The sequence below is a fragment of the Haliotis rufescens genome, unplaced genomic scaffold (assembly GCF_023055435.1).
Source record: "Haliotis rufescens isolate VD_foot unplaced genomic scaffold, xgHalRufe1.0.p SCAF_11, whole genome shotgun sequence".
NCBI classification, from domain to species: Eukaryota; Metazoa; Mollusca; class Gastropoda; order Lepetellida; family Haliotidae; genus Haliotis; species Haliotis rufescens.
In genome coordinates this window covers 18,089,860-18,161,948 of record NW_025963791.1, presented here as the reverse complement: position 1 = coordinate 18,161,948, position 72,089 = coordinate 18,089,860, and the positions used below count along the sequence as shown (strand labels likewise).

The 72,089-nt window shown below is 37.9% G+C and overlaps 5 protein-coding genes across 7 annotated transcripts in view; all 5 read left to right on the top strand.

Annotated features, from left to right (window-relative positions):
* LOC124151981 (aplysianin-A-like) overlaps positions 1-2,198 on the top strand; it is a 7,876-nt gene extending 5,678 nt beyond the window's left edge. The window contains exons 7-8 of the mRNA XM_046524695.2: positions 774-885; positions 1,380-2,198. Coding sequence (XP_046380651.2) covers positions 774-885; positions 1,380-2,051 — 784 coding nt within the window. The 3' untranslated portion in view covers positions 2,052-2,198. The remainder of the gene's footprint in view (positions 1-773; positions 886-1,379) is intronic.
* Positions 2,199-10,741: 8,543 nt separating this feature from the next.
* LOC124152004 lies at positions 10,742-15,880 on the top strand. Its single transcript, XM_048392364.1, has 4 exons — positions 10,742-10,845; positions 11,919-12,034; positions 12,576-12,763; positions 15,063-15,880. The coding sequence occupies exons 1-4, from the start codon at positions 10,757-10,759 to the stop codon at positions 15,090-15,092; spliced, it is 423 nt and encodes a 140-aa protein (XP_048248321.1). The 5' UTR covers positions 10,742-10,756; the 3' UTR covers positions 15,093-15,880.
* Positions 15,881-22,914: 7,034 nt separating this feature from the next.
* Positions 22,915-32,468, top strand: LOC124152002. 3 transcript variants are annotated; one of them, XM_048392363.1, is made up of 6 exons: positions 22,915-22,988; positions 29,072-29,165; positions 29,353-29,418; positions 29,800-29,955; positions 30,598-30,723; positions 31,008-32,468. In XM_048392363.1, exons 2-6 carry the CDS (start codon positions 29,081-29,083, stop codon positions 31,412-31,414), a joined length of 840 nt encoding a protein of 279 aa, XP_048248320.1. In that variant the 5' UTR covers positions 22,915-22,988; positions 29,072-29,080; the 3' UTR covers positions 31,415-32,468. The 3 variants fall into 3 exon arrangements, with proteins under 3 accessions (XP_048248320.1, XP_046380667.2, XP_046380668.2); XM_046524711.2 differs by having other exon boundaries at positions 22,915-22,992; XM_046524712.2 differs by lacking the exon at positions 30,598-30,723 and having other exon boundaries at positions 22,915-22,992.
* Positions 32,469-35,038: 2,570 nt separating this feature from the next.
* On the top strand, positions 35,039-38,533 carry LOC124152003. The gene is made up of 4 exons (XM_046524713.2): positions 35,039-35,397; positions 36,102-36,272; positions 37,104-37,301; positions 38,144-38,533. Exons 1-4 carry the CDS (start codon positions 35,214-35,216, stop codon positions 38,281-38,283), a joined length of 693 nt encoding a protein of 230 aa, XP_046380669.2. The 5' UTR covers positions 35,039-35,213; the 3' UTR covers positions 38,284-38,533.
* Positions 38,534-44,718: 6,185 nt separating this feature from the next.
* LOC124151982 lies at positions 44,719-46,910 on the top strand. The gene is made up of 3 exons (XM_046524696.2): positions 44,719-44,912; positions 46,055-46,282; positions 46,732-46,910. Exons 1-3 carry the CDS (start codon positions 44,750-44,752, stop codon positions 46,770-46,772), a joined length of 432 nt encoding a protein of 143 aa, XP_046380652.2. The 5' UTR covers positions 44,719-44,749; the 3' UTR covers positions 46,773-46,910.
* The last annotated feature ends 25,179 nt before the right edge of the window (positions 46,911-72,089 follow it).

Below are 72,089 nucleotides of genomic sequence, written 5' to 3'. Positions count from 1 at the left end.
AAAGTAAAACTGTCCAGAGTAAGGTAAAGTAAAGTTGTCCAGTGTAAGGTAAAATAAAACTGTCCAGTGTAAGGTATTGTAAGATTGTCCAGTGTAAGGTAAAGTAAGACTGTCCAGTGTAAGGTAAAGTAAGACTGTCCAGTGTAAGGTAAAGTAAGACTGTCCAGTGTGAGATAAAGTAAAACTGTCCAGTGTGAGATAAAGTAAAACTGTCCAGTGTAAGGTAAAGTAAAACTGTCCAGTGTAAGGTAAAGTAAAACTGGCCAGTGTAAGGTAAAGTAAGACTGTCCAGTGTAAGGTAAAGTAAGACTGTCCAGTGTAATGTAAAGTAAGACTGTCCAGTGTAAGGTGAAGTAAGACGGCCCAGTGTAATGTAAAGTAAGACTGTCCAGTGTAAGGTGAAGTAAGACTGTCCAGTGTAAGGTAAAGTAAGACTGTCCAGTGTAAGGTAAAGTAATATCGTAATAATTAAGGTAAGGTAAATGTAAGGTAAAGTAAAGTAAATATAAGGTAAAGGAAAGCAAATGAATAGTAAAGGAAAGTAAATATAAGGTAAAGGATAGTAAATGAATAGTAAAGGAAAGTAAATATAAGGTAAAGGATAGTAAATAAATGGTAAAGGAAAGGGATATGAGTACATTATGCGTTAAACAATTAAGAAGCTTTGCGAAGAAGGCTTCAAATGAATTAAGGTAAGCAGTATTTAATATTTCTTGGTGAAACAGTGACTATAGTCTCTCTGAGATTAAAAGGTCTCGTTTTTCATATTTCAGACATTCGATTCACCTAAATCATCAGCTGGTCTCTATACAAGGACGCCGTGGCAACTACAAGCTGACATTACGCTGCACCCAGACCGTTGATGGCTACACTACACCCACCAAGGTGAAGTGTGTTTTTTTCATTTGCTAAACAAACGCTGTATATAAGATATACACTAAATTTAGCTTTTATATATTTGACCGTGTGTGTCCTTTTCTCAGTCACCTAAAAAAACACTGTATCTAAGGTATACAATAATTTCACTTATATATATTTGACTTTGTGTGTCCTTTTCTCAATCACCTTGAGTGAGTGAGTGAGTTTGGTTTTACGCCGCGTTTAGCAATATTCCAGCAATATCACGGCGGGGGACACCAGAAATGGGCTTCACACATTGTACCCATGTTCGAGAAATGATGTGTTCCCCGTCACTACTCCAACACACGCATTCTGTGTTCTGTGATGTGAATCAGGGGTTTATTCACAACTCATTTTATTTTCCCTGTTTTACTGGGAACAAATTTTCTACTCGACTCGATTATTTACTGGCCGGTGTGATAGACCGGAAGTATTGCCGACTGCGTTGTTTTACAACGTTAAATCACTCACTTTTTCAGAGTCCAGAGAGATATGTCTGTGCCAGAAAAGTGGTCTTAGGTGTACAGAAGGACTGTGTGGAAAAGGTGAATTTCGCTCCTTACAGACTCAGCAAAGAATTCCGCCGCCAGGTTAACTCTGTACGCCAAGTGCAGGCTCAGAAAATATTTCTTGCCTACCAGAATCAGTGGTGGAAAAAAGGAAACGCAAACATCACGCATGGACGCTGCGATCTGCCAAGCAAGTTCACCTACGACTGGCGAAGGGGCACCAATGGCTATTATATCCACCTCCCTTCTTATAGCGACGGATCAGCTAGTGTCGCTAGCTGGAGGGAACTTCAGAACCAAGGCAGCACCATATATGGAAGTATGCCAGGAGCACAGAGAGTCACCACTGAGGTACGGAAAAGGATACACACCTACATGAGCAGACTGTACAGAATACCTGAGGCAGATATCCCTCCATCTGTAGGCGGGGCCATGCAACTCTGGGACACATACCCATATAAGGCGTCTTGGCATTTCTACAAACCTGGATTTAATATGGAACAAACCCGGGATTACATGCTGAAGCCATTTCCTGACCATGATGTCTTCCATGTGTCGGGTTCTTGGTGGCCGAACAAACTTCAGAGTTGGTCTGAGGCAGCATTGAGAGCTGTTGACCTCACTGTCAGACGTTACCTGTAGCATGATGGTCAAACATGGCCACAGTGTCTAATACCTGCTTACTTACTTACTTATATTGGAGATTTTACGTGCGCTTTCCGACTGCAGCGTATTTTCGCACACGGGCCCGGCCAAGCCATTTAATGTGTTTCCGAAAAGGGGAAAAAGTTGTTTGGCAATCCAGTAGGGGTGTTTTAGTGGTTGCTTATATAGAATTTTGGAAATTTTGAAATTTTGAAAAAATGCCAAGAGGGTTTCGGGGACGAACTAAGGGACCTGAGTATGGAAGTTTGTTAATTTGATTATGTGGTCTGGTTTTGGTAGTTTATTGGGGTTTTAAATGCGATTTATTAGTCCTGTTTTGATTAAGTATACGCCTAAGGCTTTGAATTTTTCTATTTTATTTTGTGGGTTTAGGTTTGCTTGTAGAGTAAGAGCCTTATTTAGATTTAGGGTGGTTTGTAGTGTAGTTCGGTGTGTTAGGTAGTGGGTGCAGTGTATGAGTGCGTGTTCTGGGGTTTCTTGTTGTTTGCAATGTGGGCAGGTTCCTGTTGCGTGTTTTCTTATTATTTTGAGGTGGTTATTTAGGTTGGTATGTCCTGTTTGGAGTTTAGTAATTACTCTGTCGATTTTTTTGGACGGATGTAGAAATTTTGGTTTGGTTAGGGTTTTTTTGAGAACCTTTTTGATTTGGCTATTTGAGTTTTGATATAGGTTATGCCATTTTTTGGTGATTTTTTGTTTGTTAACACTTTTAATTTCTGATTTGGAGATTGGTAGGTTTAAGCTTATTTCTGGGATTTTAAGGGATAGTTTAGCTGCTTTATCGGCGTTTTCATTGCCGTATATTCCTACGTGGGCGGGGATCCAAATGAATACTATTTGTTTACCTGCCTTAGTTAAATCGTTTGAGCTTTTTAGTATCTGATTTATTAGTTCAGGGCGGTTTTTGGTGTTTTTATTTTGGAGGGTTTGTAGTCCACTGAGCGAGTCGGTAAGTATTAGGATTTTTTGTTGTTTTTTAGATTGTTGATTATGAAGGGCTGAGGCCATGCCCATTAGTTCGGCCGTCAATATTGATTGTTTGGGAGTCGGTAGGATTGTGTGGCTTTAGTTGGTTGTGTGATGTGGACTCCGAAACCGGTGTGTTTGGAGATCGGATCTGAGGATCCGTCTGTGTAAATGTGACACCAATTTGGCCAATTTTCATGTATGTATGCTAGTGTGGTGGTTTTGGCTTTGTTTGGGTCGGTTTGTTTATTTATTGTGCTAGCTAGTGTTATGTCTATTTTGGGTGTTTTAAGTTTTGGGGGGAAGATATTTGATTTTTAACAGTTTTGTTTAAGATCGTTTATTTGGTGTTCATTTAAGTAATTGGTTGTTCTTTGGGATATTGGAGTAAGTAGAGGGTGTTTTCGAGCTAGGGCTTGGTTTTTTGGGCTTATATTTTTGTTTATTAGGCTTTGAATTAGGGGATTGGATTGAGACGCGGCCCAGAAATTTAGGGTTAATTGTTCCCTACGTAGACTTAGTGGCATTTCTCCTGTTAAGGCCTGGAGTGAAGTGTAGGAGGTGCCATGTTGAGTGCGTGTTATTAGTTTTAGAGCCTGATATTGGATTGTGTCTAGTTTTTTGCTTAGGGGTTGGTTTAGGGTGTCGTACATGGCACATCCGTAGTCTATTTTAGATCTAATTAGTGATATATAGAGTGAAAGGAGGGTGTCTTTGGAGGCCCCCCAGTTTGAGCCAGTGAGGCATCTTAGCGTATTTAGATCTTTGCTACATTTAGTTATTAGATTATTTATGTGAGCGTCCCAGGAGATGTTCATCGAAAATTAGTCCTAAGAATTTGGTTTGTTTTAGGAATTGGATTAGTTTGTTGTTTAGCTGGAGTTTTGGGGAGGCGGGTTTCATGTTTTTGTGTTTAAATACTATTCCTGTGTTTTTTTCCGAGTTAAGGGAGAAGCACCATTTGTCAGCCCATTGCTGTATTTTGTTTAGAGATTTTTGAAGTAGGTTTTGGGCCGTTTTAATGCTTTTTGTGCGGATCCAGAGGGCTCCATCATCCGCGAATTTAGATGTGTTTATTTTAGGGGATAGGCCCTCGAATAGATCATTTATCATTATATTGAAGAGTGTGGGGCTGAGGATACTGCCCTGGGGAGTGCCATTTTCTAGGGGACATTGGTCCGATAGCGTTTGGTCTATACCCACGGTTATTTTACGATTGTTGAGGAAGTCTTGGATGTAGTTTATTATTTGACCTTTGAGTCCTATTTTTTGTAGTTTTTATATTAGCCCGTCGTGCCATACCATGTCGAAAGCTTTGGAGAAGTCTAAGAAGATGCCTGTAGTATTGTTTGCTGAGTTGTCCTGTTTTAATGTCCTGCTCTAAACGGGCGAGGTTATCTAAGGTTGAGCGGCCAGGAGTGAAACCACTTTGATCTGGGTTTATGATGTTATTTTGAGTTAGGTAATGTTGTAATCTGTTTTTAGCCATAGATTCCATTACTTTACATAAGTTTGAAGTTAAGGAAATTGGTCTATAGGAGTTAGCCTGATTAGCTGGTTTATTAGGTTTAGGGATTGGTATGACTAAGGCCTGTTTCCAGGGAGTAGGTACTTGTCCGTTTTGATAGGTGAGATTGTATAATTTAAGTAGTGCTTGGAGTAGTTTAGGGGGGAGTTTTTTAATTATTTGGTAGGAAGTTAGGTCCAATCCTGGGGCTGTGCCCTTTTTCCTGTTTTGGATGACGTAGAGTAGCTCCTCCATTGTGTAAGGGTGGTTTATTTCTAGGTTGTCATTATTTGGTTCTTTGGTGGATTGGTTTTCTGTTTTAAGTTTATCTTGAAATTTTTGGCTGAAGTTGCTTCGTTTGCGGTTATTTTTATGATTTTCTTCACTTACTTTACTGCATTATTCACTGATATGGAATCATTAAATCAAACGATTGGTCATAGTCGTGTTGGTTACATTGATTTTACTTCATTCACAAGAGATCCTGAATAAAGACTCACAAGAGATCCTGAGTATAGACTCACAAGAGATCATAAGTAAAAAATCACAGGAGATCGTGAGTAGATATTCACGAGATGTGAGTAGAAACTCACAAGAGATCCTGAGTAGAAACTCACAAGAGATCATGAGTGGAGACTCACAAGAGATCATGTGTAGAGACTCACAAGAGATCATGAGTAGAGATTCACGAGATGTGAGTAGAAACTCACAAGAGATCATGAGTAGAAACTCACAAGAGATCCTGAGTATAGACTCACAAGAGATCATGAGTAGAGACTCACAAGAGATCATGAGTAATGACTCACAAGAGATCATGAGTAGGAACTCACAAGAGATCATGAGTAATGACTCACAAGAGATCATGAGTAGAGACTCACAAGAGATCATGAGTAGAGACTCACAAGAGATCATAAGTAGAGACTCACAAGAGATCATGAGTAGAGACTCACAAGATATGAGTAGAGACTCACAAGAGATTGTTAGTAGAGATTCACAAGATGGGAGTAGAGACTCACAAGAGATAATGAGTAGAGACTCACAAGAGATCATGAGTAGGGACTCAAAAGAGCCTGGGCTGTACAGTTAAATCACCCAGCCTACAGCCAAGTCTTAGCCCCCATGGACAATTTCCTGTTCCGTGAAATGAAATCTGCCCTACGTGAAAGACGCTTCCAGGATGACGAGGACATAAAGGCTTCCACAGGGCGTGGTTTTAAGAGGGCCAATCTGCGGATTTCTATAAAAGTGGTATTAAAAGCTTGAAGGACAAATGGAAAAAGTGTATTGAGGTGAATGAAGTTTATATTGAAAACTAAAAGTGCAAAAGATATTCTGCGACTTGGTCTTATATTGAAGTTGCAAAACTTATTTAACGCCCCTCGTACGTACCCTATTTGACCCGTGAAGATTCGGGGTAGAATAGGTCTTCAGCAACCCATGCTTGCCGTAAAAGGCGACTATGCTTGTCGTAAAAGGCGACTAACGGGATCGGGTGGTCAGGCTCGCTGACTTGGTTGAAGCATGTCATCGATCTCAATTGCGTGGATCGATGTTCATGATATCAATCACTGGATTGTCTGGTCCAGACTCGATTATTTACAGGGGCGGTCGGGTAGCCAAGTGGTTAAAGCGTTCGCTCATCACGCTGAAGACCCGGGTTCGATTCCCGACATGGGTACAATGCGGAAGCCCATTTCTGGTGTCCCCCGCCGTGATATTGCCAGTCTAATTAAAATCAGATTTGAGTTCTCGCTGCCGCTAAACAAAGATCTGAGGACATCCCATTACGTGTCACGTCAGAACGACCTTTCATCCAACCAATCATCAATTACCAGATCATGAAAGTGACAGTCGGAATGTGTTGTCTCATCATGCAACCTCGAAAAACGTTAACACGGGGTATTCCGAACGACAGTTACGGCACGTACGACTGATTCCTTAAAAAATTATCGTCTATCTCTCGCTTCCATGGCATAAACATTTGAACGGAGGAGGCGTTGCACAGTACGTGGGAAGCACTGCCATACAATCTCAACCATATATTAGACATTCCGGAATGTTCGTTTGTTCAGTTTTCAAAATTTTAATCGAGAACTGTGTCAAGATACTTTTCAAGCGTAGTCTGAAATGGAAGTCGCCAGGTTGTAACGAGTGCCGTAAAGCTCGAGAAATTTGCTTTCTAATTGGCTGATGTCGACTTCTTGTTAGTCATTTCAGTGGTCGGTCAAAGTTCGCGAAAGGTCGTTCTGACTTGACCCGTAATGGGATGTCCTCAGATCTTTGTTTGGCGATATCGAGAACTAAGATATGATTTTAATGAGATTGTGATATTGCTGGAATATTGCTCAAAGCGGCGTAAAACCATGCTCACGCACTCACTCTTCGAAGTTCTGCCTTGCTGGTTATTGTGCGTTGGGTGTTTTCGGTCGTACAAGTTGCAAATTATATTTCCACAACTAATGTTAGCAGACTGCAGCAAATGCAAGCCATGAAATGGAGAGCTTACCAAGTTGGTTGCTCTACATGATACTGCAACCGGCAACTGGAAGTCACGTGAGGCGACGGCTCAGGGCGTGACATGGCGTTGTCGTGGGACGATCATGACGGAGTAAGAGCACCAGGGCGTGACATGGCGTTGACGTGGGACGATCATGACGGAGTAAGAGCACCAGGGCGTGACATGGCGTTGACGTGGGCGATCATGACGGAGTAAGAGCACCAGGGCGTGACATGGCGTTGACGTGGGCGATCATGACGGAGTAAGAGCACCAGGGCGTGACATGGCGTTGACGTGGGACGATCATGACGGAGTAAGAGCACCAGGGCGTGACATCGCGTTGTCGTGGGACGGTCATGACGGAGTAAGAGCACCAGGGCGTGACATGGCGTTGACTTTGAGCGATCATGACGGAGTAAGAGCACCAGGGCGTGACATGGCGTTGACGTGGGCGATCATGACGGAGTAAGAGCACGAGGGCGTGACATGGCGTTGACGTGGGGCGATCATAACGGAGTAAGAGCACCAGGGCGTGACATGGCGTTGACGTGGGCGATCATGACGGAGTAAGAGCACGAGGGCGTGACATGGCGTTGACGTGGGGCGATCATGACGGAGTAAGAGCACCAGGGCGTGACATGGCGTTGACGTGGGCGATCATGACGGAGTAAGAGCACCAGGGCGTGACATGGCGTTGACGTGGGACGATCATGACGGAGTAAGAGCAACAGTAAGCTTCCAACAGAGATTTCCTGTGGCCACGGAAAGGGTTTGGACACTTTTATTTGCTAAATGCCTTACGCTGAGCAACAGGTGTACATGCGGTTATGATACTTTTCTAGGATTGCTCTTTCCTGGTCGGAGACAGACAAAACTCCTAGGGTACCAACACTGTCTCGGGCAACTTGGTGGCTGCCGTGGAACGCACACAGTGGTTTGTATATGGTTTGGGATAAGACATGAGTGACGGCATGAGGGGACACCATCTTGTCATGATGTGTTCCCAAGGAATAACATTCAGTTATCCGGCAAGTATTTCCGTCAGTAAAAGTAGTTCACTGATCGATAATTGATGTGGATGCGTCATCTTGGTTGACAGGAATGATAGAACAATGTTACTAAGGATACGTTAGATTACGGGGTGAACCTATTATGCCGTCACTGAAAAAGTGTACCTTTTCGCAGGATAAAGCACTGTTAGCGCCTTTGATATTTTAGCGAAGTATCTTAGAATAATTGTTAAAATAAGCAGTCGGTCAAGTTATTATTGTTTACATATTTTTTTTAATTATAAAAAATCTCTTCAATAAAAGTTGTTTACGTTTATGGAGTTATAAGCCTAAAAACCGCTGTACAGATTTTAAATTCGCGTTTTTACGTTTAAAACTCCATAAACGCAAAACTTATTGATTTCTATTCTTAAAAAAGTTGACATGATCTTGATCTTGACTAAAAGTTCAAAAATGAAGTTTGAATAGAAGAAACACCCAATATCTGCATATGGGGGATATTTGTGGGACGCTTCATTCTTGCGGAGGATATGTGAGCCCTGTCGTAAATTCACTATGCAGAGTTGCGTCCCTTAGGCTGCCAGAAACCTGTGATTGGGGTTTCGAATCCCGGTTCGCCCATTATATATTTTTAGGTTTATAAGCAGCATACACGTACTCGTGAGTTTCACCAAAGTGACATGCATCACTTGGGGCTTTCCTCCCACATCGGGTTACACGACTGATTAAAGTGGGGGTAACCCAAATTCACTCGCTCACACATTTATGTGTGTCTCACAGACGCAAAATGCTTCAAATATATGTGGTAGCTTCCCACTTTATGAAAATAGATTTTGGAACAATGTTAAGCCTTTGGTCAACCTATTATTCCATATTCGCATTTGAATTTTTTTAAAAATGAAATTTCTTTGAAATAGTTGAAGTATGCATGTACGCCTAATGTCAAGTGGAACATATCCCACTTATTAGAAATGGGATAATATAGATGTTTTCTAAGAAGATTCGAGGGAGGGAACTCCAACCACCCTAGCCAAACAATAACCTGTGCGCTGATATTGTGCAACATACGTCGTATTCACAGACAGAACAGGGGCGGTCGGGTAGCATAGTGGTTAAAGCGTTCGCTCGTCACGCAGAAGACCTGGGTTCGATTCCCAACATTGGTACAATGTGTCAAGCCCATTTCTGGTGTCCCCCGCCGTGATATTGCTGGAATATTGCTAAAAGCGGCGTAAAACCATACTCACTCACTCACTCACAGACAGAACAAATTAATATTACTTGGTTCGTGCAAAAACTTTTGTGTGTTGTCGGGGCACGGGTGGCCAATTCGTCTAAGGCGTTGCAATTTTCTGTGCAGAGTGGCGTCCCTTGGAGCGTCGAAATGAGTTCGAATACCGCTTTGTCTCGATTATGTGTCTAGGTTTGTTAGCACCATACCAAAGTGGTAACCAAACGTCTGAGATCTGCATCACTTCAGGCTTTCCTCCCACATCCATCTAACACGCCGTGACATAACTGGGATCCTGTTCAAAACTGTTATACCCAACTCAGTCACTCATTCACTGTACGTGGTGCCACGTGGTTGTTTGGAAAACCATACTGTGAAACTCGTTGATTCGTACGGTATCGTCCAAAGTGAAATTGTCTGGATTAACAGATGTATGTGTTGAGGAAGCACGGGTACGTTGTAATATTGCTTAAAATACATATTGACGACCCCGATTGAAATGTCGGGGATGTCGGATCACTGGATGTCCGGGTTAGCGGGGTTTCGTTGTATATTAGTTACAGCAGACACAATGTCCATCTCTCTCAGCGCACGTCAGCCATCTGTAAAGAGTGAAAACACTCCAAGTGTTAATCGTAAATGGTCAGTCTTACCTCATAATGAAACTTAATGTCAAACATAAAAAGATCGAAAGACGTCATCGAATACAAATGAACAAATATGGAAGGAAAGGATACATGCATATCGAAATGAAGATAGTCATTGAGGAATATATGTCAGCAGAATGTATCCGTTATTTGTGGTCTGCATCCCTAACAGCGATAGCGTACCCCCGCAGATCCGGGGAGGAATAGGTATTTAGCAACCCATGATGGCCGTAAAGGCGACTATGCTTGTCGTAAGAAGAGACTAACGGGATCTGGTGGTCAGGGTCGCTGACTAAGTTGATGCATGTCATCGTATCCCAATTGCGTAGATCGAGGCTCATGACATGAATCACTGGATTGACTGGTCCAGACTCGATTATTTACAGACCGCCATCATATAGCTGGAATATTGCTGAGTATGGCGTTAAACAACAAACAAAACAAACAGCGATAACTAACGCTCATGAGGTCACGCTGACACAATTATGCAACGTCCTGTGGTGTTTAACCATCGCTAGCCATGGTAATTCTCATTGTCAGCGGAAATATACCACACCTCAGTGCACGAAAAATCACTCGAACCTTGGAATAAAGCATCAGATTATTGATTCGCAACGGCGACTATTTGAAGCTACCGCCTTCCTTTGACCCCCATTTGATATGCGTGTGCCACTGACCTGTATATTAACGGTTAAATATTTCTTTTAAAAAAACCAAGAAGCTTTTGACATCCTGGAGCTTTGCCATATTAACTTCCAAAAGATATACATGAATGTTACATGATTTTTTAAAACCTCTAAAAATATCTTTTCTATTTTGATAAATGACATTGAAGGCTGTAAGTCAATGCGGGGCTTCAACGTGGCGGCCGCGGTATTCCCCACTTATTCGTTTCAGAAATCCACTTGAAAGGTACGATTATTTATGTGACTGATCGATTCATGTCAGTGGTTGGCGTTGTGATGGAATCTCTATGTTAACGAACGGAATAACATTGCATATATTTTCTTTTAAAACAGTCAGATTGAATAAGCCATACACAACAGCTCCCACAGGCTCGTGTTTCCACTGTATATTTTTAGGGCTGTATCAAAAACAAAACTGAAACTAACCTTAACACATTCACTTTTGAAGTAAAAATAGTGGTGTTCATTAATGATTTGACATCGGATGTGGCCTGTTTTGCATGCTATTTTCACCTCATCACAATTCGTCTAATGCCTAGGGTCAAAAGAAGTGACATAAACCTTCCTGTAACATACACTGTACTGGTTTTCAGCATCCAATCTTCTCAAGATGTAAATATAGGTTTACAATGATGGATGGAATGCACAATCGTAATACGATACATGCAAATTACATAACTATTGTTAAAGTGATATAAAGATGCTGTAAGCACATTCAAACAGCCTTTGAGGGTGTGAATGTATTTAATGTCACTATTATGCTTCTGTGAAGTCGGGTTATCCACATTCAATGATGCGATCATGACAATCAACTTATTATTGTATGAGTGTAAAAGGGTGAGTGTGCAGTTACAATATTAATGTGGGTATGAGTGTATGATTTATGTGTTTTTTGTTGGACGTGAACAATACACGCTTATAACGTTTGACGCTTCTGCCGAACTTACGGATATAACGAACTGTTTTCGCCCTGCCATTTGCTGTATATATGCTGTATATATGGTTATAACGAACTTCGGTGAGTGCTCCCTTTGAGTTCGTTATGACCGTATTTTACTGTACTTCTTTTGATCCTTCGTATACACACGTGTGTTTATTCAACTACAGTAAACTACGGTTATAACGAACACGCTTATAACGAACTGACGGATATAACGAACTACTTTTTTGGTCCCGATAATTAGATGTATTATGCTGTATATATGCTTATAACGAACTACGGTTATAACGAACTAAAATTAGTAGTCCCTTTGAGTTCGTTATAACCGTACTTTACTGTAATGTGGTTTTGCATAACAGTTCCAGGAACAGAGGTCCCAGGACGATGGATGTACATACAGTCCAAGGCCCGGGCTTGATGGACGACATACGTTTCTCCAGTCTCGATTTCCTTGGAATGAAACATCACATGCCAGGTACAATGCACCTCCGCATCTATGTGTGTTTTGGTGAAAGTATAGAATTCGAAGGAAAACATAATTTTGTTTTCTCTCCATCCGTCTGTCTGTCTGTCTGTCCGTCTCTCTATACTTTATTATTTTAATACAAGTACAGAATTCGAAAGAGAACATAATCTCTCTGTCTATCTTCCCTCGCTTCCTAATGCCTTTAAATACTTGATAGTTGATGTGCATGTCTGTCTGTTTCTGTATGCGATTAAAGAATTCGAACTATAATCTATTATATGTAAATATATTATGTAAAATGTAAGTACAAAGAAACAAAAGTACATTCTATTTACACTAATATATAAATAACTCTATTTCTACTTTATATTTATATATTATGTTCTTGTGCAAAAAGTCACTCAAAATCTTGTTAGTCCCTTTTAATGAATTATTTATTAGTATGATCGGTATATGTATGTGATCAGATGATGATGTTTTATACTTAAATTATTCAATTCAGTGTATATTTAATGTGATTGACTGTGTCAAGTCTGTTATTCGGTTGCAGGTGACCTAAGCCAACTGAGCATGTTGATAGTGATGGTGGCTGGCTGTGTCCTGTTTTACACTTGCCTCATGTTCTGTATAGTCACCCTGGACCGTCAGATGTGTAGACGACAGACACACATTGGCAGGAAGGTGAAACAACTGATGCTTCATCTGCTGAAGATGCCGCGTTTTGCGAAGATATTTACTGTAAGAAGCTTCAGAGGTGGCTTGTCGAAGTCAGGCAGATGGGTCTCTACTGTCCTTGGCTTTTTCATATATCTTCTAAATATGTTAAGACATATATGGTTGGAATTCTTAGCATGTCTTGCAACGGAGATAACACCATTGTTTGCTGGTGTATCTATGTTTCCTATCTACGCCTGTGTTAGAGTGTATTGTTTGATCATTGAAGTATGGATAAGGTTAATAAACCTTGTGAAAATAGTCTGTGACATGCCACTTGGCTTAGCAATGATTGTAGTTAATCTCATCAGAGGAGTATGGGCGTATGCAGGGAACTGGAGACTGCAATGCGGTTGTCCTCGAAACAATTTGAAAAAACCTCAGTTTTGTTCGAACCGTTAGATAAGATATGATGATCATGTTTATTGATTGAATATTTACCACTTTTCATACTTGTATTCCGCATTTATCTTTTACAAACGTAAACTTATAACTTAAGAACACATTTAAGTAACAATTACAAGGACACTTCTGCCATACTGTTTAGCAAGAAGTCTTGTCAAAGAAAACGTAACTGTTTTGGCACCGTAAGTTCGAACCCCTGATTCGCACCGATCATGACGCTTGTTGTCATGAAGCTATCCTGCGGTGATGTTACTGAAATACTGTTTAAACCAGCGCGAAAAGCTTATCAACACCCTAACCCTCTTTTGATGCTTGACATACCATGTGTGTTCCAACTCTTTGTTATTTTCAGTGTTTTGTCAGGCTATTTATGTATGCATGAGATACTCAGTGAATGTCAGGTGGACTTGTGTATGCATGAGGTCCCATGTGTGTTCCAGATGCACTTGTGTATGCATGAGAATACAAGTGTTTATTAGGTGGACTTGTGTATGCATTATATCCCAAGTGTGTATCAGGTAGACATGTGTATGCATTATATCCCCTGTATGTATGAGGTGGACATGTGTATGCATTATATCCCATATATGTATAGGGTGGACTTGTATATGCATTATATTCCATGTATGTATGAGGTGGACTTGTAAATGCATTATATCCCATGTATGTATGAGGTGGACTTGTGTATGCATGCGACCCCAAGTGTGTTTCAGGTGGACTTGTATATGCATTATAACCCATGTATCTATATGGTGGACTTTGTATGCATTATAGCCCATGTATGCATAGGGTGGACTTGTATATGCATTATAGCCCATGTATGTATGAGGTGGACTTGTGTATGCATGAGTCCCCATGTGTGTTTCAGGTGGAAGTGCGTAAATACAAGAACCCATTTGTATGCAAGGTGGACGTGTGCATGCATTAGATGCCATGTGTGAGCCAGGTTTACTTGTATATACATGAAATGCCATTTGTATGCAAGGTGGACCAAGTATCTGTCAGGTACACTGGTGTATGCATGTATTAGATCCCATGTGTGTATCAGGTGGTTCACCTTCTGCTTTAGTATATGTATTTCGTGTTGTATCTAGTGCATGATTCATAAGCACATGCTTATGAAATAGTCGGAATCGTGCAATGAGAATTAAGTCACATATTTGTACTCATTCTTCTAAATGTATGAGAAAACGTATGTGTGTCAGGTGAACTTCCATGTGCGTTATGTTATGTCATTATTGTATGTGTCAAGTTAACATATATATTTGGCATTTAACAGTAGTTAGTTGTTGGTAGGTGTATATACGTATCTAGAGTAGTTTAACACCATACTTACATAATTAACTGCTATTGGCACGTGTGTCATACTGCATTGTTACACATGTACTTGTGACAAAATGGCAACAGTTTTTTAAATAATAATTTTATTTGTATGTTATGGGCGGGTGCTGGGTTTTATCGAGAAAAATACTTTGTCCCTAAACAGGCTTGAAAAAAGTATTTATGCTTCTGACCATTGAAAACAATTTGCTGCCATAAAAATACCTTTGATGAATATACTTTTTTATATATAAAATGTGTAGGCTCACAGTATAAATTAAAACACATCCGTTTCGGCAGATGCAGCTGAAACATATCCAGTCTTGATACAAAATTCCAGCCCTCTCAAGAATATCAAATGGTCGAAGGTCCCAAATATGACTTCAAAAATATGTTACATTCACGAACACCTACAGATGCCTAAAATCTTACACTATTCAGGCAGTTATGATCCACGTATTACGTGTTTAATAGAAGATGCCATTCAAACTTGTCAAAATCATATGATGTTGTGAACAGGAATTTTACATAAGCAAAATGTTTTCATTTTTAAAATATTTTTCATTTATACCATGAACTGTATTTTCTTTATTTTCAGAAAATATATACATGCCGTGTTTGGATATGATCTCATGTGAGTTTGAACGTATTTTAATAAATGCTGGAGTATAGATTGACAAACAGGAAAAGTTGACCCTCATGTTATACAGTCTTGTGGGTATATGTATGTCACTCTGAATCTATATTCAAAGATCTAAATATGAAACAGACGAGGTGGTTTCACTGGTTTCTTCTTTTGTCTAGTTTAAGTGGTCAAATCTGGGGAATTAGCAGAACAGTATCAGACCATCCATATAGCTGAAGCTTTAGTTAACCTTCTGGACCAAATTACCTTGTTGTGATTTTGCCAATCCGAAAAGAAAGTCTGACTTGTCTGCATGAAGAGACAAATCGTCATTCGTGTCCATGGGAATGACTACTTCTTGCTACATGACCCAGACCCATATTTCTTATCGATGTTACCTATGAGGAATTCAGCATTATTTGACTTCATATTGCATATTGTTTTCATTTATGACAAATAGTCCTGAACCTTTGAAAATTAACAATATGTAGCCAAACGTGTAGGGGATTTTAAAACATGCACATTTAAAATAGGTTGTCTTCCACCACAGTGACTATTTTAATATTTATACAATAATTCTTCGTAATACCAACAAATGTATTGTACATATGTCTTTTACCATGACATTGAATAGTGTTTTCTGTCAATGTCAAAAATGTGTTGACGTTATTTGTTTTATTTTCATTGCATTTATGACCAGTATTCGCAATGAATTTATTTAAACACTTAACAATTATTACTTGTCTAAATGAAGTATACACAAATAAATGGTATAAGTACCAGTTTGGAAAGTATTATGTTTGTCGTCTTTTTCGTAGTGGCTGTACTGATGTCATGAGTGAGAAGAAGTGAGAAATATTAGACGTCTCTTCAGATGTAAAATTGACTGTCAATAGTTTCGAAACTCTTTTAGTCAAAGAAACGGAAATTATATATGACAGACCCTATTCAACTGATGGATGTTACATACACGTGCAGTCTGCGCGTTGAACGTATTTGATTGACATCTCACTATTTGAGGAATTGTATTGTTACCAGCATTTGAGTAGATACAGTGGAAGCATCCTGAAATATAAACGTCAGCTGTCAGAACAGTCAGTCTCAATTATCTGCAGCAACTGATTCCACTGGGCGTAATAGTCAAAATAGTCAAAAAGGTAAAATGTTTCCTATCAACGCTTGCATTAGAGTTCATGGTTTCCTAATTGAAGCATGGATAGAGGTAAGAAAACTCAGAAAAAAGGCTGTGGTATGTCTCTATGGTTAGGAGTGATCATCGTCAGCAACCTTAAAAGAGCATGCGAATGCAGGGAACAAGGGCCTTCAATGCGGTTGTCTCCGAGACTATTTGAAAAGAAGAAGTTTTATTCGAACCATTAGATCATATAAATCTTTATGCTTTTGTGTTATATATTGTTTTATTTGCTCCCGTTCATACAATACATAATAAAAATAGTGTTTATTGAGTCACTATTTATTTTCCACTTTTATTTTGCCTTCACAAATCTACAAATACAAATCCTATTTAAGAAGCATGCAATTACAGGGGTAAATGTAATCTCTCATACTGCTCAGCGAGAAGTATTTGCATCATCATAAATGATACATATGGGTAATATTGTCCAAGTCGTTGTCAGTGAAACATAAACCTTCCGGCACCGTAACTTCGAATTCAGGATTTGCAACGATTATGTCTCTGTCTGTCAATTAGCTATCTTTTGGTCATATTACTGAAATGCTGGTTACATTTGCGTGAAACTCCTACTTACACAGTGACTGTGTATGCAATATATCCCAAGTGTGTATCAGGTGGACTTGTGTATCCATTAGACGCCAAGTGTATATCAGGTGGACTTGTGTATCCATTAAACTCCAAGTGTGTATCAGGTGGACTTGTGTATCCATTAGACAACATATTGTCATGATGTGTTCCCAAGGAATAACATTCAGTTATCCGGCAAGTATTTCCGTCAGTAAAAGTAGTTCACTGATCGATAATTGTTGTGGATGCGTTATCTTGGTTGACAGGAATGATAGACCAATGTTACTAAGGATACGTTAGATTATGGGGTGAACCTATTATGCCGTCACTGAAAAAGTGTACCTTTTCGCAGGATAAAGCACTGTTAGCGCCTTTGATATTTTAGCGAAGTATCTTAGAATAATTGTTAAAATAAGCAGTCGGTCAAGTTATTATTGTTTACATATTTAATTTAATTATAAAAAATCTCTTCAATAAAAGTTGTTTACGTTTATGGAGTTATAAGCCTAAAAACCGCTGTACAGATTTTAATTTCGCGTTTTTACGTTTAAAACTCCATAAACGCAAAACTTATTGATTTCTATTCTTAAAAAAGTTGACATGATCTTGATCTTGACTAAAAGTTCAAAAATGAAGTTTGAATAGAAGAAACACCTAATATTTGCATATGGGGGATATTTGTGGGACGCTTCATTCTTGCGGAGGATATGTGAGCCCTGTCGCTTAATTCACTATGCAGAGTTAGGCGAGTCAGAAACCTGTGATTGGGGTTTCGAATCCCGGTTCGCCCATTATATATTTTTAGGTTTATAAGCAGCATACACGTACTCGTGAGTTTCACCAAAGTGACATGCATCACTTGGGGCTTTCCTCCCACATCGGGTTACACGACTGATTAAAGTGGGGGTAACCCAAATTCACTCGCTCACACATTTATGTGTGTCTCACAGACGCAAAATGCTTCAAATATATGTGGTAGCTTCCCACTTTATAAAAGTAGATTTTGGAACAATGTTAAGCCTTTGGTCAACTTATTATTCCATTTAACTTCGCATTTGAATATTTTAAAAAATGCAATTACAGGGGTAAATGTAATCTCTCATACTGCTCAGCGAGAAGTATTTGCATCATCATAAATGATACATATGGGTAATATTGTCCAAGTCGTTGTCAGTGAAACATAAACCTTCCGGCACCGTAACTTCGAATTCAGGATTTGCAACGATTATGTCTCTGTCTGTCAATTAGCTATCTTGTGGTCATATTACTGAAATGCTGGTTACATTTGCGTGAAACTCCTACTTACACAGTGACTGTGTATGCAATATATCCCAAGTGTGTATCAGGTGGACTTGTGTATCCATTAGACGCCAAGTGTATATCAGGTGGACTTGTGTATCCATTAAACTCCAAGTGTGTATCAGGTGGACTTGTGTATCCGTTAGACACAAAGTGTGAATCAGATGGACTTGTGTATGCAATATATCCCAAGTCTGTATCGGGTGGACTTGTGAGTGCAGGAGTTCCCGAGTGTGTATCAGGTGGACGTGAGTATGCAAAGTTCCCGAGTGTGTATCAGGTTGACTTGTGTATCCATTAGACTCCAAGTCTGTATGCAATATATACCAAGTGTGTATCGGGTGGACTTGTGTATGCATTAAACACTAAGTGTGTATCAGGTGGACTTGTGTATGCAATATATCCCAAGTCTGTATCGGGTGGACTTGTGTGTGCATGTGATCCTATGTGTGTATCAGGTGGACTTGTGTGTACAATATATCCCAGATGTGTATCAGGTGGACGTGAGTATGCAGGGGTTCCCGAGTGTGTATCAGGTTGACTTGTGTATCCATCAGACTCCAAGTGTGTATGCCATATATCCCAAGTGTGTATCAGGTGGACGTGAGTATGCCGGAGATCCCGAGTGTGTATCAGGTTGACTTGCGTATCCATTAGACTCCCAGTGTGTATCGGGTGGACTTGTGTATGCATGAGTTCCCAAGTGTGTATCAGTTGGACATGTGTATGCATGAGACCCCAAGTGTGTATCAGGTAAACTGTGTGTATTGGATCACTTGTTTGTGTCAAGTGAACATATATGGAATAGTTCACATTATGTCTAAGTACATCTATTGTGTGCAGTATCTCGTGCATAATTCGTACACTCATTTCCTATCCGTATGGAGGTGTGGCGAAATGGGGTTAAACATCCAAGATTATTTCACTTACATAGGAACGTGCATGCACGTGTATGTATGACTAACATGTGTATGCCGAATTTGCAGTGCTAGCCCAATATTCCATGCCACATTTGAACATGAGTATATACATGGAACAGGTCACGTTATACTTTAATATATGTATCTAGTGTGGTATTAAAAGTTAAATCAATATATAATTTAACGTATTCAGCAATGTGATAACAAAACATGCATAAACAAATGATTGCTATAATTAGCATGTATAATATACTACATGTTTAAACATGAACTTGCGAAAAAATCATTTTATTGTAATATGGTGAGATATACGTGTTGAAGATTGGTTTCAGTTTCAAGCTAATATTTGAAACTATCCTTGAAAAGCGTACTCTTAATAAAACCAAACATTGAGGATAAGTACCCGTGTTACTTGCAGCTCAGTATAACTGATTCTGTAATTTCAACCTAATATTGCTTTAAACTTGTTACAACCACAAAGACCCACAGATGTCTGAGGTAAAATCTTTCTCTACTCACAGTTCTTTTCAATTATGATCCATGTTTTACGTAATATATGTAAGGTGACTAATCAAATTTGTCAAAATATCTTTTGATGTTGTGAACCTGAATTCTACATAGGCAAAAGATCGTTGATTTTGACATTTTCTTATTTGTTGCATTTAGACCATGGACTTTTTCTCATTTCTTAGAAAATGTATACATTGCGTTGAGTTTTGATTTGATCTCATGTGAGTTAGAACGTATTTTTGTAAATGCTGGATTTGGTTGAGTATTGCTCGAAATTTTGCAAAAGTTGACTCTCTTGTCATACAGTCTTGTGGTTATTTATGCAAAGATCTAAAAATGTAACAGATGAGGCGGTTTCATCGGTCTCTTCTATTTCCAGCTCAGGGGAGCAAATCAGTGGAAGGTTACTGACTGTTTCGTCTTTATTTAAGACATCAGATCATCGATTTAGTTGAAGCTTCAGTTAAACTTCGAGGCCAAATTCCCTTGTATTGATTTTGCCAATCAGAGCAGAATGAACACGTATTCATGAAGAAACAAATCACCAAGGAGGTGACTATGGGGATGCCTACTTCTTTCCTACATGGCCTATCCCAAGATTTCTCATCGATGTCTTATACAAGGAATTCCAGCATTTCACATATTATTTTCTCAGTAAACGTCATTTGCTTTCATTTTTTTACAAATTATCATGAATAATGCTTAACCAAACGTATCAGTGATATTAAAACATATACATATGTAATTATAATTTGTCTTCCACCACAATGACTTTTTCAATATTCATAATTCATACTAATAACAACAGATGTATTGTACATACGTCAATGTACGACAGGCACTTTTATGTGACATGTTTATAGAACCAGTGGTTACTATAAGGGTTTACTCAATGGTAAAATGTCTTGACATTGTATGTTGTATATTCATCGCATTTATGACCAGTATCCGCAATGCATTTGCTTGAACACTCAAAGAGTATTACATGTTTAAAAGAAGTAGACACAAATAAATGATATAAGTACCAAAAGGAAAGGCATTATGTTTGTTGTCTTTTTCGAAAGAAATCTCAGTGGCGGTATTAATCTCGTTGAAGAAACGTGGAATTGAATATAAGATGCCCCTTTCATACGACATTTTGTCTTAAAATCGACAGGCAATAGTTTCAATCTCTTCTAGTCAAAGAAACGCACAGAATGAATAACAAATCCTATTAAAATTATTTTTACTAATGAATACTCTCTGTGAAGAGGATGCTTAAGTTGGACTCCTCAACAACTGTGGTGCTTGTATAATTTGAGTAGATACTTTGTAGGCATCCTGACTTCACAACGTGTCGCTACTTTTATTTTCGTTCGTTATTGAAGATTTAGAACGGGATTTGCAAAAACATGTAAAATCTAGCATCGACATAAGTAATCTTATGTTATTTCTATTCTTCTTTGCTGATGACATAATCACATTCAGTAAAACTGCTGTTGCTCAGCAACGACAATGTTGCTCATTACTGTAACAGTGAGTGAGTGAGTTGTGTTTAACGCTACCTTTAACAGTATTCCAGTCATAACACGGCGTCATTACTGTAACAAATGGGGGCTCACTGTAAATATTGACAAAACTAAAGTTGTAATTTTCAGAAAATGATATGAACCATTAAACATACAATTTGTATATGAACCAGTTTCACTAGAAATAGTAAAACAGTTTACTTATTTGGGATATTTAATGGTGTCAGATGGTAGCTTTAGTCCAGCTGTCAAAATATTATCGGATAGGGAAAAAAGGCATGTAGATGTGAAGTCTTCTCTTAAAGTATTTGACACATGGTTGTTTCCAGGCTTACATTATGGGTGAAGTATCGGGATAGAAAAATGCTGATTGTATTGAGAGAGTACATCGTGCATTTTGTAAATTGATTCTTGGTGAAAAGGATAAACCAGTAATGTGCAGCAGCATGGGAAACTTGTTCAGTTATTTGCATCTGATAATACTGGTTGCCAAAGAAATATAGCCAAATGTGTCTAAGAATCTTTGATTTTAAGAAACAGCAATTAACTTTAATATCTATTGTCTATGCTCGACGAATTTCTGAACTTTATACTGTAAAAATAGTAATGTATTGTAATTATATTTTACGTGAACGTCCTACATGTATGTGGCTTGTGTACATGACCAGAACCAGAGCCAAATATGGCTTGAGGGAAATATGTCTGTCTGTCAGTATATCATATAACAAAAAAGGTACATATTATGGTCAACGTACAAGAACATGAGTTGGGAACATGTTAATGTTACTTTATCATACATGTTGTAGGTTACAGTTGATAAATGATATATCCAGTGTAGCTGTGTTGTTGTTGTTGATTAAAGAACTTTAATATATGAGGTGAGATGGCATTGTTTACGTAGCGTTCATGATTTTTTCACTCATTAAGCGACATGCATGCACGTGTGAGTTTGGCCGCTTTTACTAACTCGCACTTATGTCGGTTTTATCGTGCTCGCTCACTAAGATACAATTCCACAGTTGTACATGAATACCCTACTCAGACACAGTATGCTGACTCGTCCTCCGAGCCAACCAGTCCCTCTTTTGTCCCATTCATGGTTTCCGTTCTCCGGGCAGACGGTATATCCACTACCCCTCGGGGGCGATTAAAACGCTGATTGCTAGTGTATGACATTACATGAAATTTGTGAACACACTTAAGAAATCGATTCATTAGTTCGAATGACCGAACTGTTTTCTGGCCATAGAGCTTTTTGCCACATTACCTTTTATAGCACATAATATAACTCTTACCTTATGATGGATCAAATAGACCGTGTTCTGTTTACATTTCCACATAATATTCTAACAAGGTTCATATAATAGTCATGCACTCCTGTCTTTGACCCCCATATCGTACGCTGTTACAGGCCCTCCTACTATCTATTTTATGTCAAGTGCAACGCGTAAGAAAAACAACTGCCGTGTAAACATGTCTGATTGAATGAAACAGATGTTGCCAACGTATTTATCCTTTAACCAATACATAAGCTTGATAAAGTAAGAAAAAAACCCGCTTAAACTTCCAACAACCAATTTTAGTCACATACATGTACTTCCTGGTTGATACTAAATATGTATACAATAAAAACGAAAACTGACTGATCTCGAACCCGTGTAATGTTGTTATTTCCTTTAGTGATCAACCGAGTGGAGTCGAATGAAGAAGTTAAACCTTTTAAATGTAAATCATAGGTTGAACCAAACTTCCTAGGTAAGCACAGAATCTGTAAGGATCTAGATCCGTTTTTATACTGAAATAGAGCCTAGTTTTTGATAGTTTTAATGTATGACGTGGCGTTTGAAGCAAATTCTCTGACGGAACGTGGATTTGATTAAGGAAGACACAATAATTTATTGCAAGTATGATATTTGAAGTTAGTCTTGAAAAGGCCTCAACATGCACTGTATATCCTCGCATATATTTCCTGTTTTAACAAGACTTGTTATTTATTAACCGGCTTCATCTAATCGAATTATATCATTGCTTCCGTGTTCATATCCCTCTTCTTTACCAGTCTAGTCTGGTCTAGTCTTTATCATCCCCCGCCTCGAAGTGGGGCGGGAGATATTGGAACGGAGTGCGTCCATCAGTCCATCCGTCCTTCCGTCCGTTCGAGGACTGAGATAAAAAAAATTGATTCTGTAATTACCTAGTTACGGCCCTTGGTCAATGTTATTTATTTGGTGCACAGTGTGCGCAGTGGAGACACTGTTTCTCAGAAACTACAGAAGTTACATCTGTGGAAGTTTGCAAGCCAATCTCAGAGATAATTATCAAGACTGAGCTCGAATTGGTGCCATAAATCATTATTTGCCAGAGTAACATGAGTTGCTACATTTTTTTATATTTTGAGCCCATACACTTATAACCTTCATCCATGTTATTTTATATAGTGTCAGAAACTACTGAAGTTAGCTTATCTAAGAGATACTTATCAAATCTGGGTCAGTTTTTCCCAGAGAAGGGGCCTTTTGTGTGTATTAATTTCATCCATGTTATTTTACATAGTGTCAGAAACTACTGAATTTAGCTTATCTAAGAGATACTTATCAAATCTGGGTTAGTTTTTCCCAGAGAAGGGGCCTTTTGTGTGTATTAATTTCATCCATGTTATTTTACATAGTGTCAGAAACTACTGAAGTTAGCTTATCTAAGAGATACTTATCAAATCTGGGTTAGTTTTTCCCAGAGAAGGGGCCTTTTGTGTGTATTAATTTCATCCATGTTATTTTACATAGTGTCAGAAACTACTGAAGTTAGCTTATCTAAGAGATACTTATCAAATCTGGGTTAGTTTTTCCCAGAGAAGGGGCCTTTTGTGTGTATTAATTTCATCCATGTTATTTTACATAGTGTCAGAAACTACTGAAGTTAGCTTATCTAAGAGATACTTATCAAATCTGGGTTAGTTTTTCCCAGAGAAGGGGCCTTTTGTGTGTATTAATTTCATCCATGTTATTTTACATAGTGTCAGAAACTACTGAAGTTAGCTTATCTAAGAGATACTTATCAAATCTGGGTTAGTTTTTCCCAGAGAAGGGGCCTTTTGTGTGTATTAATTTCATCCATGTTATTTTACATAGTGTCAGAAACTACTGAAGTTAGCTTATCTAAGAGATACTTATCAAATCTGGGTTAGTTTTTCCCAGAGAAGGGGCCTTTTGTGTGTATTAATTTCATCCATGTTATTTTACATAGTGTCAGAAACTACTGAAGTTAGCTTATCTAAGAGATACATATCAAATCTGGGTTAGTTTTTTCCCAGAGAAGGGGCCTTTTGTGTGTATTAATTTCACATTTAATCATTTTTTCGGATGACATGAAGCGACTCTAGGTCCCATCTCTTCTTGAGGCTTTATATGACTCTTTATAATAGTACATATTCGCCACTATAAGAACAACAAAATACTAATGTGTCCCAGTGATAACAGTTTTCCTGTTGATATGGTGCTTTAATCGTTGGGATGTTTATTCTACCATTTTCAACAAGACTAGGTTAAAAAGCTGGAACATCAACACCGATATATCATTATTTGCCCTTAGAAAGAGTGTTGATGTTAACGTCATGTTACCATTAGTTTGTTTGCTAGAGAACATGTTTTATTTTACAGTAAGTAGAGACCACCATCTTAAAAAATATAGCTTTGTACTACCACGGTCCACTTTGGTTTTAGTTATGTTGGTTGGTTGGTTGGTTTGTTGTTTTACGCCGCACTCAGCAATATTCCAGCTATATGGCGGCGGTCTGTAAATAATCGAGTCTGGACCAGACAATCCAGTGATTGGTGTCATAAGCATCGATCTACGCAATTGGGATCGATGACATGCATCAACCAAGTCAGCGAGCCTGACACCCGATCCCGTTTTCGCCTTTTACGGCAAGCATGGGTTGCTGAAGACCTATTCTACCCCGGATCATTGTAGTTATATTATACAATGAAGCAGACTAAGCTCTGCTGTTAATGCTATTTTGTACCTATGTATGTACTGAAATATGTTGTTATTATGAATGTTAATGTTGTTTACTGATATAGAATTTGAGTCTAGATACAAATTTAAAGAATGGCGATTATAACTTAACATAATTTATTTTTAAATAAAGAATTTAGTAATAATGATTATACACAGACATGTGTGACAATGTATCAATTCTGATTTATTCGTGATGAGAACTGTTATATGACTGGTTTGCTTCTTTTGTTGTTTATGTTGGAATATAAGTAGTCTACATTCCGTTAAGTGGCCCATTTCCTCAACAAAGGTAACATGCTAATCACGTATATGTCAACTTCGAGGAAACACAGGAAATTTGTCGTTACGTTAATTTAAAAATATATTTAATAGAAATGGCAGTGGGTTTTATAGATATGAAAAAATAAAATATTTGCATTTATATACCGAAACTAATCGGTTACATGTATTTTCTTATATTATATGTGAACAAATTAACAAACAAATTTTCCTCTGTTGACACTGTAGATTTGTTTAAAAAAGAAGTCTGTAGTTACTGGAAGCAGTTATCTTGGCATGTATTTTAGCAATAGACTACTGTGGTCGAAAGCTTTAAATAGCATTGCAATTCAGGCAAGAAACCATGTCATGGTCTTGTTAATCAGCATACACTCATTGAAACCATACTAGTCTCGCATTTACTTTTGATTATTTGATGCAAAGTTAACACCAATACTTTTACGCTGGGCTGAACTTTGAGGATTCGGTGATATAGATCCATTAAAAAAAGTTATATTGTATGCCTGTAAACGTTCTAAAATGTAAAGTTGTCAACTTCAAATAATGGGATGTAATCGAGTGTGGAAGAAATTCTATTCAGATGCTTGCTGTTTTGAAATGTGTCAAGCATTTGATATCTTTTATAAATATGCATGAATCCCGTTTACTCCCCCCCCCCCCCCCCCCTATAGTTGTATATTTGAACAGATGATTTATTATAAAGTATTCGCTGAATGATATTGGGAAGTCACAGAAAGTGAAATATATACATCTAAGGAGTAAACACTTAAAAAAAGCAAAAAAATACCGGCTTCGATATCATATGACAATATGTACATGTACTTCATAATACTAGACACATTCATTTGACAATATATATTGATTATATGCATACTCGTACATCATAAAACTCAACAAATTCATACAGCATGCAAATATCAATATAGTCAGCTTGCCCTTCACTTCCTACATCTATAACATAGACTGCTTTAAGAGCTGATACACTTTCCTAAAATCCGCAAAGAAAGGCGCGAACTTAATTGATACTTCGTTGCAAGGTGATAAAATATATTTGCATCGCCACGGTTTCTTCAGATTGACTGTTAAGATAATTATCTTTAAATTATTCTTACTCGTCACAGAGTCTCTGAGGGGCCCCTTGCTCAATGATTATATTCACTTGAGTCATATTTGACTCCGGTTGCCCTTTCGTAGAGATTATGCATGCATCCGTTGCGTTGTAGTTTCCTTTTCCTTATTGCTCATACTGACTGAATGTATTTTCTGGTCTGAGATTTAAACTTAAAAATTCATTTCAACCGCCACAATCCACAAGGTCTTTATACTGGACAATGAGATGAATTTCAAAAAGCAATGTGAATAAATTTGGAGTTTCAAAGCCTTCGCACCACACGTGAATTGAGTGAGTCTGTTATATGGTTGCATCCAGGTCTGAGGAGGCCGTTACAGAATATGCTGCTGACTTTTGTTCATTTGCTTTTACGTGCAGTTCAAATTAAGTGACCAAGTCATCTAATGCTTTGCAATTCAAATTCAGTGACCCAGTCATCTAATGCTCTGCAATTCAAATTAAGTGACCTAGTCATCTAATGCTCTGCAATTCAAATTCAGTGACCCAGTCATCTAATGCTCTGCAATTCAAATTCAGTGACCCAGTCATCTAATGCTCTGCAATTCAAATTCAGTGACCCAGTCATCTCATGCTCTGCAATTCGCTCTGCGGGCTCCTGTTCCTTAGTCGTGCAAGTAGTTTATGATCGTGGGTTCGAATCCCAGGAATTAGGTTACTAGATATGTCAGTTGCATTCAGGCTCGTGGGTCGTTGTCTTTTCTCTCACATCAAGCTGACACGCCGTGATTATATTAAAACTCACTCCAAATGCTGATAATACCAGGATACAACGTGATCATGACGTCGACATGACTGAATATGGAAACGGCAATGAAACAATGGCTAACCTCTTTGAATCAATTCCGCACGTGAAAAGACATAAGAATCACAATTTTATGTTCGTGAAAATGTCTTGTCTCGGATTATTTTGAACAATGGCGCCAGAATCATATTAAGCATCATATAAAGCACATGCTTGCCGTAAAGGGCGACTGTGCCTGTCGTTAGAGGCGACTAACGGGGTTGAGTGGTCAGGCTCGCTGACTTGGTTGATGCATGTCATCGCATCCCAATTGCGTGGATCGATGCTCATGTTTTCAATCACTGGATTGTCTGGTCCAGACTCGATTAATTACAGACCGCCGTCACATAGCTGGAATATTGATGAGTGCGGCGTTAAACAACAAACAAACAACATATAAAGCAAAATGTTTACACATATATTGACAAGCATATCCAAAAGAATTTTAAAAAGTAAAAAAAGTGGTTACTGACCACTAATTTTTTTAACCAATGAAAATAATTTTGTTTATCAAATGAACATTGCTACCAATGGGAACTCATCAGGATAGCCCTGCAACTGGGCATACATGACCCATACACTTCACTACTTCACAATCATGAAGACAATCATAAGTGTCACGGCACTTACACTTGATCCGTTTTCGTCGTTCATAGCAAAGATAGGTTAAGTGAATATAGATATTTAAGTTGTGTGGCGATCTGCAAAAGCATTCATGTCTGTGGCAAGGTTTCAAGGTTTCAAGGTTTCAGACACTGTATTATTTGGAATATACAAATAGAAGTACAAGCACCGACAATGTATCAATATTTCTTAATTATTGTTCAACTTTGTTTCCAAAGAACAGGTGCATCACTCGGGAGCAGCGAACAGTAATGATTTTAATCATACTAATGACTGCGTACTCTTTCCTGAATATTAAACAAATGTATAGCATAGTAGAACTTGTCAGGTTGGAAGTTATTATTTAGTAATTCTATATAAAATGAGTTTTTTTTCTATCACATAGGTTCCTTTTGTAAATCAGACAGAGGGATGTTCCTGATATGTTAAATAGCGAAAACGTTCTGGTTTTAAGTTGATCAATACTTCCAGATATAGTTGATGAATAGAATTTACACATACTCCAAGGTCGGGTTTCTTTCTTGTAGAATTTGCATTAAAACTAACTATCAGTTGCCAAACTTCCATCGGTTGCCATTTGATGCGTTAAAATTACCAAACGAATGAATCGTCTGGTAAAAAAGAGTAGACATTATCATGTGTGTATATTTTGCAAAATGATATTGAGTTCATAAATGTGATCAGTTGTCGATTTATCTGTACATGAATGCTATGATCACGTTGTCACCGATGGATGTTGTTGTAGACATAGTGAACAGTGTAATGTATATTCTGATTCCCTGCACACATACAGCAAATCTACCAAACATATTCTCGAAAAGCGCTATTGCTAGTCATCCATAGAACTCGTCTTACTTCATCACTCCAACTTCTAAATGCCACTCAAAGAAGTCATTTTAATATGTATTATTTGGTAAATGGATCCGCCAATCCTAACAATAACCAATGTGAAATACAGAATTTGAAATTTTCTACAGACCCTACATTTTACGTAATAAATTATATATTTTTATTTTCATTTCGACTACCGCCTCAAGCATTTGCGAAAGAATTCCACAACTTTTCAACAGGGCCTTACAATATTGCTGACTGCTGCGTAAACATACTTTCTCATTATCTCATTGTTAAATGAGTGCCATGTTATTTTCAGAAGCGTACAATGTATGCCCGAAGCATGGTATACGTTCTGGCAATACCTGGCCTTATCGGATGTCTGGAATATTATGGAGAGCATGATATTACTGGTAAGATGAGACACATCAACTTCGTTATGCTCATTGTTCAAACAGGTTTAATGCACTCTTCCCTCATCAATCAAACACATTTCACCAATGTGTATAACGTTCTGAAGTCAAATTTAAAAATTATACACACGAAATACACGTTTTACATGTACCTAAAAAGTTGACATTTCATTTGATTCTGTTTCAGTTGCTGGGCTATTTAAAAGAGATGTATGCCCCTCTCACTATGAGGCGACTAGGGAAGCCATTAAAGGTGTGTGCTGATCAAAACACAAGATAACAATAACTAAATAGATATGACAATGATCAGATTTTAGGAACCAATTACCTATTACTAAGGAATGGGTTCAGAAACACCTTTACCAGTTTGCTTTACAAACCACTTGTAATCGTCAAAGCATGATCTGCATATTCAAAGAACCATGTCCTATTCCATGTTCGAAATTGTCACCCAAAAAAAGGCAAAATGGCGAAATAGTTTTACTTGCAATAAGTTGTACCGTATTTTGAAAGAAAAGTAGCAATTAAGTCGTGCAGCGGTAAATCAGCGTTAGACGGTATAAAATGTCCCAGTCCCTAATGCAAACTAGGTCGCATGATTACTGATGAGGTGTTTGTGCATAACCCCCTACAGGTATAAGTTTACCACTAGAGCCCAGACTTCCAATGTGTAGCTTGGTCGAACCACAAGGAGCAGCAGACGTGTGTGGGACAGACGACAACGCATACTGGCGGGAACTGCAGCAGTGCCCAGTTCCAGTACATATACCATGGCTGTGTACATGGCTAGGTAAGGAAAGCAGATATACTCAGGAAAACGTTACTTTTAATAATCTATAGTGACTTATAGATCACACAATGTAATTCAGAACAAATCCAAACTCGTTCGGAACAATGAAGTAAATTATAGTTTTAAGTCGCATTGCCAATAAGCGACGATAATCATAAGATATATGCTACAACTAACAAAATGTCTAATGCTGTTCACTACATTTTCATGTCGAAGTATATACAATGTAGGTTAATAGTATAGCAATTCAAGTTGTTTATGCGTAGGAATCGCTTAATGCAACGAGTGATGACAAATATTTGTCATCAATATTAAGGGAAGACTTTGACAAAGTTGAGGATATCAGAGCTCCATTAAATCGTCACCTAAAGACAAAGCAGTTGTTAATGATTCACATGAAGAGAATAACCATTTTATTTTCATTGGATATGGGGATGGTTGAGTGGGCTGGGGTGGGGACGGGGGAGGTTGCACTTTAATATAGTTTGCACATTATTTTCTTTCCTTCAATGCGAGGTATATGTATTTTTTTCAGAACACAGGGTTTGAATATATGTTTTAATTACCCCCCCCCCCCCCCCCCCCCCCCCCCCTCCGGAAATCAGCTTGTTCTCTAAGTTACAACAACATTGTTCTTTCTAGGTAGTGGTGCAGCCTGTGTGGTGTGTCTCAGATCTATTCAGGAAGGATCATGTCATCGGTTATTTACATATTCTGTCTTTGCGGTCACTCGGGCAATTTACAGTGTCCCCAGCATTTCAAATCAAGGTATGAGAGACATACATGCAACATTATAACTGTAGGACTGTGTTATTAATTGTCATGGAATTTTGACAATTTCGTCATATAAATCATATAATATAAGAAGTGTATGTATTTCTTGGGATGTTTTATGAAGTGTATGTATTTCTTGGGATGTTTTATGAATGGCTTAGCCAAATTTTACTCACTTGCCAAAACTGTGAATATTAATACTTGATCACGATGATATAACAATAATGTCACGACAGTCATTGTACTCACTTCCTCTGTAGTATTCTATTTTTATTCAGATCTTCCCGTGGCCCTTCGCCTTGGCATACTGCGTCAGGCAACTCTGCCGGTGGTAGAATTACTGGTAGCCACAACCTCAATGCTCTTCCTCTTTCTCTACCTTATTATAAAGTTGGATGGACAACGACACATACGAAACAGGAACATCAGAGGTCGACTCCAACAACTGATACACCACATTTATATATATTGTGGTCCAAGGCTCGTGGTGGGAATTGCGATGTCGGTGTACGTGAAGATGTGTGGATGGACTGGACGACAAGGACAGATGGACATTGCAGTGCAACGGGAGAGGATGGAGCAGAGGATGGTTGCTGCTCCATGTGACTGCGATCCGTTTGCCGGTATAAAACGTTCTCACGACGTTAATGATGACCAGGCCAATTTCGAGTTTGTGTATGGCTGAGTGAACGAGTTAAACTTTGGTTTTACGCCGCTTTTACCTTTACCCTGTTTGTGGATGACATTGACATATTGGCCTGTTATGATATTCTTTCAAAATATTTTTGTTTGCCCTCCGTGATCTCATCGACTCATCGAAAGATTCGCAGCGTTTCGAATCACATGGAATGCATACTGTCGACATATTCAAAGCAGAAATGTGCCTTAACATACAAACAAGAAATCAAGACATATTCATGTACAAATCACAGGTTCCTCACGATGTGTACGTTTTAAAAGATTTTGGATAGGGTACCGTTAACCTTATTCAACAACATGTCCCTGAAGTCATATACTGGGGTCACGTTGTTACAAATAAATGATAATTTGGATACAATTAAACGCTGTTGTTTAAACGGTCTACCTCCACAAAGTACATGCGGGTACTCTTCAAAATAATGTCATGTATGACATCTTCCAACCTACCTCATATTATAGTGTACTGTTTTGATACTGTTTATCCAGTGTACAGACTGATAATGAGAAACCGGAAGCACTAGCCAAGCAGGTGAACGCACAGTCACAATTAAGTGCAGATTTTGTTTTTTTACAACAACACTTACATATGCACTATAGGGCAATGTCTTTGCTAGGGTTAATCTATTTTACCTATATCAGTAAAGGATCAGTTGAAGCCAAAATCAGTTGTACTATCAGTATATGGGAGAATGTATCTATTAATAGTGTTTTATGACTGTATAAGTGTTGTATACATAATAAAAGTAATTTTTTTTTATTGTTGTATCAGACTGGAAAATCGCATTTTCAATTATTCACGAATGCATTCAACAGCATAATAAATAACCATGTATTTGTTAACCTTACTGTTTGCATGTTGGTCGAGTTTTAGTGGAAAACACTCATGGCATAGATCACGGACCATATACGCCCAACTATTATGCCATAGTTCACAATGGTAACACATGTTACAGATTTTATAATTTACCGAGTGTTACACTCTTCGCTAGTGATGTAAGATCAGGTTCAGGACCACTATGTTTCAGTATTGACAAAGAATAAAACATGTTTTCCATGTATGACGGATATAGTCGTGTTGTTTTGTAACAGTAATGAAAGTACGTAAACATACACCTATGTTTCATGATCACGACCGCCCGCTGTAAAATACAAAATCTACACTGTATTAGTTTGTCTGTAAACGCCGTTTAACTCAGCAATAGTAACGTGTCATAAAGTAGAAAGGTTTCAGACCCGTGAAGATCCGGGGTAGAACAGGTCTTCAGCAACCCATGCTTGCCGTAAAAGGCGACTATACTTGTCGTTAGAGGCGACTTACGGGATCGGGTGGTCAGGCTCGCTGACTTTGTTGATGCATGTCATCGTATCCGAATTGCTTGGATCGATGCTCATGATATAAATCACTGGATTGTCTTGTCCAGACTCGATTATTTACAGACCGCCGTCATATAGCTGGAATATTGCTGAGTGCGGCGTTAAACTTAATGAAACTGAAACTGACACGTTTTCTAGACACTTCTTAAATTATTGTTGACAATATACATTTTAGGACACTGAGAGTGAATTGAATATTGAATATCGGTTGTAAGAATTTCAGGCTATGGCCTTGAGGTAGTCATTCTCTCAGTCCCTGAACTTTGTAGTGTATGTATGTATGTATGTATGTATGTATGTATGTATGTATGTATGTATGTATGTATGTCCAAAAATGCAGAACTGCCTTGAGAATGACAATACCAGTGGCCTTGAAGGCCCATGAAAACCTGAACCCTGCAATGCCCCATCCTTGTGCTTATGATTATGTGCCAAATTGTTGTTGACATTTTACATTTTTTGACATTCGGAGTGAATTTGACCTTCAATATCAGTTGTACGTATTCAGGCTATGACCTTGAGGTAGCCCTAAAGGAAGCAAATCTAGATTTTCTGCATTTCAGGCATGAATGCCCCCTCTCACCTTTTCAATTTAAATGGAGTTATTGTTTCCCATCAAAATAATATTTCCCGAGACTATTCGCTAAGCGTTATTCTGTTCTTGGGGATATGCGACAAAACTATTTCCAATATGGGAAAATTAAAAAGAAATATACTGTCTGAAATTGGATAAAGCTAAGACACACACACACACACACACACACACACACACACACACTCAGCCACTCACACTCAGCCACTCACACACACCCTGTCTCTCTCTCTCACACACACAGAGACACACACACACACACTCAGTCACTCACACACACACACAAACTCACTCACTCTCACACACACACACACTCACTCAGTCACTCTCACACACACACACACTCTCTCTCTCTCACACACACACACACTGATCGCAAGTTCCTACATACATGTACATGTTTCTGAATAGCTGACGTGTGGTTATTTTCAGAGGCTCAAGTTAAGGTCGTGTATTCGTCATTACTAAAAGAAGTAACCTGACATCACCTAACGGGTGTGGGTAAAACCATTAATGTGATTGACAACACGATTTACACGACATGGGGGTTGGTGGGTGGGGTGGGGTGTTGGTGGTACAATGATAATTAATTAAAGATGTAATGATAAACAATTCTATTACGTTTTTCCCCAGACACAAAATACAATCTCTCACAATGATACGAGGCTACCCCTATATTAAACTATCACTTTGGAAAACTTCAATAAAATCTGTTGACATATATCGACGTTTGGGAAAATACTGACGATTTACTGCTTTAATGCTAGACACGTGTGCCCTTAGTCTGTCCTACAGGCCCTGAAACAAATATATCAATAAAGCCCACGCGAGTCTATGATCTTTGGAAAGTCTAGATTACTTCAGTATCAGGAAATGAAAAATCATTTTATTATATGTTATAACTACAGTGTATAATTCGAAAACCATGTTTTTTCTATAAAAAAGATGTCCATTTAAGAGACTAGATGTAAGTCTAGGGTGACCTACTAAAGGATTTCAAGTGTTCATGCTTCACGAACTTTACGGCCAGATTCAAATTGTGTTTTTCTATTTTATCAATTTTATTCGTTGTATCTTTTAAACCAGATTTGTCTCATCCAAAGATGATAATCGCTATACGCATGAACGGATCACATACTTAGTGTGTAGAGTAGCTGTCAAATATGAGAGTGGATAAATGTGTAGTTTCACACAAACAGCTGGGAAATGTCCGTTACAATATAACGTATATCAACAACCATCATTTTAGATTTGGCGATAAATTTGCTTTCGTAGGCAAGCAAATCTGGTCTTATAACATGGGTCAGTATTTTAAATTTTATGTAAGATTCAGGACTTGTATAAGTCAATTTAAGATATGGTTATGTTGAAGTAATAGTTGAAATAAATAAGGAATAAATTAGGGCTCCTTAATACCAGGTGCTATATACATGCAGTTGCAAGGTTTTACTCACACGTATAGGCTGCTGCGATCCACACTTTAACACTATACAAAAAGCAGTACCGGACCTTTGTATATGGAAAACCGACGCTTTGTGGGTTATCAGCGGATGAATGACGGAAATGAATCGAGTCTAAAGGAAATGTGACTCATTGGGTATTCCAGATGCCGTGTAACTATAAATAGCTTAATGGAAAATACGCAGCTACTTTCGTTTTGACAAAGGATTTTTGAGGGAAATATTTGGCGGTCGGGTGAAGTATTGACTGCTTGCCGTGACGTATACATGCTTAAACACTGGCCTCAACTACTGAGAATTGACCAAGGATAGTGTGCGGGATACAGCAGTGTTTCGAGTTGAACGTTCGTTATTACACCATGATAACCCTGATTGTGTATACAGTGTTGTTGGTTGAGTCAGGCCTAGCTATCCCGGTTCAAAGGCTTTGTCCACCTGGTCAGTACCTTGACGAAGGGACAGGCGCGTGTGAACACTGTGAACTAATATGTGAACACGCTGCCATACAGCTGACGACAGACATGTGCCTCCGACATTGTCCAGGTAAGTTAGTCAACTCCCCTCTCTTTCGCGTCACACTAACTCAGTTGTAGGTAGTCTGAGAGCCGTGATGGTATTCAAAGGTCAAGACAAGACCTGCTGCACCACTTGATGCCCTCTCGGCTATCCATATCTCAAATGTACGCTTTTGTCTCTGTCCACGATAACATTAACATTAAAATTGTCTTGTGAATATAGCATCCTTAGAGAGGAAGGTTAAGATATGGTGAGCTGATATCATCAGAATAATAACTTGGCGAGATGCAGAGAACGGACCTCAAGCGTTTTGTTTGATGCGATACAAAGTGAAATGAGAGAATGTTGTTTAACGACGCAGTCAGCGATATTCCAGCTATATCACGGCGTCCTGTTAATAATCGAGTCTGGACAGGACAAATCTTGGTCTGAAAGAATGAGAAACAGTGAACGTCATTGGGCCGAAGTGACATGCAGTCTACCAAGACCCTGCCTGACCCTGCCATCCTTAAGGCAAGGCACGGGTGTCCATGTTATCTCATGCACCACAATTCCTTCACGACAGAAACCAATGATTGTGGGTTCGAATCCCAGTTCGCCCCAAATATTTTTCTGAGTTTGTCAGCACCATACCCGGGCTCGTGGGTAATAGTGACTTTGGCTTTGTACTCATATCTGTTGTGGTGAAGGCATGGCGATAGTTCCTCAGACAACTGCTTCTTCTAATACAGGTTTCATCGTCCAAGGACACGAAGAGGAGAAAACTGTGAATGTGAAGGATCACGCAGAGTTATGTCCCCCTGATACATATTTGGACACAGTCATATTACGATGTGAGCCTTGCGCGGACATCTGTATTACAGACCAAGAAACAGATGACGCATGCGCAGAGAAGTGTCCAGGTAATGTATGTTTCGAGATGTACAAGGTCTAGCTCACATCAGTGTAAACCAGATTTACAATATTGCATGTAACAGGTAAAAAGCAGTAACATTTTATAAAATTATACTGGCCGAAAGTAGTGCCGAACAGCGCTGTTAGTATAGAACTACAGATAGGGTTAAAGTACAGACGGCAGGAAGGATGGGTGTGTTTGTCCTCTCATGTCGTCACTATTTGTACAAGGCGTTCGTTGGTTCTTATTTCACCCAAGAACGGGGGCACGGGTGACCCAGTCGTCTAAAAGGCGCCGCGATTCGCTGTGCAGAGTTGCGTCCCTTGGGCGCGCCAGAAACCTATGATTGTGGGTTCGAATCTCGGTTCGCTCCGATTATGTTTCTATGTTTGTCTATGTTTTTCCTCCCACATTAAGCCGACACGCCGTGATATAACTGGAATAATGTTAAAAGCGTCCAAGTACAGAACCAATCCTGACGAGATACAATTTTAAATATTAGCTGGAAGTCGTTGTAACGCTCATCTTCCCATCTCCTTTCATGTAGCAGTCATTTTACACCTTAAAGGGTACATGGTGCCAGATGACGATCTGGTGCCCATTTATAATCCTTGTTTAGACGTTGTGATAAGTGAAAAGTGTCAAACCTAGACACTGTCGACAAGCTTATTCTTACCCTTTTTCGCGACCACCCGGTGTCATCACTGAATTTTTCACCGCTATTTTTCCTTTTACGCCCAATGGAATCTGTTTCGGAGACGTTGGCGTTTATATTTTTATATACTATGTAAACCAATATTTTTTTCGCTGCAATTCTAGATATTGTTTTATCTTCTAGATTTCTCCAAGCCAGATGCAAACAAAGCCAGCTTCCCTGTCGTCGAGCTGCTGTGGGCGGTGTCTGTCGTCTTGGGGATCTTCTCACTTGCCATGTTTTCCCTGATCACCATCCGGTTCTGTTGTAAACAACGTCGAAGTGGTGTTAGGGAAGATGCTTCAGATGCGTTCATACAGCCCATCTACAAAGGAACACCGTGTAGGTCCCAAACCCTCACGCTAACCTTAATGTATCGTTCTGTTTTTACAAACTATGTCGCAAGACTTGTATTAAAGGATAGTACAGAGACTGAGCGGAATTACCTTGATTCTTCCCAGCAGAAATTATGCTGAGATATTTTTATGTCATGTTAAAAATTAACAGTTTGATGTTTCAGTATTATTTAATGATTGGCACACCCCTATAAAAATGGTTCATTTCTAATGAAATTGCATATGGCCTATTAAACTGTCCCTTCATGCATGGACATGTTTGTTTCTGCACTCCCCTGCCGTTATCAGTGACACTGCCCGGGTTGCCCTGAACCCACTTATTTGTCTATGTGAAACGTCCGTGACATGCCTCTGTGCAGGTTCTCAGCGGAAATCCTTATCTCTGAATACACTATGTAACATGACACAATTATACCATCGTCTAAATATAGCGACACGTTGTCGTTGTTGCCCTGCACGTTGAGAATGATGTGGATACACTTTAGCCCTCAATCACCATATAAGGAAGAATGTAAAAGGGATGTTAAAGGGAGATTGGGGTCTGACCAGTTTGAGGTCCAAGCAAGTTTCATTCAAATCGTTAAAACCCACTGTTAACCGGCTGACGCATGTGTTATGACATAGATTAATCTTGCAATGACGGGATACGCTGTATGAATAGGAGCAACATCCACACATGGCACTAATTACATATCTTATGGCCTCTCTCTCTCTCTCTCTCTCTCTCTCTCTCTCTCTCTCTCTCTCTCTCTCTCTCTCTCTCTCTCTCTAACCCTTTCTCTTTCTCTCTCTAAAGGAAAATTTGAAAATTTGCTTTCTGTTTTTCAGATATAAAGATTAATAGTGCAGCTGAGAAACCAGGACAGGGGGTTGAGCGGTGGCTGGCCCATTTAGATGCTGATGATCTGCAAGAAGATCGTCATATTAACAGGAGTTCGTTTCTAGACAACAAAGAAGACCCCAGCTGATCGTCAGGGGACGCACTAAGTTACGATACCAATGGGCCTGTGTTTATAATATGGCTCCAGTATCTCCCGTGACTTCTGTGTCCCATATTGGACCGCTTGCTACCATACAACGTTATCTTTGCACAAAGGCTTTTGCCAGTATGCGTCAATATATTGAATATATACAGTTTAACCTGACCTCTAACTGTTCTTTGTTATTCAGTTTAGTTGAAATCCTTGTTTCGATTGAAATAAAAATGTCCAAACAGTAGAATCTGAAAATGGTATTATATCTAGAATATAAACGGCTTAAAACTAACGATTTAACTTGCCCAGAATTAACTTACAGCAAAACATGCATTCGTGAAGAACTCGTGTTATTCCGGGACAAGCCGAATAGCGTTACGGAAAGGGGCGAGTGGTGACGAATGCACAACATGAGGAAGCAGCCATGCTGGGCTGTCCACAACACATGCGGAAATGACATCAGAAAGTACTGGACATATTTCCGCCTTTTCTGGTTGTTATACTTGATATAAGCAGACATTGACTTACTCACAGGTAGTAGTGTGCTCAAATATTCAAACGTGTTGATTTCAGTTTATTCAATACGCTAAAGCGATATTGCAACGATAGTGTATCTTAGTAAATGTATTCAAATTTAAGAGATTTAAACGGATTTAGTATTGAGACATCATGTAAAGAATTACCATATCAATCAACCAAAACATTCAAACATGCTGGAGGTATTTCCCATTTACATAGATATCAAGTTTAAAGATATCAACAGTTATGTGTAGCCAAGATAGTTACTTCTTTAATTTACTGTTGATATGAAAACACAGCTCCAATTATACAAAATATTGATCGAATCTTCCAGCTTGAAGGAATCGGAAGCAAGGACATTCTTCATTCATGCATAACTGCAAATGAACTAAGTGTGATTTAAACTGTTACAGTTTTTCCGTGGTAAAGAATGATGATATTTCACTTATTTCATTATATTACAACTTTCCTGAAAATAATAAGGTTCAGCATGATGCTTTCATTTCCTCTGAAGTAAAATGAGTATGTTTAGTGTGTAAGCAGTATCTGATTTGAGTCACATATTCTCTAACGATTTGAGTACAATAGTTATGCAATATGTTTTCACTTGTTGCCCTACACAACGAACCTTGTTTCACATAAAGATCAAATAATAAATAAAATAATTTCTGTCATCGAGTATTTACAATCTTGTCTAATTTCATGTAATAATGTTTTAATGTTTTGATGTATCTCTCATTAGTATTCCGAAAATATTGTGTAGGGGATATAATGTGTATGTTTATAATGCGACAAATCGACAACCTAAAGAATGCCCAAATCGCATTAATATTACCCGGTCCAAAGGATCAGCGTGCACAACAGTTTCATTCAAACCTCCCTGGGGAGTATACAACTCAAACTGCCAGTGAGGCAGGAAGGTTATTGCGTACAGCCACATCACCATCTAATCCTACTGGGTACCCATTCAGTGCTTGGTGACCAGGCCTACGTCGGATTCATTCACTGCATACAATTAACTCCCAAATACACACGTGCCCTGCATGAAAATGAAAACAACAAACCCTGTTAAATGCAAAACTCTAAACAACATTTTTTTAATTTTAATCTCTTAAAAACATTAACAACAATAATAATAATGATAACAATAACAAGAAATTCAGGGTATTGTCAATAATAATAATAATAACAACACAACAATGATACCCTCACACGAAGAATCAGGTCAGACAGTAGATCCCATCACCCTCGCTCTTCCCTCAATCGCTTATATTTACCAATTATGATGGGAGGACGTTGTTTGATTAACGTTTGGGCTCTACATGATAGAATGTCTTGTGCACTTTTGCACACATTTATTTGTCTGATGATCCTCTTGTGAAGCATGTCAAGACGCATGATGAAAACAAGGCATTCCACAGTTTTCTAAAACGAGCCAAGTATGTGGGACATAATCTCAATGTCGGTGTTGATTTTGTTGATGGTTTGGTACTGCTGGACGGTACAGAAATGAGTGTAAACCAAGCGAAGTGCCATATCAAGTCGGCCCAGACTCAGTTTTTAAAGGAGAGGCTATCTGAACGACCACTCGACGACTTTATGTGCAGTGTGTTGAGAAGATCAGCAATCCTGCAGAGTCCCTTGCTTGGATGAAGTCGTCTGGCCTGAAAAGTGAAACAGAAGGCTTTCTGTTTGCTGCTCAGGACCAGTTACTTTCCACACGAAACCGTCAATGTGTGATTGGCATCAAAATGTAAATATGTAATGTTGATTATGTAATGAATATAATGAGACTGTCAAACACATTGTCAGTGGTTGCCCAGCTTTGGCACAAACACAGAATCTTAGACGACATGATGGTGTAGCTCCATCAGTTTATTACCATCTTCGCCATGCTTGTGGTGTTGACACAGAGGTCCACCCATAGTGCGACCTAGAATATGTAGAGGGCGTCATGGAAAATGATAAATACAAAATTCTTTGGAATAGGCCCATTTACAGCCCCAGACGTATCCAGGCCAACAAACCTGATCTTGTCATTTTTGATAAATCCAATGAAATCATTTATATCTTTGAATTTTCTGTCCCTTTTGACATTAATGTGATTGACAAGATTGAGGAAAAACATGGCAAATATGCGGACCTCGCTTTCGAAATGTATCGCTTGCATTCCAAGTACCAAGTTGTCCGACTCCCCATTGTTCTCGGTGCCTTAGGTTCGGTACCTCCCAATCTGTTGACTGACATTGGGAGAGTACCCAGGAATACAGCCCTGCTGACAATCTGGGTAATGCAGAAGGCTGCAGTGTTGGGGAGTCTTCACATTCTCCGAAAGGTTCTGGGTGGGTTTGACTAGACAGCGCTTCCTGGGAGAAGTCCCATTCGCTGTCTGGGCTGCGTGTAGAGGGGGCAAGGGCAAGAGTTCCACGAAGCGACTGCTGTAACTGCCACAATCCTTTGCTAATTATTCATTGATCGTGTGCGGTTATTACCAATTGTACACTCAACTTCTGTACGTACCGATTTCTGGTTTAACCTTCGCTTTTCAATTTGGAAATCAAAATTTAAACACTATTCAAGATCAACATTTATAAAGTGAGTATAGTTTCTATATCCTTACCCTTTTCACGAACACCTGGTGTCATCACTGATTTTCTGTGGTCCATTCACATAATTTTCACAGCTAGTTTGCCCTTTACGCCAAATGCAAAATGTTTCGGGGGATATTCACTTACATTGACAACATATATTTACTGTTGTCTGCCATAACACAACAGAATGTGTATTGCTTTCAAGCTGTTCTGCAAGGGCACATGAAGATAATACAGCACACTGATCCGCACCACAGGGAATAATAGTGCCTAGTGGGACACCACATAACGGTACACATTGATGACTTATAACATGACATACAATGAGAAACATGCCTAATATTCTTATTATACAGCTTCGGAACAACTGACAAATCTCACCTGTGCTTTGACTTCAATTTTTGGGGACAAATTCTATCCCGGAATCCATCATCAAAACAGTAGCAGTGAATACTTGAAAAGATAAATATGCTTCAGTCTGTTGAAAAAAAGAAATTGCCTGGCACAAAGAAATATATTGTTCCTGGATATTTAGATTAATAGTTTTAATTAAATTTATATCTGGGCCCACTTGCACAAATCGATCTCAGTGCTAAGATGATCGTAACTCCCATACTTTAACATGGGGTTACGATAGTCTTAGCGCTAAGATCGCTTTGTGCAAGTGGGCCCTGGTCTTGCAGAATATAAAATGAGGTGTTTGTCACACCCTGGCCCCATGGTGGTTTATACCCAGCTGCAGGTCTCGTACCATTCCCAGATTCTTCACCTTACAGTCAAATAGCATTCCAGAGAGCCTGGACATAGGAAGAAAATGTTCGACTCTTTTGTCTGCATATCCACCTTAGACAGCTGGACGACCTGATTTTGTAGCCTTTGCTCTTGTCATTGGGATTGGCCAGTGAATCCGTCTCAGGTTCATGAACAAATGTTCAACTTATCGTTAATTATTGTCAATTGTCTGGTCATTTTGTAAAACTTTATTTTCTTTACGTTTGAAATCCGTTTCCACAAAATAATTTCTGTTTTCACCCAAAGACTCGGAGATTTTCATCAGTCCCTTCACCGTTCTGGTCATGAAACATACCATTATAGAAACTTAGTTTGCAAAGCAGCCGATTTGTTCAACCAAGATAGTCCGGCAGAGAGGACAAAAACCTAGAATTGGGGGATCAAGGTTTTTTTATTGCGGGATTTGTGTAAGCACTCATTCTAGGTTATGAATCTGACTGATGACACTCTGTCATCTTTGGGCATTTTAAAATATTAAACATGGCCGCTAAAACATGAAAATATCTCTTCCGTGCTAATGGTATGGAATATCCGACAACTGTTGATGCATATCACTATTGTTTTGCCTTCAACATATTAGAATATGTTATTCCTATGTAACTTCTATGCAACTCCTCCTGTTACTTTCTACTACTTGCAGAATATCCAGGTACAGGTATTCATGGACATTGCAGCTTCTCTTCCGAAAACGAACCTATAGTTTTAGACCTACTTGCAGCACATGCATTGCGGTGGTTGTGATACAACATCATCGTGTTTTGAGATTGGTAAAGGAAAAGTGTTTAAGGTATTAAAAGATGGTCACTGTTTGGAGATCCTACAGCAGATTTACTCGCAATCTCGTTACAAGAAGCTCACTTCATGGCAAATCACAGAAGCTCGCTTACAAGTTTGGGCTACCAAACCTGGAAGAGGCTGTTCTCAAATTCCCAAGCTCTCTACTTTACCGCCAACAGATGAAGCCTTTTGGGGAAACGTGAAGCGGGCCAAACCAGTGTGTGGAAGGCTGTGTTACAGCCAGATCCAACTGCGATGGTTCCAGCCCAGTTTGATTTCCATTAAGACATTACATCAAAGTGCCTACTTCCAGTTACTGTACCTGAAAGTGTTTTTGTATTATACATATCTAACACCAAAATATATTTTGAAACTTGTGAAGTGCACATGTGGCAGTGATCCACCGTGTAGGACAAATCAATTTTGCTGCAGTCACGCCCAGTTACCTTGCACAGTTTCCTGCTCCTGTAGCTCCAGTGTATGCTTCAACCCACTCACTAACCGTGTTATTGATGAGGAGGAAGAAACCTACTACTGACTGCATGTATGTGAAGAAATCCTTAAGCCAATATTCATCTTTGAAAGTTCAGAATAATCAGTAATCCTAAAATAATCACGTATTTGTTGATTTTTATAATATTTCGGGAGCCATTTTGTCAATTATCTTGCTTATTTAAGAATCAAATTATGTATTAAATGATACCAGTTTATTTAGAATGACAAATTCTAATTAGTTGAAGGCAAAATATTAGTGATATGCACCAAACGTAGTTCCATATCCAATACTATTAGCAAAGTAGTGATATTTTAATGCTTCGGTGGGCATCTTGAATATTTCAGAATGCCCAAAGATGACAGAGTGTCATCAGTCAGTTTCATAATCCAGAGTACATCATTAAACAAATCCAGCAATAAAAAAACTTTATCCCTTAATTCTGGGTTGGGGTAAAATATTCATTTCTCTGCAGGACTAAGACAAGACAAAAACTCCCCACTGTTGAATGCATAGTGCATTTTGGCTATATGCCAATAACCGATCTTAAAAGTTATTGTCAGCACTTTGCAGCGATATAATTACACCGTGCGAAAAAAGGTCGACTGCTGATGTTTAACTAATTAGCATCTACCATAATTAGCATATTCATTCACCTTGTTAAAACGGAAAAAATATAGTATATAAAAGACTCACTGTACGTAATAGCATATGGTTGTAAGTATTTGACGTCGAGATAGTGTCACATAATCCGACCCGATCCGATCCGATCCGACAACAGAGCCTGTTGAGATATGAGAACATTCTTGGTTGGTATTTCAATGTCACAAATCAATGTGTACTGGAGTAGCAGTAGTAGTTGTGCAGTGTACGTGTACCATGAAAAACGATTCACACCGAGGGTTCTTTGACACCCTATCAACCAAGCCACCAAGCCTGACCATCAGATCCAATAAGTCGCCTCTTACGTTGTGGATTCGGCAGTATAAGCTCCCCATACCTGTGGTAAGAATCAACTCAAATGTTTGTAGTTTACCGCCGCACTCAGCAATATTCCAGCTTCATGACGGCGGTCTATAAATAATCGAGAATGGACCAGACTGTACGTAAAAACATATGGTTGTAAGTATTTGACGTCGAGATAGTGCCACATAATCCGATCCGATCCGATCCGATCCGATCCGACAACAGAGCCTGTTGAGATATGAGAATATTCCTGGTTGGTATTTCGTGTCATATAAATCAACGTGTACTGTAGTAGCAGTAGTAGTTGTGCAGTGTACGTGTAATGTATATCACGATGAGCAGGTTATGTTTGATGATTCTCTGTCTACTGTGTCATATCTACAGCTGTTGCAGTTCCAATGGCTGTGACAGTATCCATCACCGTTACTGTACTGTACTGGGTACTGTTGTGTCCACTGACGAAGTTAGGATAATTCTCTCCTGTGGTAAGTTACCTTTTGTTTAGCTTACCTGGTGAGCGGCCATCTTATATTGTTTGTGATCATTTGGGAATTACTCATGGTCCTATAAGGCGTCAAATGTACTTAGCTTTAGTGAAGAATCGGTAACAGTTTAATCGATAAGTTGAATTTGTTGGATACGATGACATACATGATCCCGTTAGTCGCCTTTTACGACAATCATAGTCGCCTTTTACGACAAGCATAGTCGCCTTTTACGACAATCATAGTCGCCTTGTACGGCAAGCATAGGTTGCTGAAGACCTATTCTACAGTGGATCTTCGCGTGTTTCTACTAGTCCGAACAGTGATAACGTATAGCAATACCCCCCAAATGTTTGAAATTTTATTACTAACCCTTGGGATACCTTTAACATTAACAAAACTGGTCCGGTCAGATTAATGCTAATTTCCACCCCTGATTTTAGGGGCTAGAATAAGCACTGGTGAGGAGGAGCGAGTATATTGTGTCTGTGTGGAGTATCCATGTTAAACTGCGGCATGGTATGTTAGTGGGCGGCTAGCACTATAAAACCAACATTCGTCCAATATAGAACAAATAGCGACACACAGGTGCATGAACGTCGCTATATGAGTGCAATAATCTTGAATGTGATAATAAACCCCATTTCACCTCACCCCGTTTGCCTAATATGCTGCCAAAAAGATCTATGCCTGAATCCTGTATGATATATAATTGAGACAAGAAAGAGTGACAATACTCCTGCGTACTTTGTAAGGTTTATCCTATCTTCCATACAATCCTGTTTCGAGGGATCCGATCCGAAACCCATGATATTGTGAATGAAACCTCCCATACGCGAACACCAAACCATTATCCATGTGCTCACACCACTTTAACTGGGAGACGCAAATTGTTGATGTGCTTAAAGCGATATTCACTCCCTCATTTAACCCAGACTGAGAAATCTGCCTCCATATTAGGCGAAAGCGATATATCCTGTAGAATATAGCCCCAATCAGGATGTCATCAAGACTGCCAGTCCAGTAATATACATGTACTAGTATCGGTTAGAGTCACGTAGTAGTTAGCCGGCAGTTGGATATTAATATACAATCAGTTAAATCTCTGGTAGAGTTATTAACTAATATTTCATTTTTTACAGATTCATTGGAGAGTGGAGACCGTGTCACCTTGGTGTTGAGTGCTGGGGTAGCTACCGGTGCCCCGGTATGCCACAGCCACACCCTCTCCCCCACAGTTGACACGTGGTACTGGTTCTGGTTGATGACGTCCATTTCTTGGGGGATGTTGTTCCTTCGCCTGTCCTTCTGGAAATCCCCAGCCGCTCTCTTGAATCATCACCACGTCCCCTACCCGATCCAGGAACAGCGTAAGTGTAATTTAAATATGAACATGTGTGCTTGTCAACGTGCTTTTCTTAAGAAGTATTACGGCTAATTTGTAGAGGGAAATACCTAGCTATATTGACACGGTAACAAAAGAAAATACGATATCAACATACACAAATAATTAAATCCGGGCGACTCCCGTCACTTCGAAATCTATCTTAAGCCTTATGCTTAATATGAAAGAGTGAGTGAGTTAAACTATAACGTCGAATCGCCATTATTTCAGCCATATAGAGTGTCAGATGTAGAGATATAGAGAAAATGGGATGTTGCGATTGCAGGTTATGTTTAGAAATTTATAAAGCGAAATTGTGAGATAACGGGACTTGAAATAACGATTGCCAATGTATAATGTAATTAGAACATAATTTGTTCTAAGATTTGAAAACCTTTTTCGTTCTATGAAAATGTTCTGCATTTTCATTTTCAGATGGAATTCCCGAGGTCCACGGCGTGCTATTGTGTTCCTAGACTGTACATAGATGTCCTCTTGCACCACGACTTCAGATGAATACGCCTGCAATCAGACGGACAAGCATTGTTACGGAACATACTGCTTGGAAACAATGCACAAACAATGTACAGTTACACAGTGGACGCCATTGGCTTGTTTTATATATATATATATATATATATATATATATATATATATATATATATATATATATATATATACATATACATATATATCAATATCCAATAATTGATTCCTTCCGTTTTTGTAGTGAATGGAGTATATAGTGCCATTGTCATAATATCACACTGATATGCTTTGTCGAAATCTATATAATTGATTTTCTTTTGAATAATTGCGTAATTATGACTCATTTGAACTACTTCTTAGCAAAATACTAAGGTTGATGCTGTCCTTTTGTCATTAATTTAGATTTAAAACTTTCACAATTGGTTTAAAATATTCATGTCACCTATTTTGTAAATATAGTAAATATAGTGACGATCTTAAAATCGCTCCTAAAATGGTGATGATACCCAGTGTTACCGAAAAGGTATCCTGCCTCAATTTGCAACATTGTCACACACATGCAAAGGCAAGTCAAGTGTTCACCAGAAAAAGGGATGATATGGCGAAAGTCGAAATAGGGATTTTGCATCGGACATCAGTATTGTCACTGATGCGTCAAATTTGAAAATGTCCTCCACATGTCTACAATAAAACCTTTTGAAAGTTTTACTAAGGCCTGACTGTTGTAATCTTGATGAAACCATGTTGAGCAAGAGTCGTATAACATTCTTTGAAATCTTGGTAGAAAGAGCATTCTCGACTATACCTCAAAAGTTGTCAAATGTAGACGCCAGAGGCTAGTGTAGCTGGACTATTGCTCAGGATAAAGGGAAAGTTGACAATTGGGAAGGTCGCAGTCATCCCTCTTGTGGATATTTTTTCTCATTATGATCCTTTATGCGGAGATCTAAATATAAAACAGAACAGATGAGCCGCTCTCGCCCTTGTCTCTTATATTTCTAGTTCAGGTGGGTAAATCAGTGGAAGGGAATTGGCTATTCGACTGTTATTGAACTGTGTGAGCTGAAGCTTAAGTTAAATTTCTTAACCAAATTCCTTTTTGATTTTGCCAATCCGAGAAGAAATTCTCACTCGAATGTATAAGGAGGGGAGACCAACTGGCTTGAGGAATGACATATTTTGTTCGCCATATAGAGTACAGTGTAAATTCGTGGACAATTCTTGGCCATAATTGAATCATCTTCGATTTATGTATGATTTATGAATAAAAAATAATTTAATCAAGTTCATCCTTTTCTTCAAAGCATTTATAAACGCCGCACTTTACGGCTTGTAAATAGTTGTATCGGGGCCAGACAAACCAGTGATTGATACCATGGGCAACGATTCACACCGAGGGCACTTTGACACCCTATCAACCAAGCCACCAAGTCTGACCATCAGATCCAATAAGTCGCCTCTTACGTTGTGGATTCGGCAGTATAAGCTCCCCATACTTGTGGTAAGAATCGACTCAAATGTTTCTTGTTTACCGCCGCACGGCAATATTCCAGCTACATGACGGCGGTCTATAAATAATCGAGAATGGACCAGACTGTACGTAAAAGCATATGGTTGTAAGTATTTGACGTCTGTAGCGACCAGAACTGGGATACGACCAGAACTGGGATAAACAGTCCACAATTTCGCAAAACCCCATTTACTGCGGTAATGCTTTCGGTTAGCTCTAAAACACATGGCGATATATATGCGGAATATGATTTAGTTTATATTTTGGGTGGGACCGTACTGAATATGATCTTCTGTATATTTCCATGTCCCATTCCAAATAAATAACGCACATTAAATTCTTCACTATAAATTGGAAACATCTTCAGGTATTATTATTATTTTGTTATTTAGTACTTGACAAATATTCACACGCCTTTCTGTGTGCAATTCACATTTATGCACAAATGTCAGTGTCTGTGCGATATTTCTTTTAACAAATTATGTTATAATTAGATCAATAATTGAAATCAAGGATGTGTTTCTACATCACATTGTGGTCACAATAGTATATAGAATGGAATGGAATCGTCCATATTAAAAAAGTAAAGGCGGTGCTTGAGGGGTTTCTGAAATATTTCGGATTGTGGCCGTTAAATAAAAGAGCCTCGACACATTATGCATTCCATTTAGATTTTGTTTTGTTTGTAACTGTAAACAATTTTCCGTATTCTGTTGTTTGTGGCCCAAATTAACGTGCGTTCTCCTCCAATCCCACGATGTGAATAGAAATGCAAAACATGTATCCTCATTAATTTATTTAATGTAACTGTGCTGAAGGGAATCCTTGTAATTCACACATGAGTAGATGTGAGAAATCATATTTATATAATTTCAAAACAATTATTTCACTTGCCTCTGCATTTAGACAAGCTCTTTCCACTTCTTTTAATTAGTTCGATGGGTTAATTGTATATGGTTTGCCAGAAGATTGAGGCGAAAATTACACAAGATGAAAGTGTTTTATCATTCCTCTTTACAAAGTTACGGGAAAGTACACAGGTACATCGGACATAAAATATACATTACTCAGAATGAAACGCGGGGTGTCAGACATGTTATATACATCATTATAAATGAAAGACGCGGGGGAGTTTGTATATCGGATATAAACTATACATCACTCAGAACGATAGATAACGATAGAGGGTTTGTATCGGATGTATTATATTATACATACTTCAGAATGCTGTAGATGCAGACCAATGTAAGCTTTGAAACATGCTAAGAAGTATCCAAGCTGGATATTGACGATTGTTTCAGAATGGCATTCTACCCACATATACAAGTTAGTGGTAACCTCAAATACCTCCTTAACTTAACCCTATCACATATACATGATGCAGGTAATGCAAGCTCAGAAGTTTGTTGTGCAAATTTATAATAAATGTATAAATATAAATGTATAACTAACAGATATAAGCGGTAAGACGGATATGACTCCTCATGCATGCATGCACCGGTAAACCAGACCTAACAGAAAGGAGTATATAGTTACTCCATAGTGTTTTAGGAACCAGGCAGCTTCAATTTGAAATAAAGGAAAGATATATTGAAGCAAGTCGAAATAATATATTTATATATCTAGCCTAAAATCACGATGATCCATGGACAGTGCATTGTATATGTCTATGTTGGGCATTGCTTAAAATATACCCACCGCTTCGCTTGTCATGTTAGGCGACAATCGATGGTTGGTTGGTTGGTTGTTTAACGCCGCACTGAGCAATATTCCAGCTATATGACGGCGGTCTGTAAATAATCGAATCTGGACCAGACAACACGGACAATCCAGTGATAGACATCATGAGCATCGATCCATGCATTTGGGATACGATGACATGCATCAACCAAGTCAGTGAGCCAGACCACCCGATCCCGTTAGTTGCCTTTTACGAGAAGCATAGTCGCCTTTTAGGGCAAGCATGGATTGCTGAAAAGACCTATTCTACCCCGGGTCTTCACGGGCACCACAATCCATGGACCGGGTGGGCATGCTTGTATAGTGACTTCGTTAATTGTGTGTCATGTACCCCGATATAAATACATGTAGATAAACGATTGGTTTAAGTATGAACAACGTCCCACGCCGACATGTACGATGTCTCGCAATTAACCAAATAACGAACCTGACTACCCGAGGCTCGTTAGTCGCCTCTTATTATACGATTCTAAGCCGGACTCCCCATCCGATCATGGGAATATTACCTGCATGGTCAGCTTTGCTGTTACTGGTTCTTGCAGTAAAATGTTGGTCCACATGGGCAGAGAGCAAAATAGTGATTGATATTATAAGCAAACATCCAGCACGTCGGAGGACGTTGAACCTCCGATCCATTAAGTCACCTAGTAAGACAATTAAAATTAAGCATGTGTTGCTGGGGACCACTTCTACACAAAATCAACTGCCTGAGTGGTCTAGTGGATAGACGTCTGCAGAAGGAGTGAGTAAGTGGGTGAATATGTATTTACACTGCTTTTAGCAGCATTCCTGGAGTATCATGGCACGGGACACCAGAAATAGGGTTTACTCATTGAACACATGATGGGAATCGAACCCGGGCCTTCGACGTGACGAGCGAACGCTTTGACCAATAGGCTAACCAATCGCACCCCTGACAGCGGAAGGTAAGGTAAAATACACGGAATAAGATAGTACCCGTGCTTGGCGATTGGCATTACGTGGATAAACGTGGATAAACACAGTACATATTCTGTTTTACAAAACTCATGTAAGAATCCATGTATTACCTTCACCCTCACTCGGTAAATACAAGAATTTCTGAATTCTGACACTCCTTGTGTAACACACTTACTGGTATAATATTCCCTATAAAAGTACCAATCATGACCTCCCTCAATATTTGCTAAGTTTGTGGTCCTAATCACTTTCAAAAGCTAAAATTAATTATAAATATTCAACAGTTAATAAATTTTAAAGGTGTTAAGCCGCTTCTGCACGGTTTGATTACAGTAATACAAGGGTAAATATCTAATCGATAATTAATAAAAATCAGCTACAAGTATTCCATTATTTGTACATGTGAAAGGGCTCTCCCATTTCTGGTCAAAGGGACATGAGTGATTATATAGTCAAAAATCTCTTAAAATTAGTATTATTGACCCATTACATTCAGATTCTGTCCACAAGTGCGAAATATTATTTACTATTATCAACCGACAAGAAATCTTAAGATTCCATTAATTGTAGATTTTAAAGGCATTATCCCACTTCTGGTCAAGCTGATATGAGTCATAATATAGTCAAAAATCTCTTAAAATTAGAAATACTGACCCATTACATTCAGATTCTGTCCACAAGTGCGAAATATTATTTACTATCATCAACCGACAAGAAATCTTAAGATTCCATAAATTGTGGATTTTAAAGGCATTATCCCACTTCTGGTCAAGGTGATATGAGTCATAATATAGTCAAAAATCTCTTAAAATTAGAAATATTGACCCATTACATTCAGATTCTGTCCACAAGTGCGAAATATTATTTACTATCATCAACCGACAAGAAATCTTAAGATTCCATTAATTGTAGATTTTAAAGGCATTATCCCATTTCTGGTCAAGGTGATATGAGTCATAATATAGTAAAAAATCTCTTAAAATTAGATATACTGAACCATTACATTTAGACCTTTGTTCATAGGTTTTAAATGTTGTTTACTATATTCAGCCAACAAGAAATCTTAAGATTCCATTAATTGTAGATTTTAAAGGCATTATCCCACTTCTGGTCAAGGTGATACGAGTCATAATATAGTTAAAAATCTCTTAAAATTAGAAATACTGACCCATTACATTTAGACCTTTGTTCATAGGTTTGAAATATTATTTACTATCATCAACCGACAAGAAATCTTAAGATTCCATTAATTGTAGATTTTAAAGGCATTATCCCATTTCTGGTCAAGGTGATATGAGTCATAATATAGTAAAAAATCTCTTAAAATTAGAAATACTGAACCATTACATTTAGACCTTTGTTCATAGGTTTTAAATGTTGTTTACTATATTCAGCCAACAAGAAATCTTAAGATTCCATTAATTGTAGATTTTAAAGGCATTATCCCACTTCTGGTCAAGGTGATACGAGTCATAATATAGTCAAAAATCTCTTAAAATTAGAAATACTGACCCATTACATTTAGACCTTTGTTCATAGGTTTGAAATATTATTTACTATCATCAACCGACAAGAAATCTTAAGATTCCATTAATTGTAGATTTTAAAGGCATTATCCCATTTCTGGTCAAGGTGATATGAGTCATAATATAGTAAAAAATCTCTTAAAATTAGAAATACTGACCCATTACATTTAGACCTTTGTTCATAGGTTTTAAATGTTGTTTACTATATTCAACGAGAAGAAATCTTAAGATTCCATTAATTGTAGATTTTAAAGGCATTATCCCACTTCTGGTCAAGGTGATACGAGTCATAATATAGTCAAAAATCTCTTAAAATCAGAAATACTGACCCATTACATTTAGACCTTTGTTCATAGGTTTGAAATATTATTTACTATCATCAACCAACAAGAAATCTTAAGATTCCATTAATTGTAGATTTTAAAGGCATTATCCCATTTCTGGTCAAGGTGATATGAGTCATAATATAGTAAAAAATCTCTTAAAATTAGAAATACTGACCCATTACATTTAGACCTTTGTTCATAGGTTTTAAATGTTGTTTACTATATTCAGCCAACAAGAAATCTTAAGATTCCATTAATTGTAGATTTTAAAGGCATTATCCCACTTCTGGTCAAGGTGATACGAGTCATAATATAGTCAAAAATCTCTTAAAATTAGAAATACTGACCCATTACATTTAGACCTTTGTTCATAGGTTTTAAATGTTGTTTACTATATTCAACCGAGAAGAAATCTTAAGATTCCATTAATTGTAGATTTTAAAGGCATTTTCCCACTTCTGGTCAAGGTGATACGAGTCATAATATAGTCAAAAATCTCTTAAAATTAGAAATACTGACCCATTACATTTAGACCTTTGTTCATAGGTTTGAAATATTATTTACTATCATCAACCGACAAGAAATCTTAAGATTCCATTAATTGTAGATTTTATCCCATTTCTGGTCAAGGTGATATGAGTCATAATATAGTAAAAAATCTCTTAAAATTAGAAATACTGACCCATTGCATTCAGATTCTGCTCACAAGAATTTACTATCAGTAGTCGTGAAGAAATCTTAAGATTCAATTAATTGTAGATTTTAATGGCATTATTCCATTTATGGTCGAGGCAATATGAGTCTTAATATAGTCAAAAATCTTGTAAAATTAACAGTATTAACCCATTGCATTCACATTCTACTCACAAGTGCGAAATGTTATTTATTATCATCAGCCGAGAACAAATCTTAAGATTCCATTAACTGTAGATTTTAAAGGTGTTATACCATTTCTTGTTGAGCGAGTGACTATGGTTTTATGCTGCTTTTAGCAATATTCCAGCAATATCACTGGGGGACACGAGAAATGGGCTTCACTCATTGTACCCATATTGGGAATCAACCCAGGTCTTCGGCGTCACGAGCCAATGTTTTAACCACTAGGCTACCCGACCGCCCCCACTTATGGTTGAGGTGATATGAGTGATAAATAGAGGTTATCACGCGAGTGTGTTTTGGGATGGTAAATATCCTGTATTAGGAATAAACATTGTATTTAGCGAGCCTTGGCTTGTTAAATACATAGTAATTGATATTTCTCCAGATTCCCGATGGTTAATTCTGACTTGATCGCTGAATGACAAGGGCGATGCCATGTTTGTTTATAAACAGTGAAAGTAGTCCCAACTTGACCTTTGACAATTGCATCTCTATCTGCATATGACCCCAACGGATATGGTTTTTATCCATTGGCTTTATTTTGCTGAGAAACCTACCCATTATATGATAATACAGTATAAAATCTCATAAAATTAGAAATATTGACCCATTACATTCAGATTCTGTCCACAAGTTTGAAATGTTATTTACTATCATCAGCTGAAAGAAAATCTTAAGATTCCATTAACTGTAGATTTTACAGGTGTTCTCCCTTTTTCTGGTCAAGGCCATATAAGTAATAATATATACTGAACAACAAAAGTTCCTGTGACATTAAATAAGATTTAATGCAAAGTTATGTTTTTTACCAAATCTGAAACAATTTCTGTTTGCAACAGATAAAAGACTCCTGTAAATGTTCAAATGGTTTAATTTGTCATACTAAATGTTTCTGAATCAGCTCCAAGTCATATGGTCTATGGCGAATGTGGTAGATACCCGTTATATATTTGTTCATATTTACGTTTACTCAGATACTGGCTCAAAATAACAGAGATGTCGCGAGAACGAATCCCAAGAAAATGCTACGAAATGATTGTCTATCGTGAAAGTGTTGGTTACTTAACCTGGGCATCAAACATTAAGCATTTACTCTTCTCTCACGGATTTGGATATGTTTGGCTAAATCAAAGCGTTGGAGACAAAATGTATTTTCTTAGCTCTTTTAAGCAGGTAGCAATTGATATGTTTACTCAAAACTGGAGGTCGTCACTAGATAACAGTACACGCTACGACGTCTATAAAACCTTTAAATATTGTCTAACACCAGAGGTTTACCTGCATACTATAACAGAGAGAAAAATTAGAGACACATTTATTAAACTCAGGCTAGGGTTAAATGATTTGATGTGCAACATAAACAGGGGTCGCTTCTCCTCTATTCCTAAGGATATGCGTTTTTGTCCATTCTGCGAAAACCATATTGAAAACGAATTACACTTTTTGTTTATATGTCCAATTTACGCCAACCTAAGATTGAAATATATGCCTGATATCACTAAGAACCACTATTCCATGAACAAAATATTATCTTTTAATGGTATCCCTAGTAAAAAATTAACTAAGATATTACAATACATCTATCAAAGTCTACGAGTGCGTAGTAAATTACTTAGTAAATCCGATATGTCCAGAAATAATTAGTTGTTTTGAAACTTTCGCATCTAGATCAGGAGTATCTACATTTCATTTTTGTCTGTTTGTTTCTACTAGAAATGCATATACATTTAAATTGTCAAATTGTCATGACATGATGAGTATATTACTGATAGATCCTTTTGTATTGAACGTCGTGCTATGGCTGAAAGCTTTGCGACGTAAAACTTCATATTTCCATTCCATTCCTTTTGTATTCCTTTTGTATTTTATACTACTACTGCTGCCACTGTGGTTATTACCACTGTTATTACAATACCTCTATTACATGTCAAGCATCATATTAGTTATCCAATAATTATATAATGCGCTGTACAGCTGTAAATGATATTGTTTATCTGTATGTGTATATGGGCCAATGGCCTTTCATACAATAAAGATTGATTGATTGACTTCAGAAAATGCGTGATTTCATAAAAAAACATGAACATGCCAAAATGTCAATTTACAAATCAATAGTGTGTGTGTCCACCTCTGGCTGCAATGCAAGCAACACGTCCTCGTCTCATGGAATAGACCAGGCGTCGCACAAAGTCCTGTGGGATATCTGTCCATATCTGCTGGAGCATGTTTGAAGTTCCTGCTGTGTCTGTGGAACACGTGGTTGACATCGAAGGCGCCGATCCATCTCATCCCATATGTGCTCGATTGGTGAGAGATCTGGGGAGTGAGCCGGCCAGGGGATGACAATTACGTTGGTTTGTTGAAGAGAATCCTGAACAAGTCGAACAATATGAGACCGGGCATTGTCATGTTGAAAGGTAATGCCTGGGCCATGACGACGACAAAACGGTAGAACAACAGGGCCAGTGATGTCGTCGCGGTAGCGCTGTCCATTGAGATTTCCCTCTACCACTATCAAACAGGTCCTCTGTCTTGCTGTAATCCCACCCCATACCATAATGCTGCCGCCCCCGAACCAATCTTCTTCCATAACACAACGATTGAAGTAACATTCACCTTGACGTAGGTACACACGAATCCGTCCATCGCTTTGGCTGAGGTGAAAAAGAGACTCGTCAGTGAATAGAACTTGTCCCCACTGCATGGCCGTCCAGCGTAGACGCTGTCTACACCAGTGTAGACATGCTTGATGGTGGTTTCCTGTCAAAATGGGACGTCTGGCTGGTCTTCTGGCGACAATCCCTGCACATCTGAGGTGGTGAGGTACGGTTTGTGAAGATATTCGTCAAAGGCCAGGGATGCTTCTTGCAGTCACTGTTGCTGGCTGGAATCAATTTCGTAGGTGTATTGTTCAAATCAAGTTGTCTTGTCGATTGATGGTTACGCATGGCCTGCCACTCTGAGGATTGTGTCTGACTGCATTCGTCTGTTGCCAATGTTGCCATAAACACCAAATTGTTTACAGGCGCTCATTTTCGGACAAGCGTGGCATTTCGTAATGTGGAATAATTGCGTAATTTTGTTGTTTTTCTGAGTAGTTGTTGTCAGCATGATGCTAAACAATGCACATGGAATCTAGTTAACGCACATGTTTTTATACCCATTCTTGGGTAGTGAAATGCATGGGGCTTGCATAAAAGTCAACTTTTGCATCGAATGCATGCTTTTCTGTAGCAGTTGCGTTTTTGTGACTAGATTCCATACATGTACTACAATATTGAAAACCAAACTTTACTTGTTTGAAAAATACACTAAAATATTGGTGTCACAGGAACTTTTGTTGTTGAGTATAGTACCTGGCAAATGAAATGAGAACAAAGAAGTACTGCTTATTACCATAGTTAATGTAGAGATCTACTTGAATGTTGAGGTAAAATGTACATATTGATAATCTATGTCAGGCAGAATAGTTTCTTTTTGTCTTTGCTTCAGGAGTTCAGACATGGTGTACAAAGTATTAGTAAGAATTAGTCTTCAGGCAAATCATATGTCCTGTGATGAAAATATGAGGGCTATAATGAATTTTACTTATCGCGTACATGACGACACTTTCAAAGACATGTTAGGAGGGCTTACTTTGATCAGAAACATTATTCTTCAAGGTCAAATTGTTGGTTCTCAAACTCGCTCCAAGAGAGCATTGCTACCTTTTATTGGTGAATTCTCACACAATTTATTTGGTGCCGCCCTGACAGCGACGTGAACATAATACGACAATATATCAATATCTTATCAAACAGAATGAGAGCTGAAGAAGCAGCTTTTAATGTGTCACAGGATTACATGGGTTCGTACATATCTAAGGCTAATGACAGAATGGATGGTTTGAAGCAAGGTATAATTCAAATAATTCCAGTAAAGTAAAATTATTTTTTTCTGCTACAACATTAACAATGTGAGCTTATGACCTTGCTTAAATTTACACTGAGGTTCTCACACCCTTCATAGAGATAGTTACTCCTTGGAATTCAAGTATCAACAATCTCCTGAGCAGTAAGAGATCTGAACAGACAACTAGTCAGTAGTAATTTGGGAATCATCTTGTGACATGTTTATGGCTAGTGTGTCAGGTCAGTGCTAGCAGTAGCTTGCCTGTATTCAGTTGTTTGAGCCCTCAACAGACCAATGAACCCTTCAGTATAAACTATCAATTTCCACTTTCCCCAGTTTGGCTTTAGCAAGTCTAGAAATAGACAAATACACATATCCAGGGAAGGTGGTAATACATCAATCTATACAGATGTTCACAGGTCATAATCAACCTATGACATTTTATACACAATATCATCATACAATCTACACTTAATGGAATGTTAAGATTTCTTCTTGGCTGATGATAGTAAATCACATTTCAAACTTGTGAGCAGAACCTGAGTGTTATGGGTCAATATTTCTAAGTTTAAGAGATTTTTTACAATATCATTACTCATTTCCCCTCAGCCAGAAATGGGATAAAGTATATAAACTCGACAATTAATGGAATCTTAAGATTTCTTCTTGGCTGATGATAGTAAATAACATTTCTAGCCCGTGAGCAAAGCCTGAATACTTTGAGTCAAGATTTCTAATTTCTTGGCGGTTGATGATAGTAAAAAACATTTCAAACCTATGAACAAAGGTCTAAATGTAATGGGTCAGTATTTCTAATTTTAAGAGATTTTTGACTATATAATGATTCATATCACCTTGACCAGAAGTGGGATAATGCCTTTAAAATCTACAATTAATGGAATCTAAAGATTTCTTGTCGGTTGATGATAGTAAATAACATTTCAAATCTATGAACAAAGGTCTAAATGTAATGGGTCAGTATTTCTAATTTTAAGAGATTTTTGACTATATAATGATTCATATCACCTTGACCAGAAGTGGGATAATGCCTTTAAAATCTACAATTAATGGAATCTAAAGATTTCTTGTCGGTTGGTGATAGTAAATAACATTTCACACTTGTGGACTGAATCTTAATGTAATAGGACAATATTTCTAATTTTAAGAGATTTTCTTCTATATTATACTCATATCACCTTGACCAGAAATGGGATAATGCCTTTAAAATCTACAATTAATGGAATCTTAAGATTTCTTGTTGGTTGATGATAGTAAATAACATTTCAAATCTATGAACAAAGGTCTAAATGTAATGGGTCAGTATTTCTAATTTTAAGAGATTTTTGACTATATAATGATTCATATCACCTTGACCAGAAGTGGGATAATGCCTTTAAAATCTACAATTAATGGAATCTAAAGATTTCTTGTCGGTTGGTGATAGTAAATAACATTTCACACTTGTGGACTGAATCTTAATGTAATAGGACAATATTTCTAATTTTAAGAGATTTTCTTCTATATTATACTCATATCACCTTGACCAGAAATGGGATAATGCCTTTAAAATCTACAATTAATGGAATCTTATGATTTCTTGTCGGTTGATGATAGTAAATAATATTTCAAATCTATGAACAAAGGTCTAAATGTAATGGGTCAGTATTTCTAATTTTAAGAGATTTTTTACTATATTATGACTCATATCACCTTGACCAGAAATGGGATAATGCCTTTAAAATCTACAATTAATGGAATCTTAAGATTTCTTGTCGGTTGATGATAGTAAATAACATTTCAAATCTATGAACAAAGGTCTAAATGTAATGGGTCAGTATTTCTAATTTTAAGAGATTTTTTACTATATTTTGACTCATATCACCTTGACCAGAAATGGGATAATGCCTTTAAAATCTACAATTAATGGAATCTTAAGATTTCTTGTCGGTTGATGATAGTAAATAACATTTCAAATCTATGAACAAAGGTCTAAATGTAATGGGTCAGTATTTCTAATTTTAAGAGATTTTTGACTATATAATGATTCATATCACCTTGACCAGAAGTGGGATAATGCCTTTAAAATCTACAATTAATGGAATCTAAAGATTTCTTGTCGGTTGGTGATAGTAAATAACATTTCACACTTGTGGACTGAATCTTAATGTAATAGGACAATATTTCTAATTTTAAGAGATTTTCTTCTATATTATACTCATATCACCTTGACCAGAAATGGGATAATGCCTTTAAAATCTACAATTAATGGAATCTTATGATTTCTTGTCGGTTGATGATAGTAAATAATATTTCAAATCTATGAACAAAGGTCTAAATGTAATGGGTCAGTATTTCTAATTTTAAGAGATTTTTTACTATATTATGACTCATATCACCTTGACCAGAAATGGGATAATGCCTTTAAAATCTACAATTAATGGAATCTTAAGATTTCTTGTCGGTTGATGATAGTAAATAACATTTCAAATCTATGAACAAAGGTCTAAATGAAATGGGTCAGTATTTCTAATTTTAAGAGATTTTTGACTATATAATGATTCATATCACCTTGACCAGAAATGGGATAATGCCTTTAAAATCTACAATTAATGGAATCTTAAGATTTCTTCTCGGTTGATGATAGTAAATAATATTTCACACTTGTGAGCAGAATCTTAATGTAATGGGTCAATAATACTAATTATAAGAGATTTTTGACTATATTATGACTCATATCACCTTGACAGAAGTGGGATAATGCCTTTAAAATCTACAATTAATGGAATCTTAAGATTACTTCTCGGTTGATGAAAGTAAATAATATTTTGCACTTGTGGACAGAATCCTAATGTAATGGGTCAGTGTTTCTAATTTTAAGAGATTTTTGACTATTTTATGACTCATATCACCTTGACCAGAAATGGGATAATGCCTTTAAAATCTACAATTAATGGAATCTTAAGATTTCTTGTTGGTTGATGATAGTAAATAACATTTCAAATCTAGGAACAAAGGTCTAACTGTAATGGTTCAGTATTTCTAATTTTAAGAGATTTTTGACTATATAATGACTCATATCACCTTGACCAGAAGTGGGATGATGCCTTTAAAATCTACAATTAATGGAATCTTAAGATTTCTTCTTGGTTGATGATAGTAAATAACATTTCTAGCCCGTGAGCAAAGCCTGAATACTTTGAGTCAAGATTTCTAATTTCTTGGCGGTTGATGATAGTAAATAACATTTCAAATCTATGAACAAAGGTCTAAATGTAATGGGTCAGTATTTCTAATTTTAAGAGATTTTTTACTATATTATGACTCGTATCACCTTGACCAGAAGTGGGATAATGCCTTGAAAATCTACAATTAATGGAATCTTAAGATTTCTTGTTGGCTGAATATAGTAAACAACATTTAAAACCTATGAACAAAGGTCTAAATGTAATGGGTCAGTATTTCTAATTTTAAGAGATTTTTTACTATATTACGACTCATATCGCCTTGACCAGAAATGGGATAATGCCTTTAAAATCTACAATTAATGGAATCTTAAGATTTCTTGTCGGTTGATGATAGTAAATAATATTTCAAATCTATGAACAAAGGTCTAAATGTAATGGGTCAGTATTTCTAATTTTAAGAGATTTTTGACTATATTATGACTCGTATCACCTTGACCAGAAGTGGGATAATGCCTTTAAAATCTACAATTAATGGAATCTTAAGATTTCTTGTTGGCTGAATATAGTAAACAACATTTAAAACCTATGAACAAAGGTCTAAATGTAATGGGTCAGTATTTCTAATTTTAAGAGATTTTTTACTATATTATGACTCATATCACCTTGACCAGAAATGGGATAATGCCTTTAAAATCTACAATTAATGGAATCTTAAGATTTCTTGTCGGTTGATGATAGTAAATAATATTTCAAACCTATGAACAAAGGTCTAAATGTAATGGGTCAGTATTTCTAATTTTAAGAGATTTTTGACTATATTATGACTCGTATCACCTTGACCAGAAGTGGGATAATGCCTTTAAAATCTACAATTAATGGAATCTTAAGATTTCTTGTTGGCTGCAGAAAGTAAATAACATTTCACACTTGTGAGCAGAATGTGAATGCAATGGGTCAATATTTCTAATTTTAAGAGATTTTCTACTATATTATACTCATATCACCTTGACCAGAAATGGGATAACACCTTTAAAATCTACAATTAATGGAATATTGAGATTTCTTCTTGGCTGATGATAGTAAATAACATTTAAAACCTGTGAGCAAAGCCTGAACACTTTGAGTCAAGATTTCTAATTTTAAGAGATTTTTTTACTATATTATTATTCATATAACCTTGACCAGAAATGGGATAACACCTTTAAAATCTACAATTAATGGAATATTAAGATTTCTTCTTGGCTGATGATAGTAAATAATATTTCAAACCTGTGAGCAAAGCCTGAACACTTTGAGTCAAGATTTCTAATTTTAAGAGATTTTTTTACTATATTATTATTCATATAACCTTGACCAGAAATGGGATAACACCTTTAAAATCTACAGTTAACGGAATCTGAAGATTTCTTCAGGACTACTGATAGTAAATAACATTTGAAACTTGTGAGCAGAATCTGAATGCAATGGGTCAATATTTCTAATTCTAAGAGATTTTCTACCATATTATTATTCATATCACCTTGACCAGAAATGGGATAACGCCTTTAAAATCTACAATTAATGGAATTTTAAGATTTTCTCTTGGCTGCTAATAGCAAAGCACATTTCTAGTTTGTGAGCAGAATCTGAATGCAATGGGTCAATATTTCTAATTTTTAAGTGAGTTGGGTTTAACACCACTTTTAACATTATTCCAGTTATATCACGATGTGTCAGCTTAATGTGGGAGGAAAGCCTGAAGTGATGGTGCTGACAAACCTTGAAGCATTTTTGGGGTGAACCGGGATTCGAACCAACCATCATAGGTTTCTGGCGGATCCAAGGGACGCAACTCTGCACAGACACGGCCACCTGTGCCCCCTCTAATTTTAAGAGATTTTTAACTATATCATCACTCATCTGCCCTTGACCAGAAATGGGATAACACCTTTAAAATCTACAATTAATGAAATCTTAAGATTTCTTCTAGGCTGATGACAGTAAATAACATTTCAAACCTGTGAGCAAAGCCTGAACACTTTGAGTCAAGATTTCTAATTTTAAGAGATTTTTTTACTATATTATTATTCATATAACCTTGACCAGAAATGGGATAACACCTTTAAAATCTACAATTAATGGAATATTACAATTTCTTCTTGGCTGATGATAGTAAATAACATTTCAAACCTGTGAGCAAAGCCTGAACACTTTGAGTCAAGATTTCTAATTTTAAGAGATTTTTTTACTATATTATTATTCATATAACCTTGACCAGAAATGGGATAACACCTTTAAAATCTACAATTAATGGAATATTAAGATTTCTTCTTGGCTGATGATAGTAAATAACATTTCAAACCTGTGAGGAGAATCTGAATGCTATGGGTCAATATTGCTAATGTTAAGAGATTGTTGACTATATTATTACTCACATCCCCTCAACCAGAAGTGGCATAAATGTTATGCTTTCAAGAATGAAAGGAATCTTGAGAGTTTTGTTTTCTGAACATTGTCATTCACATTTACAACCTTTGAGAAACATGTACTTTGACAATAAGCTTTGAATATGAAACTACATAGTTTTAAAAAAAGCTTCGTCCCCTTCACAGCTGTAATAGGCTAACTGATCATCATGGAGGGACTGACTGCACAATGTATGACATTGTGCTAGGTCTGTACCTGCCTTGATAGAAACCACAGAAAAAGGTAAAAAGTAAAGGTATAATGACTTACCTACACATTCTCGTCTTTCAAAGAAATATTATCTTAGAAACTTCAGCCACTTGGCCTTCAACAGCAAGGACCAGACGACCATTTTGATCAAGTTGTAAAGGGAGGATAACTCTTACTGTTGCTTTGTCTTGCAAATTTTAATGTCAATGATGACAGAGCATGAGATAACAAGTTCAGTTCTCTATTAGTAATGGGTTTATTAAATATATGTTATCTGTCTTAAGTTGGTAATTTTGAAACCTTTGTAAATATTTCAATCATATTAAATAATATCATTTAGGTTCATCAGTTAGGGTCTCCCCAGAAATATGAGGACATTTTGCTGGCAAAACGGTTATGAAAGCTTCAACGTATTTATGTCAATAAGCTACCAGGAATGGTTCAATGAGTTTCCCAGTTATTTTAATACTGACCAGGAAGGAGATTTTGTCATACCAGGTATTACATATGTATTTTTTTCCTTTAAAACAATGAGAAAAAGAATAGGGTGGTGGGTGAATCAAAGGAACATTAAAGAAATCTTTTTTTAACAAGAGAAATCTTTTTCAACAATTTCTACTCTAATATTTCTATATGTAATTAGTTTCTTTTATTTTTTAAGTTAGACTTCTAAGATGAAGCACAAACTTGTTTCACATCCTGCATCTGCTATGCCTGGAAGCAGTTACATGTACCTCCACCATTAATATAAGAAAATAGTTGCTTTTATCATCATGTACACAATAATCAAATGGAGTGATTTTGAATAATTGTTACCACTAAAATCTAACATGATAATGATAGTAATATTTACAAAAAATGACTTTGGGACTTGAGAATACAAACAAAAATACACACATCAGTTGCCAGAGGGCTGTGCGGTGTTGGGGCTTAGAAATCCCTTGAACAGTACAAATTTAACTGTACCCCTTTCAACTCTGACATGTTGAGTATTCATTGTTTGATGTTAAATGACACACTTAGTTATATTCAAAATAATTAATATTATTATATTGATGTACATACCCTCCCACATATATTTTGTGAACATCATGGCCTATTGTACAATGTCATGAGTATTTATTCCTAGACATTTACCTGCTGTTTTACTGTGTATGAGAAGAAATATGTCCAACTCTCATAACTCTTGCAAAATTGCATAACACAAACATCCTAGGAACTTGAATTATTACGCTTGTATCCCCACCAATGAGTGGCATAACAACCTTAAAATACATAAATTAGAGAATAATTTTATTTTCATTTGGCTTTTTCTATTTTGTAGGAAACACTGTGTTCAGAAGTGGCCAAGATAGCTATTTAACAGAAAATTTACTCTGTTATTAAACATGTCACCACCTCACAAAGGTTATGATATGATAGACAATTAAATAATACATTTGGGAGTGATATCATGGTTAGAAATTAAACATGGCAATGGGCAGTAATTACAGATAATAAGCAACACGACCATATTTATAGGAATTGCATTTTGTCATGAGCGATATTGTATTCCGCTTTAGTTCCGCATTACCACTTTTATACGCTGCTATATTTAGCTGCAAATGTCGGACATCGAGTCAGTAGCATTGCCATTGGCGCACTTTGCAGAACGGAGTAAAAATACAAAACACAAGAAGTGCAGATGATTTTGCTCTTATTAAATGTTTGTCAATTAAACACATAGTTGCATGCCACAGATATAATTCTCTACGGTGTTTATCCCAGTTCTGGTCGTATCCCAGTTCTGGTCGCTACAGACGTCGAGATAGTGTCACATAATCCGATCCGATCCGATCCGATCCGATCCGACAACAGAGCCTGTTGAGATAAGTGGATATCATAGTAGGTTGTCGCATATAGATCAACGTGATCTGTACAAGCAGTAGCAGTTGTGCAGTGTACGTATAATGTATATCACGATGAGCAGGTTATGTTTGATGATGCTCTGTCTACTGTGTCATATATACAGATGTTGCAGTTCCAATGGCTGTGACAGTATCGATCACTGTAACTGTACTATACTGGCTACTGCTGTGTCCACTGACGAACTTAGGATCATTCTCACCTGTGGTAAGTTACCTTCTGTTTAGCTTACCTTGTGAGCGGCCATCTTATATTGTTTGTGATCATTTGGGAATTACTCATGGTTCTATAACACGTCAAATGTACTTTGCTTTAGTGAAGAATCGGTAACAGTTTAATCAATAAGTTGAATTTGTTGGATACGATCACATACATGATCTCGTTAGTCGCCTTTTACGACAATCATAGTCGCCTTTTACGACAAGCATAGTCGCCTTTTACGGCAAGCATAGGTTGCTGAAGACCTATTCTACTCTGGATCTTCGCGTGTTTCTACTCGTCCGAACAGTGACAACGTATAGCAATACCCCCCAAATGTTTGAAATTTTACTACTAACCCTTGGGATACCTTTAACATTAACAAAACTGGTCCGGTCAGATTAATGCTACTTTCCACCCCTTATTTAAGGGGCTTGAATAGGCACTGGTCAGGAGGAGTCAGTATACTGTGTCTGAGTGGAGTATCCATGTTAAACTGCGGCATGGTATGTCAGTGGGCGGCAAGCACTATAAAACCAACATTTGTCCAATATAGAACAAATAGCGACACACACAGGTGCATGAACGTCGCAATATGAGTGCAATAATCCTGAATGTGATAATAAACCCTATTTCACCTCACCTCTTTTGCTTAATATCCTGCCAGAAAGATTTATGCCTGAATCCTGTATGGTGTGTAATTGGGAGAAGAAAGAGCGACAATACTCCTGCGTACTTTGTAAGGTTTGTTTCCTCTACCATACAGTCCTGTTTCGAGGGATCCGATCCCAAACCCATGATATTGTGTATGAAACTTACCATACGCGAACACCAAACCATTATACATGTGCTCACACCACTTTAACTCGGAGACGCAAATTGTAGATGTGCTTAAAGCGATATTCACTCCCTCATTTAACCCAGACTGAGAAATCTGCCTACAAATTAGGCGAAAGTGATATATGATCGTGACAGTATTCTGGATGCGGAACTGTCTCGATTGCAATTTTTTAAAAATAATGAGTGTTATCAAAGTGGACGTGCAACAGGGCATGAGACAATGTAGTAAAGAATGAGAACTTATCCTGTAGAATATAGCCCCAATCAGGATGTCATCAAGACTGCCAGTCCAGTAATATACATGTACTAGTATCGGTTAGAGTCACGTAGTTGTTAGCCGGCAGTTGGATATTAATATACAATCAGTTAAATCTCTAGTAGGCTTATTAATAGTCTGTCTTACAGACCCTGACACAAATATATATCAAATACAGCCCATGCAAGTCTATAATGTTTGGCAAGTCTAGATCACTGCAGTATCAGGATGAAGAGAGTCACTGGGCTCCTTTTTATTATTTTTTATTAAGATAACTGAACAACTGTTTTTTTTATGTACGATATGTTCATTTCAGAGACTAGATTTTAGTCTAACTTATTAACTAATATTTCATTTTTTACAGATTCATTGGAGAGTGGAGACCGTGTCACCTTGGTGTTGAGTGCTGGGGTAGCTACCGGTGCCCCGGTATGCCTCAGCCACACCCTCTCCCCTACCATTGACACGTGGTACTGGTTCTGGTTGATGACGTCCATGTCTTTGGGGATTATTTTCCTTCGTCTGTCCTTCTGGAAATCCCAAGCCTCTATCTTGAATCATCACCACGTCCCCTACCCGATCCAGGAACAGCGTGAGTGTAATTTAAATATGAACATGTGTGCTTGTCAACGTGCTTTTCTTAAGAAGTATTACGGCTAATTTGTAGAGGGAAATACCTAGCTATATTGACACGGTAACAAAAGAAAAAAACGATATCGACGTACACAAATAATTAAATCCGGGCGACTCCCGTCACTTCGAAATCTATCTTAAGCCTAATGCTTAATATGAAAGAGTGAGTGAGTTAAACTATAACGTCGAATCGCCATTATTTCAGCCATATAGAGTGTCAGATGTAGAGATTTAGAGAAAATGGGATGTTGCGATTGCAGGTTATGTTTAGAAATTTATAAAGCGAAATTGTGAGATAACGGGACTTGAAATAACGAGTGCCAATGTATAATGTAATTAGAACATAATTTGTTCTAAGATTTGAAAACCTTTTTCGTTCTATGAAAATGTTCTGCATTTTCATTTTCAGATGGAATTCCCGAGGTCCACGGCGTGCTATTGTGTTCCTAGACTGTACATAGATGTCCTTTTGCACCACGACTTCAGATGAATACGCCTGCAATCAGACGGACAAGCATTGTTACGGAACATACTGCTTGGAAACAATGCACAAACAATGTCTTTTTACAGTTGTACAGCGGACGCCATTGGCTTGTTTGATATACACATATGTCCAATAATTGATTCCTTCCGTTTTTTGTAGTTAATGGAGTATATAGTGCCATTGTCATAATATCACACTGATATGCTTTGTCGAAATCTATATAATTGGTTTTCTTTTGAATAATTGTGTAATTATGACTCATTTGAACTACTTTTTCGCAAAATATTAAGGTTGATGCTGTCCTTTTGTCATTAATTTAGATTTAAACTTTCACATTTCGTTTCAAATATTCATGTCACCTATTTTGTAAATATAGTAAATAAAGTGACGATCATAAAATCGCTCCTAAAATAGTGATGATACCCAGTGTTCCCGAAAAGGTATCCTGCCTCAATTTGCAATATTGGCACACACATGCAAAGGCAAGTCAAGTGTCCACCAGAAAAAGGGAAGATATGTCAAAAGTCGAAATAGGAATTTTGCATCGGACATCAGTATTGTCACTGATGCGTCAAATTTGAAAATGTCCTCCACATGCCTACAATAAAACCTTTTGAAAGTTTTACTAAGACCTGAATGTTGTAATCTTGATGAAACTATGTTGAGCAATGGTCGTATGACGTTCTTTGAAATCTTGGTAGAAAGAGCATTCTCGACTGTACCTCAAAAGTTGTCAAATGTAGACACTAAAGGCTTGAGCAGCTGGACTATTGCTCGGCATAAAGGGAAAGTTGACAATTGGGAAGGTCGCAGTCATCCCTCTTGTGGATATTTTTTCTCATTATGAACCTTTATGCGGAGATCTAAAAATGAAACAGAACAGATGAGCCGCTCTCGCCCTTGTCTCTTATATTTCTAGTTCAGGTGGGTAAATCAGTGGAAAGGAAATTGGCTATTTGACTGTTATTGAACTGTGTGAGCTGAAGCTTAAGTTAAATTTCTTATCCAAATTCCCTTTTTGTTTTTGCCAATCCGAGAAGAAATTCTCACTCGTATGCATAAGGAGGGGAGACCAACTGGTTTGAGGAATGACATATTTTGTTCGCCATACAGTGTAAATTCGCGGACAATACTTGGCCAAAATTCATTGAATCATCTTCGATTTATGTATCTCATTGTGAATAAAAAATAATTCAATCAAGTCCATCTTATTTTATAAAGCATTTTTTAACGCCGCGCTTGACAGCGGCTTGTAAATAGTTGTGTCGGGGCCAGACAAACCAGTGATTGATACCATGAACAACGCTTCACACCGAGGGCACTTTGACACCCTATCAACCAAGCCACCAAGCCTGACCATCAGATCCCTTTAGTCGCCTCTTACGTTGTGGATTCGGCAGTATAAGCTCCCCATGCCTGTTGTAAGAATCGACTCAAATGTTTGTTGTTTACCGCTGCACTCAGCAATATTCCAGCTACATGACGGCGGTCTGCAAATAATCGATACGGCAAGCATTGGTTGGTATTCTACCCCGGATCCTATCGGGTCCGACTCAAATGGAGATCGGGTATAACCACAATCACTGACAAACAAACACTGATTAGTAAGTGGCTGTAGGAAGAGCAGTTGCGTGAGAGAGATCACTTTCTGTCAATATATAGACGTGATTGATACAGCAATTCATGAAATAATTATACTGTAATGAACTCATATAAACTATATATACTATTTATTCACGTTCTCTTTGAAAAGACACATTCCATCAAGACTTTAATATGTTAACTGCGAATTCAAAGAAGAAAAAGACAAAATCATAATTTCTATTATCGACCGACATGTCGAGGAAATTTATTTAAACTGAGAACGTACATTTGTATGGTCAGATGTTTCATCTTAAAATTAAAATCATAGTCTTTAAAAACAGGTGAGAATATATTATTAAAATGTTGAATGATGAATAAATATGTTTTAACAAACTGATTTCAAAAGTATTTCCATATCCGTGAGCTTCCCTCATTTAACGACAGCTACAAGCAAGTGTTGCTGTGCAGCTTACATGGTGCGGAACGTAGTTCTCATGTTCATATCGAATCCTCAATAAGGTGCACGAGTCGTTATTCGGTTTCGATCGGAACGGTTTGTCAAAATGGTGTGTGCAACGAGTGGTGATCCTAGAGTTACCTCCCTTCCACCGGAGCTTGATACTCGTTGTTTTGCAGTTCAACGTTTTTTAATATAACAATCAAATGCGCATGTGATCGTAAATCCTGAGTTTTTCAGTGCATATTTATGTCTCTGCCTCTCGGTGACAAACAGTTTATTTTGTTTTAAGAAAAGACGCCATTATTACCGTAAGGTAATCTCAGAGGTGAATCTGGCGCCTGCCAACACGGCTCCGTCATTGATAGTTTGACGAGTGTAGTGAATACAAGGAGTTGTAGTGATGTCGCCAAGGATGCCCACTGTGTCCGACTCACTAGCTGCAGCAATGGTGAGCGTGTTGTTGACACTACTGTGTGTGTCTGGACTGTCTCTGTGTCCTGTAGTGGTCCTTCCGCAGACCAGTCAGCCAGGCCAGTATTTCGACATAGAAACTGTTGGTTTGTTGTTTAACGCCGCACTCAGCAATATTCCAGCTATATGACGGCGGTCTGTAAATAATCGAGTCTGGACCAGACAATCCAGTGATTAATGTCATGAACATCGATCCACGCAATTGGGATACGATGACATGCTTCAACCAAGTCAGCAGCCTCACCAACCGGTCCCGTCAGTCGCCTTTTACGACAAGCATAGTCACCTTTTACGGCAAGCATGGGTTGCTGAAGACCTATTCTACCCCGGATCTTCACGGGTGAAATGTGTGACTGGTGTTCTGTGATGTGTGATCAAGCCGAGATTCAGACCACATTGGATAAATGCTTGAAAAACAGCCCATGTAAGTACGGTTCTTGATTCCAAAAATCATTTTGCATTGAATTCTGACTGTCTCAGGGTTTTTTTAAGTTCGTCTGTTATGAGACATAGTAAAATATATCCAAATATGGGCAGAAGCTGAAATGTTTATTACAATCAGGTTAATTAGGTTAAACAATCTTTGGAAAGAATCAGAAAATTGTTTGTATCTATTTCAACGCCGCACTTCCTGATATTCCAGCTATAAGACGTCGGTCTGTAAAAAATAGAATCTGGACCAGACAATCCAGTGATTGACATCATGAGCATCAATTGATATAATGACATGCCATGAACTAGGTCACCGAGCCTGACAACTCGATCCATGTCGTCTCAGCGCAGGTTGCTGGGGATTTATGTTCTTACCCGAAATCTCCACGAATGTCAAAAAAGTAATTGTACAAAAATATCCATATATACGAGTGAATTATGTGTATTATAGTCATAAATGAATGAAGGGTCAGATCGAATTAATTTTTTTAGTCCGTGCTACCACACGAAAAAATGACATTGTTTAAAATCTACGAAGGCAGCTGAGGTTAATCTGATCATACGTGAATAATTATCTCCCTTTGATTAAGCCACTCTTCCATTCTCGCCTATACGAAGTCAAATGCAAATGTTATAAATGCCCTCGTTGGTCTGAGATGAGAGAAACATTGAAGCGTCTGTACAATCCCCATGGTAAACCCGTCAAGTAAATGGAGCATGGTTGTAAGAGGCGACGAGCGGGATCGGGTCGGTTGGTTTGTTGTTTAACGCCGCACTCAGCAATATTCCAGCTATATGCCGGCGGTCTGTAAATAATCGAGTCTGGACCAAACAATCCAGTGATTGATATCATGAGCATCGATCCACGCAATTGGGATCGATGACATGCCTCAACCAAGTCAGCGAACCTGACCACCCGGTCCCGTTCGTCGCCTCTTACGACAAGCATAGTCGCCTTTTACGGCAAACATGGGTTGCTGAAGACCTATTCTACCCGGATCTTCACATTGTGGCAATTACACTTTCCTCTCGCCTCTTTAGAACCGTCTGCACATGTTTCTCTGTCGTTATGTTGAGCTTTGCGATCATGTCATGTCCCATGAAATGTTAGACACAAATAATAATAAAGTTTGTTTTAGTTTTGCCATGGATACTGATTATTATAAAAGCATGTTGGTCAGTGAGTTTGGTTTAACTCCGCTTTGAAGAATATTTTAGTAATACCACGACGTATCAGTTCACGTGCGTGTGTGTGTTGGGGGAGGGGGTAGGGCCGGGGGGGGGGGGGGGGGGGGGGGGGTGATTCAGGTCGCGATCGTGCACGTTACCACTTTGGTGAAACCTGCAAGCACGGGAATGATGCTGACAGACCATTGATCATAATCAGGGT

Excerpts from the sequence above, each read along its gene's own strand:
- LOC124152004 (XM_048392364.1), top strand. The coding sequence starts at position 10,757 with ATGACATTGAAGGCTGTAAGTCAATGCGGGGCTTCAACGTGGCGGCCG. Across the intron at positions 10,846-11,918 it reads TTCAGAAATCCACTTGAAAG|TTCCAGGAACAGAGGTCCCA; the intron begins GTACGATTATTT and ends TTTGCATAACAG. Across the intron at positions 12,035-12,575 it reads AATGAAACATCACATGCCAG|GTGACCTAAGCCAACTGAGC; the intron begins GTACAATGCACC and ends ATTCGGTTGCAG.
- LOC124151982 (XM_046524696.2), top strand. The coding sequence starts at position 44,750 with ATGTATATCACGATGAGCAGGTTATGTTTGATGATTCTCTGTCTACTG. Across the intron at positions 44,913-46,054 it reads TAGGATAATTCTCTCCTGTG|ATTCATTGGAGAGTGGAGAC; the intron begins GTAAGTTACCTT and ends CATTTTTTACAG. Across the intron at positions 46,283-46,731 it reads CTACCCGATCCAGGAACAGC|ATGGAATTCCCGAGGTCCAC; the intron begins GTAAGTGTAATT and ends TTTCATTTTCAG.
- LOC124152002 (XM_048392363.1), top strand. The coding sequence starts at position 29,081 with ATGTATGCCCGAAGCATGGTATACGTTCTGGCAATACCTGGCCTTATC. Across the intron at positions 29,166-29,352 it reads TGGAGAGCATGATATTACTG|TTGCTGGGCTATTTAAAAGA; the intron begins GTAAGATGAGAC and ends ATTCTGTTTCAG. Across the intron at positions 30,724-31,007 it reads CCCCAGCATTTCAAATCAAG|ATCTTCCCGTGGCCCTTCGC; the intron begins GTATGAGAGACA and ends ATTTTTATTCAG.
- LOC124152003 (XM_046524713.2), top strand. The coding sequence starts at position 35,214 with ATGATAACCCTGATTGTGTATACAGTGTTGTTGGTTGAGTCAGGCCTA. Across the intron at positions 35,398-36,101 it reads GTGCCTCCGACATTGTCCAG|GTTTCATCGTCCAAGGACAC; the intron begins GTAAGTTAGTCA and ends CTTCTAATACAG. Across the intron at positions 36,273-37,103 it reads ATGCGCAGAGAAGTGTCCAG|ATTTCTCCAAGCCAGATGCA; the intron begins GTAATGTATGTT and ends TTTATCTTCTAG.